This window comes from Rosa chinensis, chromosome 6, assembly GCF_002994745.2.
Source record: "Rosa chinensis cultivar Old Blush chromosome 6, RchiOBHm-V2, whole genome shotgun sequence".
Taxonomy (NCBI): Eukaryota; Viridiplantae; Streptophyta; class Magnoliopsida; order Rosales; family Rosaceae; genus Rosa; species Rosa chinensis.
Window position 1 is genome coordinate 49,190,263 of NC_037093.1, and position 60,948 is coordinate 49,251,210.

Genomic DNA, 60,948 nt, shown 5'->3' on the forward strand with positions numbered 1-60,948 from the left:
TTTGCTGTATATGCATCATGGTATTGGACTTCATATTGAATCACTTTTCTGTTTTTGATTTTTATGAAAAATGAAAAGCCAAAGATTCTATTCATTAATTTTTCCAGTTCAAGCAAACATATAAACATAACGACCAAGAAAGCTTTCCAAAGTAATATGAGCAAAATTTGAAAACTAACAGCATATATGAAAAAGTCATGGAAGATTTTATGCACACTTATAAATTATAGTATGTTGTTTATTTATAGTATAACTGAAGTAAGTTTATTTAGTATAACTAAAGCAAGCAGAGGGTGGTAAATTTAGGAAAGTTGAGTGCTTCCAGATTTGAATCGAGTGCTTCTACCTTATCATTCAAGTAATTTCAGTATGTCGTATTCCTGTGAAGCTGTTATATATATACTTATTCTGGTTGTGTTGTTAAGTTGAATACAGAGTGACTACATATTGGAACTATTGGCAATTGGAATGTGAGTTAGTGACTGAGGAAAGCATGAAAAGGTAATCGGTCCTAATTCTGTTGTGATTGCTTGTCTTGCATGTTTTATAGTAGTGTGGTTTTATTTGCAAGCTTGTAGGGTCTCAAGTGTTTGCTGGATTAAGTAATAAGGTCTATTAAGAAATTAGCTCAGTTAATGCCTATCTAGAGTTGAGACCAAACAAAATAACCTTAATGATCGACCAACATGAGAGAACTGGGCTAGTTCTCATTTGTAGTGTCAAATGAAACCTTAATTGTTTAGTTACTTTCTGCAACCTATACGAGTCACATTTCTAAATAGGCCTGGAATGCAAAAGGGTAATGCTGGTGCCACTAAACTGTACTTTTATAATTGCAGCACTATATGTATACATTTTTTCCGGTAAGGCATTCACCTTGAACTAAGTTTGCGTTTTGACTTCCAAGTACTATACAGACCGAAATTTGAATACCTTAAATTTCCATTCACTTCCTTGATTATCTCAGCAGTCGACCTAACACACAAACTATTTTCAATTAAAGTTTGCCTAAGATGCATAAAACTAATTAACTTTTGATAACACTTCCAAACAGGGTCACTATAATTCCAGGTTGTTTTTCTATCTTCTTTGCAATAGTTTTGACTGCCAAGATTCAATCACAAAAGAAAAGGAACAAACTTTAATCAAATTCCCAAAAGGAAAAAAGGTTTAAGGGTTTACTTCTGTTAAGGGGATTAGAATTGGCAGTCAAGAAATTCAGAGAAGAAAACTCATTCGTGCAACAGATCGTGCCCTGAATAAGGAAATTACCAATTAACCCAAAAAAAACACATAAAACAACCATTTGAGCTTATAAACGATCAGAAGAAGCTCAAAAAAAAAAATACCCACAAAATCTGTCTTATGATGCAGGCTCCGTTCGATGTATACTATATGAACACAAAATCTAAAACAAATGAGGCAAAGCAAAAGAAACAGATGAACCCAAAGCATAGACCACTTTAAATGGCAATCGATTAGAAGAAACTATCAAAGGCAAGCCCAGGATGATGAAGTTTTACATAAAACCCTCAATCGAATAATCTCAAAAAGCTGAACCCAACAAAATTGACCGAAAAATTTATAAGTTAGCTGATATTTAATTTAAAGATTGAAACTTTGAATGTGAAACGGAAATTCCCAAATTGGGAGCAGACTGAAACCGACCAAGACATTCCTTCCTCCTCTCTAGACTTTCCCTCAGCAAATTGGCAGCGAAAAGTCCCCTCCTCTCTGTCTCTCACTCTGTCCAAGTCCACCAAAAGCTCTTGGAGATTGTAATTGGATTACAGAATTCGAATCCAGACATAGCCCTATCCCTAACCCAATCAATCAATCTCGGTCTCTCACCTAATTCTCAAACTATCTATCCAACCAAAGCTATTTCCCTCTCCATTTCAATTTTCTACCACCCAAAGTTGCATGCACTGAAATTCAAAACCCAACCAATCGCACCCAAAATGTGAAACCATTCGACCAAATAAGAAGCTTACCTGGAGCTTAATCTCTCATATATCTCTGATTGCTCAATCGGATCCTCCGATTTGATCAAATGAGCTCAACTTCACAAAATCGAAAGTTTCCCAAAATATTCAGACTGCGGTGTCTTCTGCTGCGTTAAGACGGATGTAGAAGATTATAGAAGGGTGGCGGCAGATTGTAATTAAAAGAAAACGGAAGGGCAAAACCGACACTTCATTTCAGGCCAAGATGAACAGTGTACAGTGCCAACTCGTTTAGCCAGCGCCGTCTCTTAGCTATGTCCAAGAACTTGGGTTTAATCATGAATCGATGTTCTTTTTGCTGAAGCGATGGCCCTTCGTGAAAGTCTCTCTCATCTCTCCAACATTACTTCTCAAGCTCTGCTTGCTTATAGAAGGCTGCCTTGAACCATGGTGAATTAAATTCCTCATCCAATATATTAAGAGGCTGTCTTCCCATTTTGATTCGGTTTCTTTTGCTCATGTACGTGTGGAGAGAAGCTAATTTCCTTGCTGATAACCTAGCAAACCATGGGCATTCCATTCCTTCTGTGGCTCTTTGGACTCCCGAGCTCCCATTGTTTACGAGCACTGCCTTCCAGTTTGATCAGTTAGGGGGCGGTTCCTGTCGCCGGTTTTGTTTCTAGTTCGTTGTTTTTGTTTTTTCTTTATTGAAAAACAATATATATGGATTGAAATTCACAATCTAGTACTTAGGTCTTGGGCTAGAAAAAAAAAGTCAAAAAGAATATAAGAGAAGTTGTGGAAAGAGATTAATTGCTGGGGATTTATGTTTACTTGGTGACGATAACGTGGGATTGCAACCCGTTTTTTCCTACTACATTTTTATAAAAAGGGAAAAAAATACAAACAGTACTCAACCTATGGCCGACTCCGAATTTCTGTACCCAAATTTTCAAAACTATCACTTTGGTACCTGAAGTACGGACCGCGACCCAACTTTAGTACCTGAAGCCGTTAACTCAGTAACTGCGTCTGACAGCTGGCATATATTGAAGGGTAATTTCGTCTTTTCATATTTAATTCATTATTTATATATATATATATATATATATATATATTTTACCTCTTCTTTGCTCTCTCTCTCTCTCTCTCTCTCTCTCTCTCTCTCTCTCTCTCTCTAACCATTATCAACGACCAAAAAAAAAAAAATTCTTCTAGCAGCCCCGTGCCTCCTCCTCTCCAGCTCAGCCCGCCCAACACCCCCCCCCTCCCCCCCTGTCGCGAAGCCCCACAGCAGGCCAGACCAGCACACTAGGCCGAGCGCTGCCCTGCCTCGCCTAGCCCCACCCCCCTCTGCGCGTACATCTCCCTCCGCGCTACTGCCCCAGCATCAGTAGCCCTGCGGCCCGCGCCTGCGCTTGCGATTGCCCAGCCCACCCAGCGCAGCAAGCCAACAGCCTGCCCACCAGAGCCCACCCTCAATCTACCAGCAGGCGAAGGAAGAAGAAGAGAGAAAAGAAAAAGGAAGAAGAGAGAAAGAGTGGGAAAAAAGAAAAAGAAAACAAAATTGTGACCCAGCCCAAAGAAAAGAAAAAAAGAGAGAAAGATGGGTGATGCCTGATCAGATCCAAGAAATGAAGTTAAGTTGCCCCAATTCTGGTTTCATTCTTTTGCCAATGGTCTGGAGAAGATGATGACAGAGTTAGGAGGAAGAAGAAGATGAAGAGAGCTTGAGGAAGAAGAAGAAATTTAGTGAAAGGACGAAAATACCCCTCAAAGTTTGACAGTTGACTAACTCCGTAACGGTCAACAGTGTTCTAGGTACTAAAGTTGGGTCGGGGTCCGAACTTCAGGTACCAAAGTGATAGTTTTGAAAATTTGGGTACAGAAATTCGGAGTCGGCCATAGGTTGGATACTGTTTGTATTATTTTCCCTTATAAAAATCACTTCATTGTTTTCAAACTCAGATACGGCGGCGGGCATGTGCAATGATTGGATGTAGGAGCCTAACACTTACTTTAGTTTGTTTTGCAAGTTGTTGGTGTCGAAGCTTGGGTACAGAGGATTATTTTTGGAAACCACAAATTATTTTATTTAAAGTTTATTTGCCTCCTTACTTGAGACGTTTAATTTCGTCAAATTTTGTTAAGACATGTATGGTTGATGATGTGCATGATTGCTTACCACCAAAGTGGAACATTAGGATTAGAATCTTCACTTGAATATAGGTCATAAGGAGCTAAACTGAAAAGACTCACATTAAATTTGTTTAATGAACCTAATGTAAACTTGAGCTAAAAATATTAATGATGTAAGTCTTAAGTTCAATACTACACCATCTTCCCTTCTCGTCCTTGCCTAGTTCGTAGCATTGTGGTTATGAGCCAAGCCCACTATGTAAGCTAAAAAATTGTGGGCTCATTTTTTGGATTTCAACATTAAGGCTTTACATCTCTTTTGGATTTCAACGTTAAGGCTTTACATCTCTAAGGGATTCTAGGCCAAAATCACTTACTCCCCAAGTGTTGTGGGTGTAGGGTTCCTTGGGGTGGCGGAACTGTGGTAGTCCGGCCTTCGGGGTGCCACAATCTCAACTAGATTAGTAGGCGTTAGTTCAATAAAGGTGTGATGCCCCGGAAATTCGTATTTATTTTCCGAGGATTTTCCGGAATTTAAATTGTGGGTATCGGACGGTTTAGTGGCTCGTGGACGGAGCGGAAGTGTTTCAGACGAATTTTTATTCGTAAAGTGTGACTTTAGGGGGGTTCAAGGTTGACTTTTGATACGTTGGGATTATCCAAAAACTTCCTTCACGAAAGTTGTAGAGCGCGTCGATACGAGTTCGGGGACATGTGGAACGCGGAAATCGGAGTTCGTATGAGAAAGTTATGAGTGTTTGAAAATTTTGGAAAGTTACTATATATAGGGGTTTCCCTTTTAGGAAAGTTACTATTCTCGTTTGGTAAGTTTCCATTTTCGGAAACTCTCATTTCTCTCCGTTCTCTCTCCTGATTTTCGACTGACCCGACCCGGATTTTCAGACGAGCTCCGGCGACGGCGGACCACCAGACGAGCCCAGATCTGTTCGCCTCCTCCGTGCGCTCCTCCCTGTGGTGTTGGTTTGCACGGCGGTTCACCGGAAGGTAGTGATCGGAGCCGCTACAGTAGACGAATCGGGACCCGACCGGAAATCCACTTTTCCGGTGACGTCTCGGCCGATCCTTCTTGGTTTTGGAATCTCCTCCTCCTTCTGATCATCCTCATGCCCGCCTTGAAGGACGATTTTGAGTGTGGAGTGGAAGATCTAGGTTTGAAAATCTGCGGTGCACAACGAATCTGGGGTTTGATCAGACGGTTGCGATTGGCCGATCTTGCAAGCTTGATCTAGGACGATCTAGGTCGAACCAGACTTAGCTCCAGGTATGAAAGTTGCTCTACTCTTCATGATGAACATTTCTGGTGGCTTGATTTTTGTGGTTTTGAGTTTTGGTCGGTGGTGGTTGTGGTGGTTGCACCGCCGACTGTGGCGGCGTTATGGTGGCCTTCCGGCCATGTGATGGTTAGTTTCTGGTATTGTATATCATCCACTCATCGATTCGAGCGTTTTGATATATAATACGCAATTTTTGAAGATCGTATGAATATATTGTGATTTTTACGGTTTCGGACCGTTTGATGCTTTGATCCGTGAGGATCCGAGCGTCCGATCGACTTGTGGTTTGGACATATCGATCGTAGAAGTGTTCCGGAGACATTGGGTGGTCTCGGATGTGGCTTCGTCTCGATTGGCGTCACTTTGGGGATTTAGTTCAAAACAGGGGTTTCGGACTTAAATTGTTTGTGAATCGTTACTGATTTAAGGTCATTGGTGATTAGGTGCTTATAAAGGTGAATTGGATGAGTTGTTGGTGATAGTTTTGGTTCGGTTCTGTATAGAAGACGCAGCGGGAGTCTCAAGGTGAGTAATCTCACAAGGTTCATCAATGAACAGAATTACCATTATCGTTTTGGCGTTAATTATTTAACTGCAAACTATAGTTGGTATTAGTAGGCATTCCTGAGCGAATGACTACGTATATATATATTTACGTGAAATATATATATATTCTTGTGGTTGATGTGTGATGAATAATATGCATGATGGGTTCATATTATTGTTGAATGAGACTTTTCATAGAATCAATATTGTGGAAAAGATGTTTTCTATTGTTTGAAAAGTATTGAGTTTGAGGTTACATTTTGGAGTCAAGCGTGACTCATTTTAAATGTATTGGTCCTTGTACCAAGGGTCACAGATGGTGAGCAGGGATAGGGAAAGCCGGAACTAGATGGTCGTAACGTTTTTAGGTCAGGTGTGACTTACTTAACGTTGACTTGAGACCAGATGGGGTCTGAAAAGCATGGGTCGCAGATGGTGACCAACGGTTGGTTCTAAGACCAGACGGGGTATGAAAACCAAGAGTCATAGACGATGATAGGTTGCAGATGGTGACCAATGATTTATCTGTGTTATGAGTCTAGTTACCATGTTGTCTTTGAGTTATGGAATTAACTGTGACTATAGATGATATTAATGGCATTTCTGAGTGAATGATTACGTGTGTGCATATATATATTATGGGATATATATATATATATATATATACACATATGTATTCATGTATTGGTGGCATTTCTGAGTGATTGATTACGTGTGTGCATATATATATTATGGGATATATATATATACATATGTATTCATGTATTGGTGGCATTTCTGAGTGATTGACTATGTGTGTACATATATATATATATATATATATATTATGGGATATATATATATATATATATACATATGTATTCATGTATTGGTGGCTTCGTGGTGAATCTGTGTTGTTGTGTTGTGTGTCTAGGTTGGACTAATTTGTTGTTGGTACATCATGGGGGGTAGCGGGGAGCTATCTGATGCTCATGAGTGCGTGTTTTTAAAAGGGAGTTTCGAGGATTCTTTCTTTTAAATGTCCTGGGAGGACTTGTTTATCATATTTAATTGTCAGAGTTTCAATTATTATGATTTTGTCACGGGGTGACTTGTGTTGATTTGAGAACGTGTTTTTAAAAGGGAGTTTAGGGAATTCTTTCTTTTAAATGTCCTGGGAGGACTTGTTTATCATATTTAATTGTCAGAGTTTCAATTTATATGATTTGGTCACGGTGTGACCTTTATTGTTTCTTTTGGGAAAAGAATGTACTGTTTTGGGAAAATATGGTATGTTTTCCTTATTCTCGAGTTGAAAGGTTTTCCTCGTGTTTGGAGTGAGTTGTGCGGGCTTTCATCCCGTGAATTGGTGTGAGTTGTTTTGAGTTACTCATACGAGCTTGTAAAAGCTTACCGAGTTTGTTGTGTGACAACCCGATACACCATTCCAACAGTGTAGAGGTTATTCTGCAGGTGAGGTTGATCGTGGCTGATGCTGAGGTAGCGTGCTTGCAGCTTAACGGTAATAAGTCAATTTTGTGACCTTACCGTTATAGAGACTTCCGTTTGTAGTGAGCTCTGAGGAGTATTTACGTTTTATTTTGTTGTTGACAATTTAATTCGTAAACTCATGTGTTGTGTGACTCTGTGGGGCGAGTCAATATAGAATTTGTGGGTTCAGGGCATCAATATGTACTTAGGTTAAAAGGGAATAAGTTTCTAAGTATTTTGTATTGATGGCTGAACATTTCACGCATATATAATTATGGGGTTATATATCGATTTATTGTGTATAAAATCAGGGGCGTGACAAAAGGTGTTGATGAGATGCTTCATGCTTCAATGCAATCTTTAAACCTTCTCAATTGCTACCGCTCATGGGACCAACCTCCGAAACTGTATCCGGATCCATTGTACCCGGACCCAAACACAAAGAACCTGGGGTCAAGACCTTCCAAAGCGACTTGTGCTGTGCCGTCAGAGAACGCCAGCTCTTTCACGACGCTTCTGGAACTTTCGTCGACCCAAGCCATGGAGCTCCTCCACCGTACCTCTCATTGGAGTCCTAAGCTACCGGCTCCTCGAACTATTGTTCTGTAAATTATGGAGGCTGAAGACGTCTTTGCTTCTTTGTAATTCTGTTGATGAAGCTCGTAGGTCTTGAGATAGTGGAGATAGCGATGGAGGGTTAATGACGAGAGAGAGAGAGAGAGAGAGAGAGAGAGAGAGAGAGAGAGAGAGAGAGAGAGAGAGAGAGAGAGAGAGAGAGAGAGAGAGAGACGATGGCATGAGTTGTAATTTTTAGTCTTCTGAGGTCATGTTATTAGGAAATGGAGTGATTCAACATAAAATATTATGTAATTTAATCTAACATATCACATGTATAGATGACCTTAATTATCATTTCCTCTATAAAACAATCACAAATATATTTCACTTAAGGGTAATCATTTGGTCCGCAGGCCCCAAAATTCATGGGCACTCGCCTGGTTTAGTGGGAAAAATCTCGGCCCGACCCGGCCTGTAGCAAATCCTATCTCGGCCCTGCCCCTTGGCCATGAGGTAGGGTTATTGCAGAGGGTTCAAAGCCTAGGCCTGGCCTTATAAACCCAGACATGAAAGCGCATTCAATTCTAGTATTAATAATTTTTTATATAGTTATTAATTGAATCTGTGAACTAAATGCCATATTTTCCTTGAATTTTGTATTTTATCTTGTTCAATCATTAAAATATATCATAATTTTTTTTATATCTTTTTGTTTTTTTTTTTTAATAAAAGAATGACATTACATACAAATATAATGAGCTTGGCCCTGCCCACCCAAAAAGTCTATAATTCCCTGTGCCTATGGGTAGGCCTGAGCCTTAATTTTAAGAAAAAGCTTGGTCGGAAAATAAGAAAACATATGTTGTGACTCTGCATATGTTTGGAGGATTGATACCAGTCTATCATTGAGAAATTTTTTTAGAACTAATTGATTCTCTTCCATTACAATAAAAGCTATTTGTAGGAAATGCTTTGGTATCCCACCCTTTTTTAATGTGAAATAAAAAAGGAGGGGCAAAAAATAAAAAATAAAAAAGGATTTTAGAAAGTATTTTGTATATTTTAATCATTAAGTACTAAGCTCATTTGAGTTTGAAATGAAAATTACTTTCTTTGCACTTGATCAATTTAATCAATATAATAGAAAAAGAAAATTTATTACATTTTTTTTTATTAAGCAGGAGAGGGATTGAGTTTTTAAACCATTCTATGTATTTTATTACATGTAAGAATGTAACATGACAAAAATAGAAAGCAAAGATCCAACCCCTTTTGTTTGTATTTTTTATTTTATCAACTTCAATTTATTCTATTTGGCATTGGTATCAAGTTCTAATCCTTCTTCAAAGTTTTCTTCCAAAACCCTAGCGCGTCTTCCGGTGTACTTGAATGACGCTCGTCCGGTGGTGGCCTGGCATCTATGTCAGCATTGTCGCGTGATGTCAGGGCTGCTGCTGGACCTCAAAGGCTTGCTAATAGTTGTTCTCAATTTGTCTCTTTGCTTGGAGTTTGACGGCATTGCTACTGGATCTTACTCTGTTGGACGCTGTGGCATGTGGGATCGATAACGACATGGCGAGTCGTGGGGCAACACACAGGTGATGGCTTTGATGGAGGATTAGGCAGCGGAGTTTGTTTGGTGGTGACTTGGTGCTACGGGAGCTTACTCTATTTTTCGTTTTTGTTTTGGCTAAATAATTCCTTTTTTTTTTTGGGGTCCTATGCTTGATTGCTTGTTAGGTTAGGTTACTTAATGAGCCTAACGAATGTAATTTTGCTCGTCTATTCGCTATGTTGTTTCCATACCTTATAGGCTCGCTTTTAAGTGAGCGATAAGTTAGAATATAGTTGGTCTGTTCATTGTGAGACAGCGGGTGGATATATAATGACATTCTTGACATAAGTTTTATCTATAGAATTACCATTAATTCAAAATTTTGACATTGGTATCAGTCCTAAAAATATTTAAAATGATAATAATAAAAAAAAAACTCATAAAAAAGTTCATAAAAAGAAACTGAAAAAAAAAGTTCTATAGAATATGGATTATGGACGTCCCCATTCCTAAAATTTGTGGGAAGGTCCCTCCGAGAGGTAACCAGGCCCCAAGACAGAGTCTTTTTCCCTCCACCATTGCTGCAATGCATGGACAACCGTGCACTGCTCAGTATTATATATTTCTCTCTGTTATTTGTTGCCGGAGTTGGAGAATGCGACTGATAAATAATTCACATTTTCGAATCGTCACCACTCACAAGATCACACCTCTCTCTCTCTCTCTATCTGCACGAAAAAGGAAAAAGGGGTTTTGGTCTAAAAAAGGAAAAACGGGTTTTAGCTAGATTCAAAAGCTTGGGTAATGACATATCATATATTCATATATTTCCAGTATTCCAGTACTGGGTAGTGGGTACGTTTTAGGTTATCCCAATTCAAAATGCAGAAAAAGACTACTATTCTTTTTGCACTCGTATACCTTATGTGCATTACACAGCTGTGCTTTCTTTTGGGATGGAATTTCCGTTGTTTCTTTTGCTGCCCTCTAGTACCCAAGTTTTGTCTGTTGTTTCGCATTAGTTGCTTAGCATATATAAGCAACAAGAAACCCATCTCTCTCATTCTCTCTGGGATTATGGTGGGTCCAACGAGGGGAGAGAACCCTTTGTGCAGGTGCAGTGACCTCTGCATCTGACACTATACTTCATCTTCAACATTCTTTTGAGGAGTGGAGAAATTAAGATAGCCACAGATGGAAAATATCTATGGAGCTAGGTTGACCCGTTGACAATGCTAACTATGTCATCAAAAAAATTGAATTTTAGTAAAACGAAACTATATATGGTAATCATGCATCTTGAGAACTATCTATAACTGAATTTTCAGTTCCTATAAGGTAAATATATTGTGAAGAAATTAGAAAACCAAATACAACTGCAATCATATAAATTCGTGACAAATTCGTTGGTTAATCTATATTTGTAAATACATAACCGAATGTGATATTTTAGACGTATGAAGAATAACCATAAATTCCGGTTAAAAAAATGTCTACAGTTTTTTATATTGCCCGCCCTACGGATTGAGAGAATCACCTTCCGTTATCATCAAAGAAAAAAAAAAAAAGAGAGAATCACCTTCAGCCTTCATCCCCGTGACAACCTAAGAGAAGATCTACCCTCTAAGGGACAAAGGCAGCTTGCAATGATGCTTAGCTTTCAGTACAGATTTGCCATAACGGATTTATAACTGTACACGAAAGAAGACAAAAACCAAATCTTCCAATCGTAGCTCCTAGTCAAGTGTCATCATACTCCAAAATCCAACCAAATCAAGGCATTTCTGCAATGCATGCGCGCCACGTGTCATGCTGAGCCTCTAACCATTCAGATTAACGACGTTAAACCCTAACCCCAGCTGAGGAACCAAATCCCATTTTTGGCTTCGCTTTTCTTTGCTGACCCAGGCCAGACCAGACCAGACCAGGGAATTGAAATACAAAACAGAAGTACGTTTGAGAATATCCACGCGTGTGAAACAATGTGAAAGTGGGTACCCACATGACAGCCACGAAGCTTGCACCGGTTCGCCACCGGGGACCGTGTCACACGCGCCTCGCGCGACGGACGACCAGACATAAATTAAATTCTCAAAAAAAACTGAAAAGATAAAAATAAAAATGTTTTGGATGAAAGCGAAAGGACAAAAGTTCTAGTTCAGAAACCTCGGACTTCGAGACACACTATTTATTATTAGAATAATAATGTCGCCTTGCAGGTTGCTGCCTTGGCTCAGCTTTTCTGACACAAATTTCGCTGCCATCTGATGACTCACTCCCACTCCACTCCGTCGCGTGTGGCCGTGGCCAACCCGACCCGTTTTGGAATTCAAATTTTCAGCTCACAAAATTGGGTTTCACTTCTTCTTTTTTTGGAGAATTTAGAGCATTAAATATACTTTTGTTTATTAAAAAAGATGTTGAATATAAATTTCAAGGGCTGAAATCATTTTACAAGTGTTGAGACACTTGTACTATCGATGCATAGAAAAATTTTCATTTTTTTAAACCACGATATTTATCACCACTCCACTTCTTATTTTATCTAATAATATCTGTGAAATTTGAATCTGTAACCTGATTATTTCAAACGACATGCCCACAATTTAGTGACAATCTGCTTCTTTCTGAAACTTTAAGTAACTACATTTTGTCTAGTTACTATTTTGCAGGCTCCCAAGCACATAAATGAGAATAAAGATTACACCAACCAAGCGTTTAGCGGGTGAAGTGTTATTAAATTACAGTAATTACAACGAGGACAAACTTTTGTTTTGGTCTTGGTTGTGCCCGACCCGAGAACAAATCCGTTTATCTCCCCCCGGTTGATTCATAGTCCCATTAGAAATGGAAATCGCGTTTAACAAGGTGGGTTAAGCCTTTAAACAACCGTGGGTCCCGCTATATCCAATCGGTCGAAAACTCTTCTCGGATGTCCATTGGTCCGTGGACGTCACGCGTTGAGTCAAAGAGTGGGACTGTTTGACTGTCTTTTCCTTCTTCCAACTCAGAGAGAGTGAGCTCCTCCTCTGTACTCTCTCTGAAACAGAGCACAGTCTCTCTGGCTCTTTATTTATCTCTCTATCTATGTGCTGCACGCTCTTCTGATTTGCACAGTGGTTTTCTGGCTTTATTGAGCCTCCGAATTTGTCACATTGTGTTCCCTATACACCTCTCACTACCCATCTCTCTGCTCTGCTTCATTCATTGTCTGCTTCCTCTGTTTTTTTTTTAATTCCTTTGTTCTCTGCTTCATCTTTCATTTTCTCTGTTTCCTCCTCCTTCTTCCTCTTCTTCTATTACCAAAACCCATCCATGACTGTGAGCAACAGCACCGGCAAAGAACGCCTTGTGGTGGAGGTGGTGGCGGCCCACAACCTCATGCCCAAAGACGGCGAGGGCTCGTCTTCCCCATTCGTCGAAATCGAATTTGAAAACCAGAGGCTCCGAACCCAGGTCAAGTACAAGGACCTGAACCCGGTCTGGAACGAGAAGCTAGTCTTTCGTGTCAAGGACGTGGCTGATCTTCCCTACAGAGCCATAGAGGTCAACATTTTCAACGAGCGGAGGTCCGGTAACAGCAGAAATTTTCTGGGTAAAGTTAGAGTTTCTGGTTCCAATATTGCTAAGGAAGGAGAAGAGATTCCTCAGCTTTATACTCTCGACAAAAGAAGCCTCTTTTCACATATCAGAGGCGAGATTAGCTTGAAGCTTTACCTTTCGACGAGAGAAGAGGTCAAGGAAGTTGTGGCTAATGGAATAGTGGGTTCCTCTGTTTCCAACTCTGCTTCTTCCTCTGGGTTTTCGAAGAAAAGCAAGAAACTTCAGGGTCAAAACTCGGTTATGGTGTCACAGAACCAGTTGATACAAGAAGCAAAGCCAACGCAGCAGGGTCAGAGCAACAATAATCACTCAAAGCCTGTGGAGAACAACCAAGGAGTGATGATGAAGCCGATTCTGATCAATACAGGCCCTGTTTCTGCAATCTCCGGCGGCGGCGGAGGAGGCGGTAGCGGAGGTGGTGTTTACGGAAATGGGTTGACGGAGTTTTCGCTGAAGGAGACGCGGCCTCAGCTCGGAGGTGAGTCTTTGAAAAAGGATAAAACTAGCTCTACTTATGACCTTGTTGAGCAAATGCAATATTTGTATGTGAAACTGGTTAAAGCTAGAGACTTCTCTGTTTTTGGTGGAGGGGAGGTTGTGGCTGAAGTGAAGTTGGGAAATTACAGAGGGGTAACAAAGAGGGTGAGTTTGAACAATGTGGAGTGGGGTCAGGTGTTTGCTTTTTCTAAAGATTGCATACAGTCTTCAGTGGTGGAGGTTTTTGTGAAGGAGGGGAACAAAGATGACTTCTTGGGAAGGGTATGGTTTGATTTGAATGAGGTTCCGAGGAGGGTGCCGCCGGATAGTCAGTTGGCGCCGCAGTGGTATAGAATGGAGGATAAGAAGGGAGACAAGTCGAAATCGGGGGAGGTAATGATTTCGATTTGGTTTGGGACTCAGGCTGATGAGGCATTTGCTGAAGCTTGGCATTCCAAGGCTGCAAATGTGAATTTTGATGGGCTTGGTTCGATTAAGTCCAAGGTTTACTTGACACCAAGGCTTTGGTACCTGAGGGTTACAGTGATTGAAGCTCAAGACATTGTTCCTGGGGAGAAAGGGTCTGCAATGATGAGGTTTCCTGAGCTTTCGGCGAAAATCCAGGTGGGGAATCAGGTCTTGAGGACTAGGATTGCGCAGCCTAGCAGTGTGAGGAGCCTCTCGAATCCTTTGTGGAATGAGGAGATGATGTTTGTGGTGGCTGAGCCGATTGAGGACTACTTGCTGGTCTGTGTCGAGGATAGGGTTGGGCCGGGACGTGACGAGGTGGCAGGGAGAGTGGTTATTCCGGTGGCAGCAATTGAAAGGCGAACGGATGATAAGCCTGTCATTTCGAGGTGGTTCAACCTTGACAACGGCAACCGATTCACCAATGCAGCTGGGGAGTCCAAAGTGTTGACAAGGTTTGGGTCTAGAATTCATTTGAGGGTTTCACTTGATGGAGGTTATCACGTCCTTGATGAGGCTACAATGTATAGCAGTGATCTTAAGCCGACTGATAAGAGGCTTTGGAAGCCTCACATTGGTGTGCTTGAAATGGGTATTTTGGGAGCCACTGGGCTTATGCCAATGAAGATCAAAGAAGGGAAAGGAGGGTCTAGTGATGCTTATTGTGTTGCAAAGTATGGACAGAAATGGGTTCGAACTCGAACTGTTGTTGATAGCTTGTCGCCTAAGTGGAACGAGCAGTACACGTGGGAGGTGTTTGATCCTTGCACTGTTGTTACCATTGGGGTGTTTGATAATTCTCGGATTGATAAGAACACGGCCAACAATGCTGGAGTCCGTGATTCCCGGATTGGGAAGGTTAGGATTCGATTGTCCACACTCGAGTCTGACCGAGTCTACACTCACTCATATCCGCTCTTGATGCTGCACCCTTCTGGTGTCAAGAAAATGGGTGAGCTTCATTTGGCCGTCAGGTTTTCTTGTGCCAATATGGGTAACATGTTGAACATGTATACTATGCCACTGCTTCCCAAGATGCATTTTGTGCAGCCTTTGACTGTGAATCAACTGGAAACTTTGAGATACCAGGCTATGAATGTGGTGGTGTCGAGGCTTAGCAGGACAGAGCCACCGTTGGGGAGAGAGGTGGTGGAGTACATGCTTGACCATGACTCGCATATGTGGAGCATGAGAAGGAGCAAAGCCAACTTCTTCAGGCTAGTGAATGTTCTATCAGGGCCTGTTGCTTTTGGAAGATTTGTGGAGTTGATGCGCAGTTGGCAGAAGCCAATCTGCTCTGCCTTGTTCGTTGCAACTTTCCTTTTGCTAGTTGCATTTCCGGAGCTCATAGTCCCAATGATCTTGCTGCATATGGCATTTGTGGGAATGTGGCGGTTTAAGTCCCGCCCTCGCCACCCATGTTTCATGGACACTAATCTGTCCCATGCTGAGAGTGTTTATGCTGATGAGTTGGATGAGGAGTTTGATTCGTTCCCAACGAGTCGGAGTGCAGAGATTGTTAGGATGAGGTATGACCGGCTTAGGAGTGTGGCTGGGAGGATTCAAACTGTTGTTGGTGATGTGGCTACACAAGGTGAGAGGTTCCAAGCATTGCTAAGCTGGAGAGACCCAAGGGCAACATTCTTGTTTGTGATCTTCTGCTTGATTGCTGCTGTTGTGTTCTATGCTGTGCCGATTAGAGTGGTGGTGGTTTTGGTGGGATTGTATGCACTCAGGCCACCGAGATTCAGGAGCAAGCTGCCTTCTCAGCCTTTGAGCTTCTTCAGGAGGTTGCCAACTAGGGCTGATAGCTTGTTGTAGACCGTTGAATTATCTGCTTGACCATCATCTTAGATATTTAGAGCTTTTTATGATTATCTAATTTAGCAGTTCAACTAGAACTTTTGGACATAGCGGGAAAGACTTTTGTGCTTGCCATGTAGGATATTGTCTTCCTATTTAGTTGTTTAGCTGTTTGGTTTGTACTATGTAGGCTGTTCACTAGGTATTTAATTCAGATTTAGGTAGTAGTTTATTAGGCAATGGTGGTTCAAGAGTTAGTGTGAGAAAGTATTATCCCTTGTTTTATAAAAAACTGCTGATTCCTCCCATGACATTATATAATGTGCAGATCTGTTTTTTTTCTTTCTACATACTGCGCTTATATGCACTGGCATATATGCCTGACTTTTTTCGATCTAATATGCCTGAAAATTGAAAGATAGAACATTCTGGGCATGGAAATTGCACTTACAAGAAGCATCATCTGAGGAGAGTACACGAGCAGTAATACTGAGAATTGACCTTTAATCTCATAACATAAGAAAATTACAGAGGAATTGACTGGAGTTAGTAAGATTGTAATTGCACAAATTTACAAACTGCATCATCAAACCTTCTGTTGTTTACAAGGGGATTGCAAATGTCTCCATCAAGAACAATAGTTTACAAATTTCTATCTCATGGGAGGAAGTATCTCCAAGTTCTAGGCCTAATGTCTCCAAATTAGAGCATCTAAGTTGTAGCTATGTGAAATCTTATCATAGAAATGGTGCCAAGAGTGGATCTGTGAGGTGTGGAAGACTAGTTCGTGCTCCCAAACCTCTACAGCAGGCAGCAGCCTGCAATTGAAATCGTATAGAAAAGGTCATGAACAAATATATGTTGCACAATACAACCACATAAAACTATGCCTTTGGGTCAGTTAGCCATTTGACAGAAACATGTCTACTAACCACTTGAGCAGCAAAAGGGAGCATTTTCTCTGGTGGCATGTTGGTGCAAACAGCTGCAGTAAATCGAAATGCTGAATCAATAAAAAAGATACAAGAGACAACAGCCATGACAAGGAAGATAAACTGAAATATGGAACCAACTTCTTAGTACAGTATTGTTCAAAAAAAAAATCTTATGACTGACCGAGGACAAGGTACAAAACGTAAAATTTGCAGCAGCATTTTGATTCAAGTTTAGGAAATCAAAGAAGACCAGAACATTTCTTCAGACACAAGTACACCCAGAGGATGATTTGACTTCATTCAGTCCAAATTCACATGGATGGTTTATCTAGTTACTCAGTCATGCTGGGAGCCCAACCACAGCCCCACTCTTCCACAAGATTAAACTGGTGATCCTAACCCTTCTGTTCAGATAATCGCTAGTAGGGCTTTAAAGAATGAAAAACGTTGCAATCTCTTAAAACTAAACAAATATGACATTTTATTTATTTATTTATTTAAATATTATTTTGATAATAGAAATACAAATGCAAGAAAAGCTCAGTGAATCAGAAACCACGTTTTCTTATTAATGATGAAAAGGTGCTGACCGTCAGTAAGGAAAATAACATTAAACAATTAAAACATACCATAAATAACTGCTCCAATAAAACTATCTCCAGCACCCGTTGTATCTAGAAGCTCAGAGGGTGGTATTTTCTCAGCTGTTCCCACAAACAACCTTCCGCACACTGTCCCTATTCCATTGGCTCTCAATTTTGTAACTGGCTGAGAGGATATAAATGGATAGACTTAGAGAGTAACAGATCTTAATAATATGTAGATAACATATATAATCATGTCATGACAGTTCTCATATTCTAGACCTGGAACATGCAATGAAATTCAGTAACTTGCTTTCTGCATCTGCAAATCACCCCAGCCTTGGTATCTAAAGGACAAAGGAGTGTACAAAAGGTTTGCGTGTGCATACTGTATGCTAATTAGAACGTTTCTGCCAATCTAAATTTCCCTTTACATCTTCATACAGGCATTTGGTTCAAGTTGGGTATTGTTGGGCATATAATGCCAGGTTAAGATGTGCCAAGACTTGGTCACCTCATTAGTCGTTGAGATAAGGTTATCTTGGTTCAACTGTTCAAACAGATAATTAAAATATCACACAGTTATATGGCATGAAAAGAATCTCGAGTTAAAATTCGTTGTCCTGAGGCTAAGTAAATATTCAGCTTCTGTGGATGAGCTCCCAACTTATCTGGTGAACCCTTGACCCCCTTGAGGGACCTCAAAATTGTCTAAAAGGATTGATAATTAGACAAGAATCATGCGAGGAACAGGTAAAAAAGCAGTGAAAAGGACTCTAGAGTTGTATTCAAGGAAACTTACTCACTTCTAATTTGCCTCAAGACTAAATGCTTTCTAATTCTTTGACCGATAGTGCCTTTTTATATTGTCACACCAATTGCTTCAATGGTTTTGTTTCGTCATTTTATTTGGTTTGAAGTCAGAGAGTTGCATGTTACTGGACTGAATGTGGCATCAAAGGCTTTATTTCCTATATTATAATTCATTTCAACTATTGAAGAAATTAATTGATGAACTCATGCTGCCCAACTGTAACTCATTCTTATGGTTGACTGCAGAATGACCAGAATTACTTTCACGCCTTCTGAGCCGGTTTGATTTAATTTCACCAAAAGCAAAAGGAGTATACTTTTAATGTAATTAGAAAGTGGCTTACAGATGAAACATATGTTGGTTTGGTTAAGCTGTCATCCTTTCTCTGCTTCAGTGCTTCGAATAAGCTGTCCACGTCAATTTCTTCCGTCTGAGGAGCCTCTGCCAGACACAGATTGTCAATGATGTCAAAACAAAGACAGAGACTGTCAATGAAAACCTGTAATTTTCAAATCCATGATAAAAACAGACTGTATGTACAAAATTCAAAGCCACATTTTCTGACCCTATGTTTCATATTGTTTTTCCAGTAAAAGATGGGCAATCACATAAATACCTTCTAGATTTCTCTCAAGCATTATGCATCCATCTTCACCCAAGGTCACAATTGCAAATTTGAGCTTTGGCAATTTCAAAAGCATTGAAACAAGAGCACTTGGAAAAGTTTCTGCTCCTGTCCATGCCTGAAACCCACAACAAGATCCAGAGAAATGAAGAACATGTTAATTGTAAAATCATAATAATTACATAGCATATGTCTTGAGTGATATATGCAATAATGCTTAGATTAACTAATAAAAGCAGATGGTAAAGGAAGAGCAATGCTCTAGAAAATCACATATATGAACTATGAATATCCAAAATTTGGTGGTAGTTTTATCGGCTGAAATGTTTGGAAAGACAACCAAATAGTATATCATGGACAAACAATTGACTTGCCTTTGGAAATTTTACTGAGCATATGGCATACTCAGACAAGTTTAGAAGATCATCCAGCCCTTCTCTTATCCTTTCAGCCTCAATTAATATAGGTATGTTCCGGCGAGTAGCCTGTAAGATTTCAACTATGCTATTTATTCTCTTTACTTGGTTACAGTTTTCTCAAAAAATAGCTAAAGATAAGAACAAGAAGTTAGATTGTAGAAACACGAAGATAACAGCTACCTCCTGTGCAACAAGTAAAGCAGTTTCATGTAGACGTCCATCAAAATAAGCAAGTCTTGCTCCATCCAGTGCAGACGATAAACTTGAAGGTGAAAGGTCATCCGGTATCATAGGAGGATATCCTTCAGTATGAATACACGTACGAGTATTCCTGAAAATGTCAAACGGGGGATGGGAAACTGAGAATCCAAAAAAAGCCTTATAAGATGCTGAATTGGTACGTATTCCTAATCATAAATACAGTTGAACATCAGAAATCAATTTGAAAATCATTAAGCCAATGATGCCAGTTTTGCCCACTGAACCACCAATTCATAAATGAGTAAGTGCCTTTTAAGGCACTGGTTAACTTGGTTGCTATCAAAGATGACATGAATGAAAAGCACTTGGCAAAACAGTAATGTTTCTGGAATTTTGAACTTTTAGCAACATAAACGAGTGATTAATTCTATTTGGATCCAAAATTTCTCAGTTAGTCCCTCTTTATTTTTTATTTTATTTTTGTTGTTGTACATGTTCAATTTCCATTTATTCCTTAAAATAATTGAAATACAATGATCAGGAAATTACTCCAGCGCTGTACTGCCCCTGCCCCTGCCCCTCCCCATCCCTGCACTAGGTCAGTGCCTAGAACTAGGTATGAACATATGCACTAGATCAGTTTCAAAACTAGCAACAAGGACAATCTGATGGGCTAAACAATAACACCGTGTGTGTGTGTGAGAGAGAGAGAGAGAGAGAGCCTCACGTTTCATTGTCAACAATAATGTAGGTAAATGGTGAATTACCCTCCTCAGCAACCTGGATAAAGACAATTAGAATCCAAAAATGATGGCAATATTCAGATTTCAGAGCATTCATGTACTACTTGTAAAGTGATAAATCAACATAGCATAGCTACCAAGGCAATGTAAAGTGATAGATTCCAAAACAAATCAAGAGGGATACAAATTTTCTTAACTTTTCGCTTACTTATTTTGACTTGTATAAGAAAATTACTTTAAAATCCAGTTTTAGATTTTGCAATGTTCAAAGCTTCTATGCTAATCCGATCTTTCCAAGACATGTTGATCGTGTGGAGATGCTAGAATATTACACATTCATTCATTACATTAACAGGAAAATACCTAAACTGACAGCAAAGATTGTCCATTCCTGATTCGAAATACTTAAAGAACATATGCATTACAGCAGCACAGTAAAACAGTACAGCCTAGTCAAGACCAATGGTTTTCCTTTAAAATGCTCACCACAACAAACGAAGTATCTACGCCTTCGGCTTGTAGCTCCTCCATTATACCCCTGCCTTGTGTATCATCCGCAATCTATCATTTCCCAATAATTAAAACATGTCCTCAAAATCCAAAACCACCAAAGAAAATATAGACTCTACAAAAAAAAAAAAAAAAAAAAAAAATGCAGTACCTTGGAAATGACCCTGGGACTTAGCCCCAAACGAGCCACACAAGTTAAAGCATTACTGGCATTTCCACCTCCTTGAACCTAAAAAATAACCCAATTATATATGTATCAACAACAACGACCAACTCAACAGAGTTCAAAAAGTCAACATATTCCGGTAACGGTAAAAAAAAATATAATCGGGAAGTGTACCTTCAAGCTGGTGGTCCTGATCTTATCGTCCGGCTTAGGATAAGAGGACACGACCGCCAAGAAATCCAGCCCCATGCTGCCCACACCGAGCTGCGACGTCACATTTAGTGAACCATAAAAAAGAATATTCCGATAGTAACAAACTCCACATTGCTGGGAATAGGAGAAGAAGTACGTACCACGGTCCGGTTTTCCGGGAGAGGGGGAAGCGAATCGGAGGACGACATTCTGCACCTGAAATTGTGTGTTGGTATAAGACGAGATTGAAGGGATGAAAAATGAAGAAAATAAGACGAGTATTAAAGGATGAGGGCGGACCTGGTTGAGCGACGTGGTGAAGAAGGTAGAGATAGGGTGTGGTGCGTCTTTGAAGGTGAAGTCTGAAAAGGAGGAGGAGAAGAAGAATAGTGGGGTAAGCTGACGAGAGGAGAGGGGGAATTGGCTTTTGGGGTGGTGTAAACGAGAGACAGCATCTTTTCTGTTATTCAATGGCGCGTGGAAGGCAATGTGTGTTTGTTAGGAACAGAGAGCGAGAGAGAGACAGAGGGGCCTATCAGATATATGAGAAATATCTATTCTTTTTTTTTTTCACTAACACAAAAAATGGTGTTTTGTAACACCAACCAATTTTAGTTGTCTTAGTTAGGCATTGTTCTATGGTCCGAGTCTAGTTCAAAGTTCCACACTTTGCATAGGTCAGTCCAGTCCAGGTCCAATTTTGCATAGGTCAATGTCAGTCCAAGTCCAAGTCCAGGTCCATTGTCAGTCCATACTCCATCGCATAGGTATTCTGTACCTGGCCACACGGCATATGAGAAATATCTCTGAAATATTTTTTTTATTTTTTTATTTTATGAGATAGCTATATACCGTTTTGAAAAGGAAGCCCGATTCCTTAAACCGTTTTGGTAAAGTCAGCTTTTGAAAAGGAAGCCCGCTTCCTTAAACTGTTAATATCATCAACTTCACATGGTGGAACTTCAAATTTTAGTCACAAGTAGTTTTTTACCATTCAAACACTAGGGTTACCATCTTGATCAAGGAAGAAAAAAGATTTTTAATTTAGTCACAATAAGTCGTTTTTGACCATTCAAAAACTAGGATTACCATTTTGATTGGTTGACAAAGAGAATGTAAACTTATGTGATTGCATTGCAAATCTTGAGTGATGAAGAGAATTTGTCAATTATGGTAAAATAAAAAATGAACAAGTGTGTGGCCAAAAACAAAAATAAAAAAATCAACCTGATTCGTTGAAATAACAGTTGGACCTAGACACCTCAAATGAAACCCATGTGATAAAGTGTAGACCAGGAGTCCTTCTGCAAGAATGTTAATTACGCTGTTTCCGACAGCCCATTCAAGCTCTATGTTCAACTCAAATACGAGAAGCAACATGACCGAGTTGTTCTAAATTTCGGAGGGTGTCATTCGTTGCTTTTTGGTGTCAAAAGTGCTTAGATGGGCCTGTTTGGTAAAGTCATCTTTTGAAAAGGAAGCCCGCTTCCTTAATACTTGTTTATTAGTTTGTATAAGTGCATAAATAAATAAGTACTTAACCCTTCAAAAACGCTCCAATTTTTCTCACATCCGGATGAACTTGTAGTTAATGAAAGTATCCTTTTAGCCATCCTTGTGTCATAGTAGCTTCACTAGCAAGTAGTACATCTACATTCTTCTCTTCTTATTGATGATCTTGGCATTGAATTGTACATAGACTAAATTGTTCAATCTTGTTGTATCTAATCTATTCCTTTTCTTTGTATGTATCTACACTAAGGAAAAAAAATAATTAGTATATTAAGAGTTTTAATTAGTAAACTACATTAATACTTGCTTACTAGTTTGTATAAGTGCATAAGAAAATAAGTACTTAACCCTTCAAAAGCGCTCCAATTTTTCTCACATCCGGATGAATTTGTGGTCAATGAAAGTATCATTTTAGTCATTCTTTGCAATATTGGTACCATGTTTCCATAAATATTCCATCATTGCATGTCTTATGGATTTGAGGGATTTTCTTGTTCATTTTGTTTTTGTTTACTCACTCGCTCCTTTGTTGACGAAGAGAATGTGAACTAGTGTGATAGCATTGCATGTCTTCAGTGACGAAGAGAATTTGTTGAAGCAAAATGGCTATGCTAGAATGAAAAATTAACGAGTGTGTGACCAAAAACAAAAATGAACAAGTGTGATAACATTGCATGTCTTATGGATGTGAGAAGGTCATTTGTGCTTGGCATGTAGGATATTGCCTTCCTGTTTAGTTGTTTAGCTGTTTGGTATGTACTATGTAGCCTGTTCATTAGGTATTTAATTCAGATTTAGGTAGTAGTTTATTAGGCAATGGTGGTTCAAAGGTATGTGAGAAAAACTATCCTTTGTTTTATTAAGAACTGCTGATTCCTCCCATGGCATTATATAATGTGCAGATTTTGATGAGTTATATTACAGGGACGCAAAAGAAAAAGGAGATGGAGAAGGCAGCCATCTTGGCAGCCAGAAATTACATATCGGAGCAGCTCAAGAAGATGAAAGAGGATGCGAATCCTTCAGACGCACAAGAGGAAGAGAAGGAAACGAAGAAGAAGAAGGAAAATAAGCCGGAGAAGAAGGCTTCATGTACTCAAGTGCATAGAAACACTCGGGAGGCTTATGCCCGCTTCATATTGGGCGCCTTTTGGGATCCTTTGTTTTGGAAGTGCTTAGTTAGTTCGGCTGTTTTGGTAAAGCACGCTTTGAAAACTGCTTAATTAGGTTTAAGCTTTGTGGGTGAAATAATGGAGTTGAGTCACTTCCATTACTAAGCTCAATGGTTTATGTTACAATGTTATGGAAATTGCATAAGTTGAGTCACTTCCATTATTAGCGAAAATGCATTCCCACAATATACAAAATACATAATAGATGAACTTGGCAACACGCAAACCCACAATTCCTACCAAACTGAATTGCTAATCATGGTTGACGAAGAGAATGTGAACTTATATGATAACATTGCATGTTTTGAATGACGAAGAGAATTTGTTGAAGCTAAAATCAGTAAAATGGTTAGGGTAGAATCAAGGTTCTAAAAAAATGCTACGTAATGTTTGAAAATAGTGAAAATACTTCAAATATGGTTCAACAACAATGAGATAATGAGTTCTTAAAAATAAAGAACAATTGCAAATTTGATTCTTGCAACCCTATTCCTCAAATTCTTCTTCCCCATATCCCTCTAGTACTCCCTCCGTATTGGACTCAAACTCAAAATCCATCTCATCTACATTATCTTCACCATATGGATCCATAAGCAAAAGAGTTGTCAACTTCACCACAGACAATTAAAGACCTGCCACATCGATTGCTATAACCTCAACTAATCAATTGCATCTTTTCAATTTCCTTTGTGTTCTGTCATTTCAAAGTGACAGACGTCAAGGAGGTACACCTCTCGTTAAAGACATTAAAGATTTTTCACTTCTCTCCTGACTAACGTCTGTATCAAGAAATCTCTAAGTTCTTCCTCTTCATCCGATACAAAGTCATCCTTATGAAGTTCTCTAATTTCTTGAAGTATAGAACTTTTCCTAGGCTCTAGGCTACTATCCACTCCCAATCCCTCTCCAACCATTTCACTAGTAAGATCCGACTCAACATCTTTATCACCACCATCAACAATCCATCCTTGTGCCATAGTAGCTTCACTAGCAAGTAGTACACATCTACATTCTTCTCTTTCATTCTTTTCTTCTTGTTGATGATCTTGGCATTGAATTGTACATAGACTAAATTGTTCAATCTTGTTGTACCTAATCTATTCCTTTTCTTTGTATGTATCTATATTAAGGAAAAAAATAATTAGTATAACAATTTCCGGATGTGAGAAATTATGTTTGCATCTTCAAAAGCATGAGCATCAAATTATGATAAGTAACTTATGCAGTTACTTATCATAATTGATAAAATATGATAATGGCCAATGTTATTAGGAATTTAGGATTCAGGACTGTTAATTTGTTAAACTTTCATATCAAATTGAGATATATACAACTTAATTTCTATTGTTTTAGACTAACGCCCATTGGTGTTTTCAGAGTATTTTTTTCAAAGTCTTTAAGAAGACTATATATACATTATGTATTTTGCAATATCATAACAAAAGAGGGAAGATTCGAATTTGAGACTATAGGAGGAGTTTTGATTCATAAATTTGTGAATAAATGGTACACTTTGTTTAAGATTTCAACAAAGATGATCGATAATTCTTTTTAGGGGTTTTGTCCATTTACCCCATTTTTAGGGATTTTTTTCCCACTTACCCCATTAAGTTTTTTTAATTCTCTTTTACCCAATACACTCTAAGAGAGTCTTCCCTAATACCCCATTAAGATTTTTTTTTTGTTTTTAATTTTTTTAATACAATTTTACCCCTCACCCCTTTGTTACTTAGAGAGAGAGAGAGAGAAAATGGAAGAGAGAGAAACTATAGGAGACTTCGCCGGAGCCCGTCATCGACCGCCGGATTCCGGCCAACTTTCGCTGGATTCCGGTCACCGGCTGCCGCCCACCGGAATTTGCTGAAAATCTCATCGGAAAGTTTTTTTTGCCCCCAATAGACATCTATTGCCCCCTAATAGAGGGGCAATAGACGTCTATTGCCCCAATAGTCTATTGCCCCCTAATAGACGTCTATTGACCTCCAATAGACGACTATCAGTCATGTATTGCCCCCCAATAGACGTTTATTGCCCCCTAATAGACGTTTCGATTACCGAAATGAGAACTAATCTCCCTAAATTTAGACAAATAAATTTTGATTAAAGAAAAAAATGAGAAGATTATATCAATTTAAAACGTCTATTGCCCCCTATAGACGTATATTGCCCCCCAGACGTTTCGGTTACCGAAATGAGAACTAATCTTCCTAAAATTAGACAAATAAAACTTCGATTAAAGAAAAAAAGAAGGGATTGCATCAATTTAAAAACGTCTATTGCCCTCCAATAGATGTCTATTGGGGCATCTATTGCCCCCCAATAGACATCTATTATAGGAAAATCCCATCTTAATGCAGTAGCCATGAACACTCTCTCCTCCAAGGTAACTTCCCAACTCACCAATGGCTGATAAAAGACACAGAACAGTGATTACACTAGCTTCAAAACCACCAATGCACATTTCCTTAAACAAGTCCACAATCACACGAGGCTGCGAAACATGAAGGTAATCACCCATCAAAGTATTCCATGAAATCAAATCATTTCTCTGAGGAAATTCATCGAACAAGTGGTGGGCATCCTCAATTTTCCCACAAACACAGTAACAATGCAGAAGGGTATTCTTTACAGTGATAAATCCGCCATGCCCAGACCTCATAACAACCCCATGAATCCCCTGGCCTTCCTCCTCGACCTCGGCGGAACTCCGGTCGTCGCAATCGTTGCAGACCCGGACTCGGCACCAGAGTCGACTTCAAGCCGCCACACCGGAGCTGCACGACTCTGAGTTGGATGAAGTCGCCGCTGGCTGCACGATTCGTGGCGCCGCCTCATGACGATCGCCGGCTTCTGGGCTGCAAAAGATCATTGGCAGCACCTTCACAGAGATAGAGAGAGAGGATTGCCGGCTTCTGGGCTGCAAACGAATTACCATCGACTACCGGCGCCGACGACGTGCAGGCCATGGTGGTTGGAGGCGTGGTCCTAGACAAGCTGGCATGGAGAGAGAGAGAAAGAAGAGAGAGAATTCACATCGAAGGAGAGAGAGAGGGAGGAAGGAGAGAGAGTGCGTGTTGCAGATCGGGGAGAGAGAAGAGTGGCATACAATGTAAATTATTAATTAGTCTTAGGGAAAAATCAATATTTTATTTTAAATTGGGTTAGTGGGAATTAAAATCTGTTGCTGGGGTAAGTGGAATAACTTTTGCTCATTTTAGGGCTTTGAGTCAAGGACCCCTTTTTATTTGTGAAATTATGGTGTCAGAATCATGGATGTCTACTTCGGAATAATTACCGTCTGGCACGCACTGAGCATGATAGCATTTTCACTAATCAAAGATGATGTCCGGATTAAGATAGGAGGTGGGGAAGCTGTTTCAGATTAAGATAGGTAATGTGTTCAATCTCATTCTCCAGTATCCCGGGAAACACATTGGGCCATCATCGAACTGAGTCCAAGTGAAAATCAGAGACCAACTAATTTTAAGTTGAAATTTGAATTAAATTTATCAGAAGCTGACAATTCCTGAATTTTTTTTCATCTGACCAGGCATATTTGGCTACAAGCAAAAGATGACTTTCAGCCTCACAAATTTTAGAAAAGGGAAGTTGTCAATCAATTAGGCATTGAACCCAAAAGGGAGATGATACACATCCAACTCGTATGTAATGAATCAAGAATTCCAAAATTAGAAGCCATTGTCCTCTCTTTCCTTCTTTTTTCTCATCCTCCACACATGGACTCAGGCAGGAATTTCAACTTCTAAACTACACCCATGGCTTTCTTGAAAAGCCGCGGTCCTTTTTGAACTGTACAAATTCAAAAATAAAATTAACAAGCTTCAAACCCAGAATCCATCGTTCCAAGCACGCTTTCCAAGCAGACCTCCATGCTCACTCATACTTCCTCTTGCTCTGTAGAAAGACGGCTTGCTACGGATGGTTCTCAATGGCCCTGATCTATTGCCATGTCTAATTGGTAAAGATACCCCATTCCCGAACAAACTTGAAACTGAAAACGGTCTGTTTTCCATGTCTTCAAGAGTCCCTGAGCTATACTCCATTGTAATGAATGAAGAGGCTTGCCCGTAATTTAACCGGGGAGTGAGTCCACCAGCGTTCCACCAACTGCTATCAGAAGGGGCAAGATCACATTTAAAGGAGTCCGGGACAGAAGACTCCTTTTGACTATGGCAGTCCCCACCAGTCTCATCCGTGTCATTGTATATCAGCTTTAGAGCCTGCACAACCTCACCCATAAAAGGCCTGTGAGTGACCTCAGGATGAACACACATGGAAGCAATGGCTGCCACTTTAGCCATGTCATTGAAGTCATAAGTTCCAGCTAAGGCAGGATCCACCAACTGCTGCAAACCTTCTCTGCTGGTTAGCAGCGGTCTTGCCCACGTGACCAAATTCTCCTGCCCCTGAGGGTGGGACATGTCAACAGGTTTCCTTCCAGAGAGAAGTTCCAGCAGCACAACTCCATAACTATAAACATCGCTCTTGACGAGTAAGTGCCCTGTCATCGCATATTCTGGGGCAACATACCTGTAAATCCATCACATCCATCAATTGGTCATACTAATACAAGGACTTTTAAATAAATCTTGCCTGAGGCAAATTTCAATTCATTTGGCATGTTTAGTAGTTCGCATAAATCGTTCATTAAAGTTTCCCGATTTCCTGTACCGTGGCATAATATAGCTAACATGGCAACGTGGAGTCTATGCCTATATGTGCCTTACAAAATATTAGATAATTGATCTTCAAAATGAAATCTTAAATCATGTCATGTTATTACCCGAAAGTTCCCATGACCCTTGTAGAGATGTGATGACTTCCTTCAGTTGCTTCCCTAGCCAACCCAAAATCAGAAACCTTGGGAGTGAAGTCATCTTCCAGCAAAACATTACTAGCCTTAAAATCTCGGTGAATAACACGGGGATTAGAATCTTCATGAAGATAGGCTAATCCTCTTGCTGCCCCAAGGGCAATCTTCATCCGTGCGTCCCAGTCAAGAGGGCCCTTTTTCTTGTCAACACCTGGAAAAACAATCATAAAATACATTTCATTTGAATTTAAGACTAATCAATTCCAAGAAACCAAACAAAAAATGAACATCCATGAAGAGAGGGGAAACCAAATAGCTTGTTCAGGCGCTTTGGATAAATAATTGAGAAGGAGATTGATTTTGCTAATTTAGCAAAACAAATTTGAGCCAAAGAAAGAGATCAAAGCTGACAAGATAAAACAAATTTGAGCCAAAGAAAGAGATCAAAGCTGACAAGATACCATACCATGCAAATGAGACTCAACACTGCCATTGCGAATAAGCTCATACACCAAGCTGCGTGCGTGCCCTTCAATACATATACCAATCAGTTTCACAAGATTACGGTGATGTAATCGGCTTAACATCTCAACTTCTGCAATGAATTCACGGTCTCCATTTTGGTTGTTATCCCTTGTAAGCACTTTGACTGCAACTTCACTTCCATCCTCCATAATTCCATGGTAAACACGTCCAAATCCTCCTTCTCCTAGAACCCTTTGAGAACTGAACTTATTTGTTGCTTTCTCAATCTCGGAACGTGGGAATGTTTTAACAGAGAGAATACTGGTAGCCATAGTGGACATTAGGGATACTGAAGTGGAGCTTGCAATGCTACTTGATATCATAGACCCAAAGCCTGCATTATACACAGAAATATCAATCAGTGTACCTATGTACGGTATGCTTAATACAGAACTGAGTTAAAAATTCATATAAGAGTACCAAATTTGCAGCCAAAGAAGGGCAATGATCATGAAATGGAGGAAACATCTTTTCTGTAAACAAACTCTACAAATCTGAACAAGAATAACCAAATCCCACAACTGGAGAACTGATAACTGGCTTGCCAGTCTTAAGTCATGGTACTTTAGTTATCCAGTTTTTCAAAGGTTATCCCAAGACACCATAATATATCGGGAAGAAAAAAGAGTAAGGTCAAGATTAACAAAAACTGGAGATAAAAGGTATTGGCTTTCTGAGCTTTAAGGCAAAAAATTACATGTATACAACTATTTTATCCAATAAATGCTTGAAATTTTTTGATGAACACATGCACTTATGCAATGGTTTATAAATTTATATATGCATATACGCATCGCACGTGACTAGCCTAACAATGAGAACCACAACCTGTATCAGCAACCCTACAAAGTATACTCCTGATGGACAGTGTACGGGGAATAGGAGTGTAAGACCAACGACAATGAAAGAGGATCCTGGTAACTCTGATTATGAAAAGTCACATACTTACCAGATCTTTTATGAATAGATGATTCACGTGCAGGACCGACAGCACTAGATGGTCTTCCAACTTTCCTCCATTTTATGAACACCAAGATTGCTCCAAGAATAACCAGTACGAGTACAAAGGCAGAGAGGGCAATAATGGCAATGGTTCTTATATTCATTCTCTGGTTCTTTCTGGGAAACTCTGCAGTGATAGGGAGGTTTTGAGGACTTCCGGTTGGTCCATTCCCCTTCAAATATGGTGGTGAAGAAGTTATCCCTGATAATAACTGTTTCAGTCTCAACCACAATACATACTGAAATGATAAGCCAAAACATATGAGAGTTGGGGTTGGTACCTGGGTAACTAATGTACAACACTTCATAATTGCCAAAAAGAGTTAGATTGAGAGGCACTTTCTTATGCTTGAATCTGTCATATGTCAGTATCGCAGTGGTATTATCAAACTTCTCTCCTAAAGGAACCAAGTTAATATCCACTACTGTTCTCCCTTGATTTTGACTATCAGCACTTGCACCCATTATTATTACTTGGCTTTGTGCCAAATACGTGCCCTCAGCAACCTCAATCTCCAACTCACTCATTACTGGAAAAATAGAATAAGGAGCTATATCCAGTAAAAGTCTGACTTTCATGGGAAATACACAACCACAAGGTGAACCAAATGGAGATGCAGTAAGTGGCTCCACACAAAGTTGATCACAACCTGCGAAAAGTACCATGACAAAGAAGTAACTAACAAGCCACTCCACAGGAGATAAAATATATGAGATGAAAAAGGTTTTTTCGTGACCATAGTTAAACAAACAATATCTTCAGGTTTCCAAGAATCTGAGTCCTTTTTTTTTTAGCAGAAGCTGTGCCAGAAGTTGGACAAGCTACCCCTCTAACCCAAGATATGGTAAGTTCAAGCCAAGCCTCAAACTCATCTTGCCAAGTAACTTTACAGACCATTATTTATTTTATTTTTAGTTGCTAACAGAACAAATTAAACCGCACTAAATAATTGCCTCAGCAGAGGAGTGGTTATGAGGGACTAGATGATTAGATTACAGATATAAGCAAGGTAGCATCCAACTAGCCAAATAAAGGTTCTTGGCATCCAAGGCAAAAAAAAATTAGATTAAATAATTTGGTTTGAAATGCATCAAAAGTTAGCATATATTGATTGAGTAGATGTAATACAGATGACTGGCCCCTGAAATTGACAGATTTGGAGCCCTATATTATTACCTGGGTCTTTTGACGGGGCAGGAGCAACAGCATGGGGTCTGCCTTTCCCACGATGATGATGATGATGATGATGACGGAGTGGTGGTGAAGGCAAACTGCTGGGAGCTGAAATTGAAAATTTAACATCAAGATCAGGCCACAGAACTGGAATATCAGTGCACTAGTATTTTTAAGGTGATATATACCTAGATGAACTGGAGAAGGTGCAGGTGCAGGTGCAAGGGATGTTGAAGAAGGCTTGGTCATTCGTGTTTTCGATAGTTTTGAAGAAGCAAATGGAAAACTCATCAAAATTGACCTTGCTGCAAATGGTAGTACAACGATGCATATATATATCATCCATAATAATATCCATAGCTATAAAAAGAAGTAAATTTAACCGAATGGGGACACATAAACAAACACTCTGGGAAATGAATTGCAGCATTGATTTTCAACCAGAGTTTTTCAAGTGTATTGACAACATTTCCAATATATCAGTTCAAGAAAGTTCATTTACATCCCAGTGACACTGTAACTTGTCCAGATTAAGACTGACCCTGTCAGGTGAACTATACACAAACACTAGCTCACTTACCGCGCTCCAGTGCGAAACCTCTCAAAGTTAATGGCCGATTTGAAATCTGAGGAGTTAGTGACAATTGCCCTGAAATTATAAGAAAGCAAATAAGTTAGTTTTTCTTGATATACTCCGGCTGCTCGTTAGTAACATCTAGCATCAAAAATAAAAAAATAATTCAAGCACAGTTTGACTAAAAATGTGCAATATAAAATTCACAATTTCCTTTCCTTCTGTTTTTTCCCACCAGAAGCCATCGAAGAACTGAACAGAAATCCAAAAATTCAAATCCAGATACTAAAAACAGAAAGCTTTACCTGAGCAATAGGAAACCAAGTTGAGCTGGAGAAGAACAAAAGGAAGAAGAAGCAGAATCGGAGTACGCATTGTCTCTAAAATCCACAGCAATCATTCTCAGAAGCAGCCAGCTCCGAGCTGGAGAGTGTTGTCAGAGTTCGGCCGGAAAATTCCACACTGTCGGTGAAGCAGCAGCGGCCGGCGGCGAGCCTCTTCACGGCATTTCAAGACTAAGCAGATGAATTTCATGGTTTGGCGAGCTCGAACAAAGAGTGGAGAGTGAGGAGTGAAGCTTAGCGGCGACTAAACCCTAGGAGAGAGAAGAAGAGGCGGACATTGCGGGGTCGGTGGGGGGCTCTTGCAGATCCATGAAACGCGGTAAAAGATCTAGCAAAGCGTTTTGTTTTAGAGAGAGAAAATGTGGGTGGTTTTAGAGAGAGAGAAAGGAATTGAGGGAGAGGTGAGATCTTGATTCTTCTTGAGGTTGAAGAAGAAGAAGAATGAGAGAAAGGGGAGAGTGAGGTGAGGGGACTTTATTGCTGCTGTCTCTGTGTGTGTGTGTAGCTCCAGCAAGACTGGGTTTTTTTGGTAGGGGCGGTCTGATCCACGCGCCAAGAGAGCGAGTGTGGTGGGGAGGGGGGCCCACCGAAACGCCAGGGGCACGGCCGTTTCGTATCCCAGTTGGGGGAGCTGGGAACCGTTTTTCTGTTCTGTTTTGCTAAACGTTAATTTTGAATTTTGTTTTTCAGATGTGGATATAGATTCTGGAATAATTTAAATATAGAAAACTATAGGGGTCAATGGGTTTTAAGTGTTTAACTATCACATCTCACCCCCAATTGGAAATTTTTTGTTAGTTAACCATGAATTTTGAATTTCAAAATGGACTATTTGGTAAGGATTTAATCATGTATCACATTTTCGTCCAGTTTGGAAACTATCCTAGAAAATAGGAAACATAATGGAATATTTCGGGTCTTTAGCTTCTACCTTGATGATTTTGATATAGTTGACATTATGTTCATGCTCGTTCATATAATTTGGAAACTAATTTTGTACCCTCATTAGATGGTTAATCCCCCGTATCAATTTTTTATTTTTTTCTTTTTTGAGAAGAATCCCCTTATCAATTTTCTCAATAAACTTGAAATTTGGTTAATGTCTTTCTAACATTGTATGAGAACATATAAGACGAGGATAAAGTTGTCATTATGAAATCTCAATATATATTTAAAACTAAACTCTCATATTTATATTTAAAACTAAACTCTCATATTCTTGGGAATGAAATCCTCTGTCCTGAAATCCCGTATCCCCATTGTGTCACTACTCTAATATGACGACACCTGTCCTTAACCTTAACAGAGTTTTAACGCTGTTAATTGTCGTTTTAATAATCAGTTTTTTCTTTTAATAAATAAATAAAAAAATTTGCTGATTACGAAGAACACAAAAACATGTTGGACTCTACGTCTTCCCCTGGTCCTCCTCCCTATCTATCAGTATTCTTCTTTTCTTCTTCTTTCTCTGCACGCCGAAACAAACCCAGCATCTTTCTTCCATCATCCAACAACATTGCTGCAGACTTTTAAAATCTAATCTTGTTCTTCGTCTTATGGTTTTGGTTGCTATTTGAGTGACTGACTGACTCTGTTTTCAAAGGTACTTACATCTCCTCTTTGCCATGGTTTTATTTTCTTTTTACTCGCTGCAATGCATATAGGCTTCTTCTCTCTTAGTGACTGACTACAATGCATATATACTCGCTGCATGACTTTCTCTTCTGTACTGATATTCATTTATTCTTATTTTGTTAAATGCAGCTCATGGACTTAGAAGATAATTGCAAAGAGGATGAAATTCAAACAAACTCACGTCGAAAGTTGGATTTTGAAAATGGAACTGACATGAACACTTGTGTGGAAGATGAAAGTCTGGAAGAAAAGGTGACAGAATTGAGACATGTTGAAGGTAATGAAAAAGTAGATTATGTTCATTCCAAAATTAGGAAAGAGTTGATTCCAATAATTGTAATGGAGTTTGACACAGAAAATGATGCATGTAGTTTTTACAATGCATATGCATATGGTGTTGGATTTTCTGTTAGAAGATTTAAATTTCATAAAGACAAAAGTGGCAAGTTTCTTGATAGGTTTTTTGTTTGCTCAGCTGAAGGCAAGCGTGATAGTGAAAAAGATCAACAATCTCTTAATGTCAAAGCTCATCGTGCTGAGACACGATTTGGTTGTTTAGCAAGGATGAAAATTAAGATTTGGAAGGCTAGTGGCAGATATCATGTTATTGAATTTGTTTCTGAGCATAATGGCCATGAGACTTCAAGTCCTTCTAAGAGCTATTTTTTTAGGTCTCATAGGAGTGTAAATACTGCACAAATAGCTTAGGTAGATATGGCTTATGATTCAGGAATTCCTCCTAAGGCTACGTTTGAATTTTTGAGCAGACAAGCCGGGGGACGTGAAAGTCTTGGATTTATTCCTGAAGATTATAACAATTATTTGCGGTCTAAGAGAACAAGGCAAATGATGGTTGGAGATATAGGTGGTGAGCTAGAGTATTTACAGAAAAAGCAATTGAGTGATCCTAATTTTTTGTGGCTGTTTCATACATTTAGCAGGGCTATGTCAGGAAAGAAGTCAAAAACTATTCTTACTGATCAAGACGCAGCAATGGCGAAAGCATTAACTTCACAATAGCCAGAAGCATGTCATTGTTTATGTATTATGAGGATGAAGATGATTTTTTAAATGCTTGGAAGGTGATGCTTGAAAAGTATGATCTCATGGAGAATGATTGGTTAAAGAGATTATTTAATCTTAAGGAGAAATGGGCATTAGTTTATGGCCGAGAAACCTTTTCTAGAGATATTACTACAACCCAACGTAGTGAAAGCATGAATGGTTCTTTGAAGAAATATGTCAATTATCGATATCACTTGCTGCAATTTTTTCATCATTTTGAAAGGTTGGTTGAAGATCGTCGTTACAAAGAGTTGAGGGCTGATTTTAAGGCAAGTCAAAGTTTCCCTACAATTTCATTTCCAATAAAAACATGAGGGGTCGTGACCACTTACCCAATTTTAGCTCAAAAATTGCCCACTTACTCCACCAAGAGTTTTTTAACCCAATTTACCCAATCTAACAGTGTTTGACAATATTGCCCTCATTTTAATTAACAAATTACACTCATATGTCTCTCTCCTCCTCCTCTCCCCCCCTCTCTCTCTCTCTCTCTCTCTCTCTCTCTAAGCCACCACGCCTACCACTCCACCATCGATGTCGGCCTCCACCGTCGCCGCTCTGTCCCACAGTCGAACCACCAGAGGATGACGCCTTCCAACTCCACGATCCCAACCCCTCTAGGCTTCACCGGTTTTGTTCGTCAGATGTCCGAGAAACTCTCCAAGCCGGAATTGGGTCTGGGCTTCGCCAGTTTTGTTTGTCAGATGTACGGGAAGCTCTGAAGCTCCAAGCCGGAATAGAGTTTGGGCTTCGCTTGCAGGTCTCGGACGACATCAAAACTGTGGTCTATTGGGGGGCAATAGACAGATTATTGCCCCCCAATAATTTCTTAACTGTGGTTAATCAATCATTGAAATTAGAGTTTTGATAAGTCTTATGTTGTTTTGAGTTTATTAAAGTACAATAATCTATCAATGATAGAAACTGGTGATTTTTGGGGTGGTCTATTGGGAGGCAATAGACAGATTATTGCCCTGCAATAATGTCTTAATTGTGGTTCATTTATTACAGGTCATTTCAACAAAATGCTGCTAGATTCATTAACCAACATAATTAGGTTTATTAGGGGGTCATAAAAAGTTTATTTCCCCCCAATAATTTTTTTATAGATGGTCAGAAGTAACTCAGTTTGGTTTTGAATTAGTTTACCAAAGTACAGGTATTCAAATTCAATACTTGGTGAATTTAAGTCCACAACGAATTGGCTTTTTTTCACACTCTCCACTTCACCTGAACCGCTTCACCCTAGGCCTCCTGGGTGGCCTCTTAATAAGAATAAATGCACCTAACAACAAAAGGATCACCCATATTCATGCAAAAAATAACAAAACAAATATATTATTGCCTCGCAATAAACAGATTATTGCCCCGCAATAAACAGATTATTGCCGCCCAATAATATATCAGAAATACCAAAACACATTAGAAGCAGTCTTTAACACATAGGAAAATATCACTGAACACAATTATAGAGACTTTATAACAATTAAGACACATTATTTCCCCCCAGTAGGAAGATTATTGCCCCCCAATAATCTCGACTCTGGTTGACGATTTTGCCCACAAATCCAGTCATTTTGCAACAATTCCGATTGACTGTTTGCCTTCATACTGATTTGACTCCGATTGCAATGACTCCGGTTGCAGCCTGGGACCAGAGATACAATCAAGTTGCGATTTCCGTGATGATTAGTCGCCGGCGAGAGAGACATAAGCAAATCGAAGACGTACCCGATTCTACTGGCGATCGTCTATTCCTTCAGAAGGTCCAACCCGGCCTCGCTAAGCTTCTCAGCGACAAGGACCGTCGGCTTGGTGTCGAGCCTGGCTGCGGAGAGCACGACGACGAGTTTCGGCGCGGCAATGGCTAGAGCCGGCGTCGTGGGTGACCTGTTGGAGGGATGGAGGGAGGGAGAGAGAGATCCGACGTCGTCTGGAGAGAGAGAGAGAGAGAGAGAGAGAGAGAGAGAGAGAGAGAGAGAGAGAGAGAGAGAGAGAGAGAGAGAGAGAGAGAGAGAGAGAGAGAGAGAGAGAGTTCTCTCTCTAAGTGAGAAAGAAGGAGAGGGCAAAAAAGTCCCAAAAAAAAAAGAATTAATTGGGTATTAGGGAAATAATCTCTTAGAGTGTTTTGGGTAAATGAGGTTAAAAAAAAGTTAGTGGAGCAAGTGGACAATTTAGTGGCTAAAATTGGGTAAATGATCATTTCCCCAAAATATTAAGGCATGCAGCAAAAGTCTACACCCCAGCAGTTTTAAAAAAGTTTCAATATGAGCTATGTAAAGCTCATGATTGTGCATTGAGCTTTATTGATGAGGTTGGAACAGTGAGCAGTTATCATATCGTCCCCCGTGGAAAGTCTTGGCACCATAGAGTTACATTTAATTCAACAAGTGATATTGTTCAGTGCAGTTGTAAGAAGTTCCAGTTTGCAGGAATCTTGTGTGCTTATGCTTTGAAGGTTCTTTCAACAAGAAATATTAAGAAAATTCCATCTCAATACATCTTGAAGAGGTGGACAAAATCTGTTAAGGAGGGTAAAAGGCCATATTTATCTTGCCAAAATACAAGTGAAATAGACCCAAAGGCAGAAATTGTAAGACGTTATCGAGATATTTGTCGATTGAATACTCAGATAACAACAAGAGCTTTAGGGTCTAAAAGAGCCTATGAACTTGTTCTATCTAGATTGGACAGCATACAAGAAGATGTGGATACATGTTTGAAAGAAGAAGCCGAGGAAAACTCTACTAAACTGATTTCACCTACCACCAACAATGCATCAAAGCTTAATGATGTGGTGTGTGTTAATGATCAAGTTAAAGAGATTAAAGTTAAAGAGAAAGTTAAAGGTATTGGTTGTTCACAACTAGGCGTAAAACTGCTATAGAGAAGCTAACTATGGAAAAGAGGAGAAGACTTGAAAATAAAGATATGAACTCTTCATCTGTTGATTCCAAAACTGCATCTACAATGCAATGTCCTTTTATGACTCAAAGAGGAGAAGACTTGAAAATAAAGACATGAACTCTTCATCTGTTGCTTCCAAAACTGCATCTACAATGCAATGTCCTTCTATGATGCAAAGTGTTTCAGCGACACAACATGCTTCTTCTACACAGCCTCTTCTACCTCTTTCTATGCAAAGGGTTTCTAATGTGCAACTTACCTTGCCTCTGTCACAACCTATCCTACCTTCAGCACCCTTATTGCAATCGGTATTGTAATTTTTATTCGTTATTGCTTTTATTTTTCTTTTACTTTCAGTAATAATTCTCCCTCTTATATATATTTATTTATTTTTACATGTTAGGAACCTAATTGTCGTAAGTTAACAATGGACATGCCCATTAAAGAGAGAGAATTGGCTCAGCCTCCATTTATGCAGGTATTGATGATTTTCTTGCAAGGATTCTCTCCAATATTTTTGATGTTAGCTCTTCCTAGTGCAAGTTTCATGATCTGATTAATGTAGTTTAATCTTTACTGTATGTCTGCCTTGCATCAATTCCATTTCACAGAAGCTTTTCAGTGGCAATAGTTTAGGCATGAATTTTCAAGCTAACAAGCCTCAACTAATGCCTTTTGCACCACAAGTTCATTTTCCCCAGGAATTATCGCATTAGACTAAAAGTAAGAAGTTCTTACATATTTACTTGTATTATTGATGTATTCATGTCTATCTATATTCTAGTAACAAAATTTGGGAGTCTACAATACTATAAGCAATTATCAGAAATTGCTCCAGGTAACTATTACCCCTTCAGTAATTTAATTGAAATGTTGTGGTATTATTTTTGTTTAATAAAAATACATGTGCATGTTGTATGAGTGCAGAGACAATCCAAAGTAGCAGTAAGCATGGAGAATGGCCAGATAGCTGAGGTTGGGGAGTGGTTACAATTTTGCAAGCATAATTGAAGCTTAGAGCATGTTGCACTGATTTTCTAGTTGAACAAGTGTTGTTTGTTCCCTTCTAATTTTGGGAATAATATTTCAGTACATTTGAACTGAATTTCCATCCATTTTGTGCAACTTAAATTTGAAAATGGAATGCTTTTATCTTCTTATGGGATTAAACATTATGAGATGAATGATTCAGGACTGAGAATTCAATTGCATTGACACTATGGCTTAGTTTGGGATTGATTCTTGAGGTGCTTTTGGGGCTGCTTCTGCTTTTGGGTCAAGAATATAGTGTTTGGTAAAATCTGCAATAGCTGCTTTGGGACATAAGCGCTTCTCCTCACAGCTGAATCTGAGAAGCTACAATTTGTAGCTTTTGAAAAATGGCTTTGGGAAAACACGGAGCATCAACAGTAAACAGTTTAATGAAATTTATCTAACTGCCAATTCTGTCCTCCTCCTTTTCAGAAAATTACATTGAAACAGAAAGCCCCATCGCGAGGCAGACGTCTCATTCCGCGTCTCCTCCTTCTTCTTCTTCTTCTTCTTCTTCTTCTTCTTCTTCTTCTTCTTCTTCTTCCGTGTTTGGACTCTCAGATCGCCTTCTTCCTCAACTCGTCACGACCTCCTTCAATTCGTGGATTGTCGCTGCCTTCCTCTACGCCTTCTTCTTCAGCTTGTTGTGGATTGTCGCCGCCTTCCTCTGCGCCATCTTCTTCAGGTTGTCGTGGATCCTCGCCGGGCCTTCCCCTGCGCCTTCTTCTTCAGCTCGTCGCTGGTGATCTCCTTCAATTCATGGATTCTCGTCACTGAAAGGTTCAGCTTGCTCTCTTTACCTTACTCTTTCAGATTCTTTTTTTTTTATTCGTACTCATGGCATTTTTTTTTTCTTTCTGGAATCAAATCTATGGTGTATTCATTGACTTGGGTTTGGTTCAAAACATTTAGGGATCAGATATCAAAGGTTGGCCTTCTTTTGATTCAAAAGAAAAACAGCTTGTCTTAGTGGAAATCTCTTTGATTAATTAGGCTATGGAAAAACAGTTTGTTGCCCCACCTCTGCCACCGCGTTTGCCTCACGGTATTTCAATTACTTTTTTTTCGATTGAGTTTCAAAATAGTAAGTTTTTGGACTCTCTTGTTTGGGATTTTTGTTTTGTTGAATTTTGGGTTGTTGGTTCAGAAATAGATTTGGGGCCATTTCTAATTTTTGCAATCTCATCCATTTTGGTGACAAGAGATGGGTGTTGAGTGAGCTGGGCAGAGGCACCATAGGCATCGTTCTCAAGCGTGTGACCTTCACGTCACCTGCATCAAAATCGGTTCTGTCTCTCTATCCATTTTCTTCTTTCTATTTCAATTTTTGATGACTCAAAACTGAAAAAAGATGTATTTCTCTTTAATAAAACTTTATTAAATATGGTTAAAATAGATGAAACTGAAGAATAAGACTATTGCATGTACTTGGATATGGATTTTTCATTCGTAATGGTTCCATGATTGATGCTTTTAGTTAATTACTTGTTTTATATGACAACAATTTGCAGATCTGAAGTTGAATACAAATGGTGGTACTATGTCTCCCTTTGATTATGGATTTTTGTTCTTGATGATGGTGCATAGGTACTTCACCCTTTAGCCTTTTCCTTTCATTACAATTGATAATTGATCATTGCTTCTGGAATATGACTCACTATGTTATACCAATACTATTATTAAGCTTTTTGAGCTGAATCTTTATTCCTAACAAGTTGATTTAGACTGGGTACGTAACTATAAACAATATAAGTTCTTGTGAAAAGTTGGTACTCTTGGACGACCCATAGCAGAATCTTTCACAGGTTGGGGAATCTTGGTTTGTCCTATGGTACTTTTCCTTGTAGCTCTAATTTTGTCTATTTTCTTATATGTATATATATATATATATATATATTTTTTTTTTTTTTTTTTTTCTATTGGCTCTTTGTGGTTGAAGTTCATACCCTGGTATTATTAGTTTCTTTTCGTATATATAGCTCAAGATATAAGAAACCACCTCTGTTCCTCTACTGTAATTGGTAAAGCTCAAGTTGACTTTTTTGATTTATTGGTATTGTTTTTGTCTTAAACATGTATTACAATGCTAGTATTGATCCCAAAATGAGTGGAGACCTAGTAGCTGCTCAGGTTGTCAAGCAATCAGGTCAAGCTTTTAATTTAGTTCTTTTATTCAATATCCCATGAAGAAGTTCACATTTTTGTTTGAAGATTTTGAATTATAGTGCTTTATGACCAGGGAGGCAATGGTAATCTTGAAACTTTGTTGAATGAGTTTAGGTACCCAAGCGTTTCACACAATTGACACTTTATGTTGGATATAATTCTTAGGGTCTGCTTATGACATCTTTGGTTTTTGTTATGTTTTATTTGTTGTAATTAAAAAGGGGAAAGTGGAGAACATAAGAGAGATAGTAGAGAGATGAGCCTTTGGTAATTATTAGTTTATATTGTCAATTGTGGGCTGTGTCTTGTTTCGATTCAGCAATTACTTAATTATGGTGTTTCACCAATGTACATGATATACTTACTGTATTGCTGGTTGGTTGTTACACAGGGAGCTAACGAACAAAATATACTTATTTGAAGATGTAATTGCAATTGGCGCAACAAGATTCAGCGCAACATACAGGTGCATGAAGCTATCTAAATTGTGTTTTGCTGCTCTTCTCCTCAAAAGCTTTAATAGTTTCTCATTTTCATTATTTCTTCGAACATTATAATTTGGATGCAAGAACTTGTACCCTGTCCCAATGTAGTATCTTTGATAATGTAAGGGATACTCTTCCTTTTATGATTGTGGTGGATGGTTAGATTGTACATTTGTTTGTCTGGTCTGGTAACCTCCATGAATATAATGATTTATTTATGCTTTCCCTACAATTGAACAGGGAATTTCTGTCACTGCAATGGGAACATATAACCTGAAGGATTCATGGTGGTCCAGAATGAGGAGATCTAATTCCCTTTAAATTCACTCCCAGATAAGTGGTGAAGTGACTCAACATCAAAAGTTTTGGATCTGCTTTAGAGAAGTAACATAGTAGTTTTATTTTTTATTTTATTAAGATTTGTATCAATAGTACACAAGGTAGGAAAACTTGTTGGCTGAGACAATGCAATAGGTGTGTAATTTTATGAATGCCACATTGTGTTTTGATTGTTTTTAGATTATTAATGAAAATTATGCACTTACGATCAAAGATTTGAGGACTGATTATTGTATTTTCATGTTATAGTCAGTGTATTGTAAACATTAATGTGAAAAGTACAAGACGGTCTGGAATGCTATTAGATAATGAACAATAGCATTTAAAGAAACGCTATGGATTATTTAAGCATAGCAATTGACTAAATGCTATGGAAAGTCTAACAATAGCGTTTGTGAAGTGCTATTGAAGCCTATACAATAGCGCTTCCAAAACGCTATGGATGTTGAATTTTCTATAGCGTTTGCAGAAACGCTATGACAGACCTTGGATCTATTATAGCTCGAGCAGACATAGCGTTTACTAAAACGCTGTGGTATCCTACGATAGCGTTTTTTGAGCGCTATGAATGAAAGTTTATGGTGTAGTGTTAGTACAACTTTTTTCATAAAGATGAGTGACAATTCATATGGTTTAAGCTTTAGAAACTCAGTTCATATGTTAACTGGAAGTAGATGAACCTCTAATAACTTATTTTACTAAGATCAATCATTTCTTATAATTTTTAATTTCAGGAAAATACTATGTGGTGGATGTAGGATATCCACAAATGAAGGGTTATTTAGGACCATATAAAGGTGAGTGGTACCACCTTCCACATTTTCGTAGAGGTGATGAACCGACCAGTCATAAAGAAATATTCAATCATGCACATTCTTCACTCAGGGGTGTTATTGAGCGCACTTTTGGGGTATGGAAAAAGAAATGGAGTATTTTACGTGATATGTCCACATTTTCCTTATGAAAAACAAGTGAAGATAGTTGTTGTTACTATGGCTCTTCATAATTACATAAGAAGATATGCTCAACGAGATATTGGTTTTGATGAAAGTGGAAATTACTCAAGTGAAGAGACTAGTGAAGAGCTGAAGGATAATCAACATGATGGAGATGGTCCAGGAAGACAAGAAATGGAGGTGTTAAGAAATGCAATTGCACAAAGTCTAATGAATGCATCTACTGAGCATTTAGTTGCAAATTTCAAGTGACTTTAATATATTTTGTGTAATGGTTCACTTTGAACTATGGTCAGAAAATTAATCCAAATATTCTAGATGAGATTTTGTGTAATAGTAAAACATAATATGCATATTGAAGGGTTTAAAGTAAATATTTTATTATGTCCAACCAAGGGTACAAGAATAATACATGAGAATAAAATTTATTTGGTATGGTTACATAATCAAAAAACAAAATTATGTATTTTAGTAGCATATCTTAGCATGTATGACCATTTTGGTAATTATACTCAGTCAAAGCACTTTTGCCGTGTAATTTACCAAACACCTAGAAATTGCTTTTGGACCTCACAGCACTTTTAAAAATAGTTTACCAAACACCTCAGCTGCTTCTCCTCACAGCAAGTTCGGAAGTGTTTCCTCTCACAGCAAGTTCGGAAGTGCTTCCTCACACAGCACAGCAATCCCAAACTAAGCCTATATAAGCTCATGATTTTGACTTGCCTAATAAAAAGACCAAATGATCAGATGGTTTGTCAAATGATTTGTAGAGACGATGAATTCCCAATATCTACGTCTCTTTGTAATGAGAAACTAAAAGAGTTAAAGAAGAGACCAGTTTGTCATCATTTGTAACCAAGAAACTAATCAACATAATAAGAAAAAATGAACCAAAGCCGAAGTATCACTTCCAACATTCTTCATTAGCCTTATGTCGAACACCTAAAGTGCACTTCAACATCCTAACAATTTCAATCAAAACATGTAAAAACCATGATTCTTAATACATAAAAAATATGCCCAATAGCTCAGTACACAATTGAACACAACAATTTCAATCCAATATGTAATTATTCATCTATATCAAAACTTCTGACATTTAAATAAATGCCTCCATTGCAACTACTAGTCCACCAAAATCCTATATTCTTCTTGTTTGCCACAACACATCTCTGTAGTGCATCCTCCTCTTCGTCGCACTAAATCACCTTTTCAGTTTCCTCCCATCGCAATCGTATCCCTATCCTTGTCCTCCTTTGGCGAGGCCAAAAGAGACAGCGAATACAAATTAAAATGGGTGTCCAACTAGAAGAATATCAGTACTGAAGAGAAAGTCATGCAGCGAGTATATATGCATTGCAGTCAGTCACTAAGAGAGAAGAAGCCTATATGCATTGCATCGAGTAAAAAGAAAACAAAACCATGGCAAAGAGGAGATGTAAGTACCTTTGAAAACAGAGTCAATCAGTCACTCAAATAGCAACCAAAACCATAAAACGAAGAACAAGATTAGATTTTAAAAGTTTGCAGCAATGTTGTTGGATGATGGAAGAAAGAGGGGTTTGTTTCGGCGTGCAGAGAAAGAAGAAGAAAAGAAGAATACTGATAGACAGGGAGGAGGACCAGGGGAAGACGTAGAGTCCAACATGTTCTTGTGTTCTTCGTAATCAGCAAATTTTTTTATTTTTTTATCAAAAGATAAAACTGATTATTAAAAAGATGATTAACAACGTTAAAACTCTGTTAAGGTTAAGGACAGGTGTCGTCATATTAGAGTACGTAGTGACACAATGGGGATAGGGGATTTCGGGACAGAGGATTTCATTCCATATTCTTGTAGGGACTCCACATCTTGTATTTTATTGCAATAACAACTTTTTACACTCATGGGGTGAACCCAATATATCTTATGCATATGCCTTCTTGCATTGTAATACGCGAGATATATCACAACGTGCTCATAATTAGAGTTTAAAGCATATACTTTTACTTATACCCTGTACTTTTCTTTTTTTGATCACATGAAAACTAGTGTGCGAGTCTAATTTAGAACCTCTTACTTATAAACTAGTGTGTGAGCTAGAATATTGGCTTCTTCATTTGACTTCATATTCAACGACTATTCAATAGGGTATAGAACGGGGTGACTCCTCTTGGTTCCACCTCTAAATGTAATAGGTGTCCTTGGACATTGTGTTGTAGTAGAGTGAGGTTCTAAACCAGGGTGGTTTTTTAGGTGTTAGTGATTCAAGCCTAAGATGATGGAGTAGTGTATGGGGATATGCGCATGCACAAGGATTCATGTTAGCCCCTTCATCTTCTCTAATTGCTTTGCGGTGCCTGACTTGTAAGCATGTCACTTTGCGGGTGGAAGGTAACGGCAGTAGTGGTGGTGGTCGATGACAAGCAGCGAGGTTGAGGGTGGGCTAGGGAAACGATCCCAATCCATCTCTTTGTTAGTCATCCCGTGATGACGTCTAATTGGGCAACTAGAGTGGGGGTCTGGCCTACCATGTGGCGAGTTGAGCAACCAATATATTTATTGAGGGAGCCGGCTGCCTACATTCAGTTGCAAGGTTGGTTTTATGGGTTTGGGTTATTGTCTTTCAAACCCTAGCCCACTACTCTACAATAAGGTATGGGTTGGACATGTGTAACACCCTAAACCCGAATTTGTATGAAAATAATCTGAATTTTATGGTGGATAAGAAAATTTTACCGTAAAACACCAATTCATTTAGAACTCAATTGAACTAAAAACCAACTATACAAGGCATAGAGCTTGACGAGAAAATCAATTTTTATACCTTATACACCACCAACAGTGACCATAGTTGCCTAAAAACGTAGACGGACAGCCGGAAAGCCCAAAGCTTTCGAGTTTCGATTCTCCTCCTTAAACTGTCGGTTGGGCAAGACGATACCAAAAATAGATCATTAAAGGAGAGACGAGCCAAACGACACCCGTGCCACACTACATCGTGGCCGAACGGCGGATTTCCAATCATTGCGGGTCGTCAGGTTGAGAGAATGAGTCAAGAGAGTCAAATCGTGATTTGACTTGGTATTTATATAGTTCCCATTTAACTGGTTTTCAAAGGCCCTGATCAAGCGTTGGATAATTCTATGGTCCAGATTGCACCACACAAATTTCTTCTTCCTTAAAATAATTTCTTTAATTTCAAAACTTCTGAAAAATCATAATAAATAGCTCGGGTGTCCGAAAAAATTTTCAAAAATTCTCACAAACTCGTCCTGCTGCTGCGTACTTTATTATTATAAAATATTCTCGAGCACTCCAACAAACCAATGAGACCATTAATAATTCTCAAATAATCTCATCTTAGTTGGTTTAATATTTACAGGACTCACATTAATTGTCTAGATCGACCTACAATTTTGTTTTTGTTCTTCTTTTATTTACTTTATTTCTTTACCTTCAAACTTCTTCTATTTTGTATCTCAAGTAAATTAACAAAATTTCTACAAATTTCCTCGTAATATTTATTTTTATTTTTTACTTTATTTTTAAATACCTTTGGTATAAATACACACACACACTCTTACATTTAAAACAATTCCAATCATAAACCCAAATAAAGAGAATATTTCTTCTATTTTATAGAGTTAAAGGTATTAAAACATGTGTATCCCTTGATCTTTTGATAGTATGTGCGTGACAACCTCATTAAATTGGCTAGTCTTAATGTACACCAATTGTGATCGATATGCAAATTTTCTAGATGATTGTTTAGGACAAGTAAAGTCACATAGGTCAGAGTCTTTTTTTTTTCTTCACGATTTTGTATTATGTTTTAGTCACTTCGAGTAGGTGTGTAGGATAGTTTTCAATGGATTTTACTGGTTAGAGATTTTCTTCTCGATTAGGTAATAAAGACATGACAGTCTGTTGCTTCAAGCATTTAACTTTGCTATATGTAATGGGTTTACATGATAAGTGTAATTGGTAGCGTCGGATAATAAAAAATGGGAGAGAATAATGGGTCCCCTGTTTTCCATCACGGATCAGAACGACGACGTGTGCTGCATTAGATCTGCTCTCTGCCATTTTCTTCTTTCCCAGGGTACTAGATTCTACCCCCCCCTTCATCTCTGACTGTTACTTACATGCCTTCCAATTCATCATCCACTTCGATATCATCACTCCTCCTCATCTTTTAACATCGTCTCTGCTTTTCTCTGCCTCAAATTCTCTGTCCTCTTATTTATCACAGACCCTATCTCTCTGTTTCTTCGTTTTCGAACTCCAAGCTCTTCTGGGTTCGTTCTATTCCTTCCCAATATTCATCTCTGTATGTAAAGTTCAATACTTGAACTATATGCTCATCTGGGGTGTCGTGATAAATTCTCAACCCCCTATTTATCCCAATCTCGGATTCAATACAATTTTGAGGCTTTGATTATCGAGAGGCTTTGAAGGTGCGTCGCCTACAATTTTGGGTTCGTATTGGTTTATATGTATACTGGGGTTATGTGTTTGCATGGTAGCTTCGTTGCACAGAAGGATTTTTGGGCACTTTGAATTTGGAGCTTCTGTTGTATTGGTACGTTTGCTCAGTTTTGAATGCTTTTGTTGGTTGAATAGAGAATTTGAGGTTTTGGGTTGTTGGAAATTTCTGTGCAGAGCTTTAGGTTCTGGATATATTGTTTTGGAGCTGTAGAGACAAATTCATTTCGAGAGATTAGTCATTTGGTACTCTGCCCTTGTAATCAGATTTTACTTGGAAATAATATTACACACTTGAAAGAGTATTTGTTTTGTAATTGGGGTTGTTATGGTTGGTGGAAGAAATTGGCATATTTGAGTATGAACGGGTAGAAAGTACAGTAGCTGGATTAGCCGAACTTGGATGTCGATGGAGGGTTCGACTAGGCTCGGGCCAAGAGGCCTAATAAAGAAGCATGAGTTTGTAAGAATAATAATTCAGTGCCTATATTCGATGGGCTATGGGAGGGCTGCTTCATGCTTAGAGTTGGAGTCTGGCACTGCTTGCCAATCTGATTATTTTCAGATGCTGGAATCGAAGATATTGAGCGGGAATTGGAACGATTGTATTGATATCCTTAATGCCATTAAGGATTTGACAGAAGAAACAAGAACTACTGCTTTGTTTCTAGTATTCAAACAGTCACTTTTGGAGTATGCAAAGTGTGGGGATGACAAGATGGCTTTAGACATTTTGCAGAAAGAGGTTTCAGCATTACAGGTGGGCAGAGATAAGGTTCATAACCTGGCTCACAGTATCCTTTTCTCAAAGGATATGGAGCAGGGTAAGATGGACAACAATGAGGTTTGCGAATTGCGAAAAAAGCTGTTGCAAGAATTGGAAAATTTGCTTCCTCCACCAATTACACTACCTCCGCGCAGGTTGGAACATCTGGTTGAAACTGCTGTTTTGACCCAGATTGATTCATGTATGTATCATAATTTTTCGGATGCTGTTTCACTTTATGCAGACCATTTGTGTGGTAGGGATCAGATCCCTACTGAGACTGTACAGGTGTGATTTGCTGGCTGAGCTTCTGTCTTGAAAAGAAACATTATTAGATTTTTTTTTCTTTGTCTCTCATCTTCTTTTACTGGATGGTTGAGATATAAATGAAAACTTGTTTGTGAATGCTGCAGATTTTGACTGAGCATAAGGACGAAGTTTGGTTTGTACAATTTTCTCATAATGGGGAGTACTTAGCTTCTTCATCAAGTGATTGCACGGCCATCATATGGAAGGTACCATTGCATTACATGAGGTGATTTATATTAGAAGTTTATTCAAGTTATTGAAAGTCGCTTTCTGGCTATTTGAATATTATGTTCACCTATATAGGCAGATAGTGTACTTATTCAATGGAATTCTAGTCTGCATTGTGCAGGGATAAGATGATGCATTGAGTATACAACTAATGTTCTAGAAATTGCTAGAGAAAAATCTTGAATTTTTCAAAACAGATAAAGAAAAAAATTGTTGGTTCAGAACATTGCACATTTAGAAAATATGTTAAGCAAATTTTTTGATTAGTAAATATATGCTTCCAGAATCCACCAAATGTGTGAGGAAATAAAATTTTGTCCATTAAGGCAAGAGAAATGCATTAAAAGGAATCTATTCTTATTTTAACGTACATCAAAATTGTTTATAGTGCCACATGGACAAACGCAGGATCAAATGAGCTATCTGTAACGGAAATAAAGTTTGTTAATGTGGAAACAAAGTTATATTGTTGCGAATTACATTATGCCATTGTTAGCTTATGTTTCAATGCAAACTGGATACATATGCCATATAGGATCCTAATGTATGAGTTTTAATTTTTTGTTCTTTGTTAGTATCTCCATTCAATAGAAGTTGTATAAGTGGAATGTTTGAAAAGTGTTTAGTGGATGGCGAAAAACTACAAAATCAGATACCGACTTGGATTTCACCTTAATATTTGGTAAAAAGAATTTCATGGAATCTAATCATACTGCCTAAGTTGGGGAAGATGCTAAGCTGCTAGGGTTTCTGACATTAATTCTACCTTTCGGTGCCAGGTGCTGGAAGACGGCAGCGTGATATTAAAACATACCCTATGGAGCCACCTTAAACCAGTATCCTTTGTGGCATGGAGCCCCGATGACTCAAAGTTGCTTACGTGTGGAAATGGTGAAGTCCTCAAGCTATGGGATGTGGAAACAGGTACATGCAAGCATACATTTGGAGATCATGGCTTCATTGTCAGCTCATGTGCTTGGTTTCCCGACTCAAGGCGACTTGTGTGTGGCAGTTCTGACCCTGAAAAAGGTATCTACATGTGGGATTGCGATGGCAACGAGTTAAAAGCATGGAGAGGTATGAGGATGCCCAAGATTTTAGATCTTGCTGTAACACCAGATGGGGAAAATCTTATCAGCATTTTCTCTGATAAAGAAATTCGGATTTTGAATGTGGGAACAAATACTGAGCGTGTTATCTCTGAAGACCATTCTATCACATCCCTCTCAATTTCTAGAGATAGTGAGTACTTTATCGTTAACCTAAATAGCCAGGAGATCCATATGTGGGATGTTGCTGGGAAACTGGAGAAGCCACTGAAGTATATGGGTCACAGGCAGAGCAAATACGTAATACGCTCCTGCTTCGGTGGAGTGAATAGTACATTTATTGCCAGCGGTAGTGAGAACTCACAGGTATGCTTGCTTCCCCCAATTTTGTTTGTTTTCCTATACATGTGTATACCAATCATTCTTGCACCACTAAACTGAATGGGTCCTCACAAGTTAGATAATTACCATCTGCTATAGGTCTACATTTGGAATCGGCGAAACTCTACGCCAATTGAGGTTTTGTATGGGCATTCAAAGACTGTGAACTGTGTGAGTTGGAATCTTAGGAGACCTCAAATGCTGGCATCAGCTAGTGATGATCATACTATCCATATATGGGGCTAGTGATGATCATACCATCCATTTATGGGGATCGAGTCTATCTAAAAAGACTCAACCTGAGAAACTCAGTTGAACTTGTCACATGTCCAGTTTCACAACCAACCTGTGTGTATATATAGCTTTTGTTCTTTTCAGTTTCCTATTCATTAATGAGTTTGTAAATCTGTTTTTTTGAAAATTTTGGTGTAGAGTTCCAGTTTAGAGCCATTTTTCCTTTTTGACTGTAGCGGTCGCTTTTGCTAGTCGCCATAAACACATTGTCCGAAGTAACTTGGATCTCAGTTCCATACTATACTATGAACAATATGTGAGCTTTGCTTGAAATTTGCAACGTTTTCTTTTGATTCACGAGTTATGAGAGGGTAAGAGATGACTCTTTGCTTTTCCTATTCTCAGCTTGTTGTGTTCCTTCAAAACCCAACTTTTTTTTGTCCAGGTCAGGCTGCAAATTTTCGGTCCATATTACTGAACTCCAACATCTATCCTCCTTATGAGAAGCCTCAGCGTCCTTAAAATCAGTGTGACCAAATTTCATGTAACCCCGAAAAATGTAATCATCAAAAGACTTGGACCAAAAACGTTTGTTTTTTTGTCCGAGACCCTGAGTGGTCAAATAATAGAGCTTTCGACACCTGAAAAGGAAAAGATTTTTCTCCCAAATTTGTCTTTAGTAGAGACCAAAAAACTTAATTTGCAATATATGGGTGGACTTTACTCAAGTCGGAAAAGCCTAAATGAGTCTACGCGAATGCAATTTCTTTTACGACACACATGCTAATCCGATGGTGTTTCTTATTTGCCATGTTAACAAATGTATAAATTCGAATGTAACTAAAGAAAAATCCGATAGTATTAACAGATGTGTAAATTCGAATCCAACTAAGAGAGTAACAAAAAATAGTTGGTTTTTTTGGTCTGAAAAATCATGATGAGGATATCAAAAACTAATCTTTAAAAATTATTAAAATAACCACTGCAGACGTGTCATAACCTCAACCCTCAGAATCTTCAGGTGGACGGTGCGAACTTTGAAAGTAAAGAAAGCATAGGGGGCATTTTCGTCAAAAGGCATGGATCCCCAATCGGGGGTTTCGTAAATCGACCAAAAAAAAAAGAGAAACTATCTATGAAAAGAGAGGAACAAACAGAGCCCCTGTTCTCTCTTCCACACAGAGAGCCAGAGCCTCCATTTTTTTTCTTTTGGTTTTTCTCCCTGGGTTTCAGATTTCACACGCTTCTTCCTCAAAATTCAAAGCCCTGCGGAATTGAGTCTACCATTGATTTCATACAGGTCGCTCTCAATTCTCTCGGAACCTCTCTCAATTCTGCTCTATGAAGTCCGATCTTATGATGACGGGGCCTTCGCCACCGTCCGATCAGTTCATGTCGCCGGCCGAAAGTCACCACTGCAGGTCAGAAGAATTCCGAAAATTCTCTATCTATTACGCATTGCGTTGTTGATTGTTTGTTTTTGGATCTATGCGCATTTGTCATTTTGGAATTGGCTGAATTGTATTCGATTCCAGAATCTATGAGCTCAGATTGATGCTTGTACAGCTTGAAATTTAGTCACAGATAATCTATGTATGATCTTTTATATAATTCGTGTTGGTTGCCTGACTTGCCTCCTATGGCTGAAGGCCTGTTTCATGGCATTGTTGAATCTGAGTGTGTCGCTTAAATTTAATGAGCGTTTTATTGGTTTAAGTTTGGAATTCCGGAATTAATTTGTGCTTCTTGAATTTGGATCTGTCTTAGTGATGAATTTCATGTTCTAGTTATTAAGTTGAATGCGATGCGCTGCCCTCTTCAATTCTGTTGGTTTGTTTGAGATGTGTGTTTGATGAGATTGCCTCAAGTACGTACAACAGTTCGTTGTTCAGGATCATACATGTAAAAACATCAATCTTATAGATCCCTTGGACGTGTAGCTTTTGGTATTGAAAAAGTTTGCATTAGAACTTTAAAGTTAGTGTGATTTGTTGAGATCTATATGTATGCGGAGAGAGTTTTGATCCCTTCTATCATGAAAAGAGAAGAAAACATACAATACAGTTATTGAGGGGGTGGATTTGAAAATTTGATGACCTCTATGCTTCGCCTAGCTTAGCACGCTTTCTAGTCAAATATGCCCAATCTGTATTACTTTGTAAAAGCCTAGACAAAAGAAGAAGTTGTTTTCCTTTTTTGTTGAATCCTAAATTAGTAAATTTATATGTTGAGTTTTTTAACATAAGGGATTAAAATTTAAGGTCTAATCGAACCGTTTACTCGAAAACTTGAAATTCAGAGTTTATTATTTAAATCCTCTTACACATACATAATCGTAGAATGTTATTGTTGAATGAACTTCTCAATATGTTTGCAGCAGAAATGTGGTCGGCTTGATAGTAAGGAGAGAAATTTCTCCTCGAGCAAAACACTTGCCTAGAAGACGGTGGGGAGAAATTCCTAAAGTGAAAGCTGATTCCTCTTCCACTGGCCCTGAGTGCCAAGCAACAATAGATGCTAAGCGTGGCCTTCTTTCATGGTACCATGAGTTCTTTCTTCTTTTAACTGTATTCATAAGATATACCTACATATGTGTTAAGAGGGTAGAAGGTTTATGAGTGAGAGATTATGTATTTTCTATATAGGTTATCAGAGATGCTATGTATTTATTGAATATATATCATGATCTTTCCAGGGTTGAAGCAGAGTCACTACGGCATTTGTCAGCCAGGTACTGTAATTTGGTACCTCCTCCAAGGTCAACCATTGCAGCAGCATTTAGTCCTGATGGAAGAACGGTTGCTTCTACACAGTGAGTTACCTAATTCATTCATTTATCTCAATTTGAAATTTTGAACACTAGCTTATATTTATAAATTTTTTCAATCTTTTGACACTTGCAGTGGTGACCACACTGTGAAGATAATTGATTGCCAAACTGGAAGGTGCTTAAAGGTTTTGAGTGGCCATAGGAGGACACCCTGGGTGGTAAGCTTGGCTTATACAGTTGCATGCACTTGTTTATTGAGGATTTCTTATGCTATGTGCCTTTGCAGCAATACTATTTGCAACTTGTTCAATGAAGACCATATTGAAAGTTTTATTTTTTTAGTAATCATAAAAAAAAAAAAAAAAAAAAATTAGAAGGAACTTTGCTGAAAATTCAGATACAAATTAAATATTGTTATCACAGTTATTGGACATACGGTATAAGAATTAACAGGAAAATAATGGTACTAGAGTCTTGTTGCAGAGTTAGCTGTACCATGTTAGTTCATACTTAGGTTTACTTGGTAACTCATGAAGTCAATTAGGAGTGAAACTGATGTTGGAGTTCTACCTTCTGATGGATACAAATTTCCAACGCTTATTATGATTATCATTCTCAAGTAAAATTGTGGAATTAACAAATGTAACTCTTACAGGTGAGATTCCACCCTTCGCAACCAGAAATAATTGCTAGTGGCGGTTTGGATCACGAAGTTCGCTTATGGGATCTAAACACTTCTGAGTGTATAGGATCACGTGATTTCCGTAATTTCAAACCTAAAACTTGCATTTCTTAGTAACTGCATTTTTTTTTTTTTGGGGCATCTTTTACTCATTCAATGAAGATTGATAGTTCTTATGTGTGTTGAATTTGATTGCAGATCGACCTATTGCATCCATGGCTTTTCATGCGACAGGGGAACTCCTAGTTGTTGCATCAGGACACAAGGTATTGGTTCTTTTTTATATGGATCTTTAGTATATTACATGGTCCTTGAAGATTTATGAGCTTGTAAATTTGATAACATTTAATGTCAATTTCCTCTTTCAGGTGTATATATGGAACTACAAAAAGCAGCATTCGTCTCCAGACATTGTATTGAAAACATGGCGTTCACTTAGAGCAGTGCATTTTCACCCCCAAGCTGCTCCATTTCTTCTAACTGCTGAGGTGAATATTCCAAACAGTATTTTAATCAATTATTTGAAGTCACCTATCATATAGGTTACATTATTAAACTGATATGCAGGTCAATGATCTTGACTCTTCAGATTCCTTGATGACACCAGCAACATCTTCCGGCTACTTACAATATCCTTCTCCTGCTGTTTTCTTGGCAAACGTTCATTCTAATGAACGCCTTAGTTTGGCTGCTGAACTGCCACATATGTCCTTGCCTTTCTTCTTTGTGTCACCATCTGTAGATAATCCAAGAAAAGAAATGCAGGGGGATGGGCATGTTGGTCCAAGTAACATGCAAGTCACTTCTGCTTTACATGAAGCAGTTGCAAATGCAACAGAGCGGAGTGATAGCACAGCTTCTCCCATGGAGGCATTTCCATCAGTTATATCTCTTACTCATCTCAATGATGCCATGGAGACTGATGAGATGCAGGCTATAGGGAGAAGCCAGCATGAAAACTTTACTAATGTAGATTCTGCTATTAATAGACTACCTGAAAATATTCCGAATCCTCTTCATTCTGCTGAACCTTGGCAACTTCGTCATATTTCTCCTTATAGAGATCCAGCATTTTGGGAGCTTCCTTTTCTCCAAGGGTGGTTAACGGGTCAAAGCCAAGCCACTTTTCCCTCGATGCTTCCTCTTAATGGTGCTGGGCTTGACACTTCAGCCCAACATAATGGTTCTTCTAATTTAGCACCACATGTGGCAACTTCTTTAGCAATGCGAGGAAGCACCAGCGTATCCAGGGTTTCTGAAAGCGCTGGTTTGCATTTTCGCTTCTCAGTACCAGAGTCTGGGGATGGTGCTGCTCTCTTAAATGCCCTGCATGATGGGAATGAAGCTCAGCCCATTATTAGCAGAATCCAGTCTGAAATTACTACATCACTGGCTGCTACAGCAGCTGCAGAGTTACCATGCACTGTGAAGCTAAGAATATGGTCACACGACATAAAAAATCCTTCTGCTCCACTCAATACTGAACGATGCCGCTTAACCATTCCCCATGCTGTTCTTTGCAGGTATATTGGACATACATGACACTTCTCTCATACGGCCTTAATGAGTTGATTGCAGTTTTTTTCACACGAAGTCACCAACATCTTTGTTTACACGATTCTCATTGAATGCATTTTGTGAATTGTTTCTGTTTAGCTTGGCATAATGTGTATGCTATTTAAGCTGCATATTTCTTCTTTTCTTTTGCAGTGAAATGGGCACTCATTTCTCTCCTTGTGGGAGATTCTTAGCCGCCTGTGTTGCATGCATGGTTCCTGATATGGACGCTGAACCTGGATTACAAAGTGTAGTCCTTCAAGATTCTGGAATTGCAACATCCCCAACCCGGCATCCAATCTCAGCACATCAAGTCATTTATGAGCTTCGCATATATTCACTCGAGGAAGCAACGTAAAAATCTAGTCCTTTTTACAGCTCTTATCTAAATTCTGTTATCGACATTTTATATTTTGTTTATATGTTCATTTTCTGACACAGATTTGGTTCAATACTCACGTCCCGGGCTATCAGAGCTGCACATTGTTTGACTTCGATCCAGGTTAGTTTTATAGAAATCTTGGCTCCTATCTGCAATAGTTGTATTTATGGTCCGGGGATCTGCTGTTTTCTTTGTTGCTATTGCCTTGGATTCATTGTTTACTATGATTAGTTTTGGCCATTATCCTCTTCTTTCTGGTCATGATGTATGATGTGATGATATATTTGTCTACTATGATTTGTTTGTTATATTCAATTTTATTGTGTTATCATTTGTTGAAGTAGTTTGGCCTACCATCCGTTAGTATTGAGTATTGAAGTCATATAGTTGGTTAAGTGCAAATGTATACTGTTAAACGTAAATTCCAACTAGTGTTACTTACCTCCTTAGTTTGCTGAAAGGAGCACATTTTATTTTGAGTTGAGCCTCTGTATTTGATGTTGTGCTTGCAGTTCTCACCCACGTCTGAGCACATATTAATTGCCTATGGTCGACGCCATGGTTCTCTTCTTAAAAGTATTGTCATTGATGGCGAAACAACCGTACCTATTTACACTGTTCTTGAGGTACTTCTAAGTCCCTTCTTGTTCTAAAACTTATGGTGGTTCTTTTATATTTATTTTACTATCTTATTACTTGTATTGAGTAGTTTGTTCTTTGACAAGTTTTAGTTTACACAAAGTGTTCTTTGTTGACAGATGCTTCATTTATAGGGACATTGGTTAATACTTTTGGAGCTTTTACTATATACTGGTCATGGTCTTTTAAAGGATTTTGTTAAAACCAAGGAAAGAAATATCAATATTAGTAGATATTGAGATATTCCATTATCTTGATTACTGAAATATTGGAAAAAGTAAAAATGTAGGTGAATATAGGTGAGAAAGCAAAACATGACAGAACTTTCTATAAAATATGGAAATTTTGAATGAAACTTCTAAAAACCTTGGAGTTGTCAATTGTAACTTTTGTTCGAGACAAAAAAGAAGAAGAAGCACTTCACGGCCTTTTTTGTTGATTTATTTGTGTTTCAGCAAGATCCTAGTGGGTACATATGGTACTGTTATCAAAGTTTAACGTGTTGTACTGTCAGTTATCATGAATTCATGATTTCTCTCTTTATTGTAGGTCTACAGAGTTTCAGATATGGAACTTGTGAGAGTACTTCCTAGTGCAGATGATGAGGTTAATGTTGCTTGCTTTCATCCGTTTGCTGGGGGTGGTCTGGCTTATGGAACTAAGGTGTGCTTTTCATTCCCCAGAAATCTTGCAATTATTAGTCTACTGACCTTTCTTGGGTCCTTTATAAAGGTTTTCTCTTCCCCTCCTCTGATTTGCAATGCTAATTTGCTATAAATTGCAGGAAGGGAAGCTTAGAGTCCTCCAGTTTGATAGTGCTCACAGTGGAAACTGCTTTACAGAGAAAAATATGGCTGCCCTGGTATAGTGAGCAAGGTTGCACCATACTCTTCCGTTCTATAATTCTTGGTGAGTTTTCTAAGGTGTCTGTTATTGAGATATGTTTTAGTTTGGTGTCTCTCTGCGCATTACAATCGAAGAGTTTTATCTTATCTGATGTCAAGAAAGTGGGTTTTATCTTGATGTTCATGATATATTGAGATAAGCAAGATAAGCGTGCAAATGCTAGACATTAGATGTATTTTATCTATGTCTAACACTTCCATGCTTATCTTTTGGCTTAATGGGGCCAGAATTCCCTTTAACGTTTCCCAATCTTGCCATTGCCCCATCTCTGTCAATTTAATAGACTTATGTTCTATTCCTATTACTAAATACTTATCTACATCAATATGAAAAGAATGTGGAACAGATGAGAATGAGATATTTAACGATAAAATTGGAGTCATTTAAATTGACAGAGATTGGGAAAAATTAGTGTACAATTGGATAAATTTGATGAATAAAGTGGAGGGAGCCAATAAGCCTCATCTTTTTCTGTTTGCTCAAATTTTAAAAGCTAGATTCATAACAGTGAACCATCTCTTCTTTCAGCTTTCCTGCATGACTAACTCTCATGTTGTGTAAATATTTATTTTCACTAGATAAAAACTTGACTTATACCAAATGAGATTTGTTTGTCATAATTTTGGCAATCCCTTTTTCATAAGAGTGCTTCTATTCATACCTCCCATACTAGTAACTAGACCTCATATAATAATTTTTATCATCAAACTTCCACTTTTATCGTCAATTTTTTTTTACACCTCCTGTGTTCCTGACTCTGCAACTCCTCTGGACTCTCACCATTGACGTTTCTTCACAACCAGCTAGAGAGAGACCTTTGCTAAATTGGATGCATCTTCTTCTTGTTAAATTAGAAATTGAACAAAAGTCAAACCAAAAATGAAACATAGAGCTTTTAAGATCGAAGCTTTAGAAGATCAGAGGAGGAAGAAAACCAAGCAGCCACGAGAACTCCACTCCAATCCCTTCAAACACATGTTAGCAGCAAACATCCTCTCATCCATATATGTTATTAGAAACACATGCAGTCACCACCAATCCTCCTCTATCATCCAAACTAACATGTTGGAATATGTTGTGATCCGAGTACAGTGGATCTTGAGGTTCCTAGTTTTTTTTTTTTTCCTTTAGTTTACTGGAAGGGCAGAATAGAAATTTAAAATGTTCAAAAATAATAGGAGGTCCAAATATGAGAGGTATGAATAGAAGCACTCTTTCATAAAGCAATGTACATTTTCATTTGTCGGGATAAATTTCATCCGCCTTGTGCTATTGTTACTGTTTTTGTTGGAACTTATGGAGAGATGTTGCTGTAGGATCCACGACAATGTAGATATCGGAATGAACATTCTGAACGAGCTTCTGCACATTCTAAAAACCACGTATTCTGAAGTGCAAAGCAGGATGATGTGAAGGATCTAGAAACTTGTGAAAAATGGTGGGTACCCTATCAAAGGTCAAGCAATCAGCTCCATTTAAATTATTTGTGGTGCGTATGAAAACCATGTATGGGTGATAGCAAGGGACATGGTAGATTCATGTACATATAAGTTATAAAGAAGTTTGATTAAAAAGAGAACCAAAAAAAAAAAAAACTTATTTGATCAAAACGATCATTTAAAGTCAATCTGTATTTTTTTTTTTTTTTTTTAACGTAGCTTGTGAAATTGTGAAGTACCGTTTTCAGTGGAAAATGAAAGATTCTGTGACTTCTGTCCACTGATTCAGACGAATAGCATACGTTACATTGATAATTTGTTTTTATTACTAATTTATGGTATGGACATGACTATCAAACAAAAAAATTCGGGATAAAAGTTTCTGATTTTTGTAACAAATATTATGAACATGTGGTGATCTTAATGGTTCCATTGTTCAATAACAAGCCTCAAATCGGTTGCTACGATTGAATTTACTTGTACTTTAACTCTAACAACTTCCTTATATTTTTTTTTTCTACTTTAGGAAAAATGAGCGTCTTTTGTTATAATTATTTCCATTTTAAGGATAGTGAGGAAAGAGAAAACAAAACTTCCTAAATTTTTAAGCAAAAGTCAAAGCTTTAAGCAATTTTTTTTCTCTAACTCCAACAGATTTCCTATTTTACAGTTATCTCTAAACTCTCTATAATTCTTTCTTAAATTTTTAAAGATTGCTGTAAATTTATGGAATTTTGCTTTCTCTTTCCTCACTATCCCTAAAATATGGATAGTTATAGGTAATCTGTTTGGAGCAAAAGATGCTCATTTCCCTAAAATAGAGAAAAATCAAAATATGAGGAAGTTGTTAGAGTTGCTCTAATTATAGAGATTTTAGAGATTGTTGTAAAATAATTTGTTGAAGTGTGAGAAGAAAAATTTTGGAAAGTTTTGACTTTTACATCCCTTTGACATTTTTGGAAACTCCTTAAAAATGTGTTCTTTCCTAGAGGATTTATGCCTCATTTGGTACACGAAATTAGACTATGGGGAAAGAACCCCATTCTTTTCTTGTGTTTGGGATGCAAAAGAAAATGAAATATTTTCTTAAAGAAGGGAAAATATGGAGGAAAGTGGCTCATTCCATAGACCCAAAGGATTTACTTTCCCCAATTATTTTCATACATTTATTAGTTATTTTTTATTATTTTATTGCATTAATTACAAACTTTTTAACAACTTTCCTTATGTTACTAAACACCGAAAATGAAACGTCGTGGGAAATTTTCTTTTTCACAGACCAAACCAGGCCTTGAGCATACAGATTCAATTCACAATTCTGAAAGACCTTCAAAACTAGAATCCATCTTGAATTTGTTTACTTAAGGATGGTTATAAATATGCGGATGACTAGTAATCCAAATGCGGAGAGGGGGGAGACCTCTCTGGACGAATTTGTCGTCGACAAAAGTGTGACATTTTCTATCTTGTTGTCTTTGTCGTCGGACAAAACTGTTAACATATGCCGGTTCGTCGGCGAAAGTGTAAAGTCATCGGATGACTTATTAACCTGTAATCCTGCATGGTACAAAAACTGACTGCATTCTAGAATTAATACATATGAGCAGAAAAACAGTTAAAGGAGGCACGTGAGGAGATATATGAATTTGAATGAGTCATGGGGTGGGAACAAAAGAAGCATGTGTAGCAGCGGAAACAGCATCATCCAGCTAAGCAAACAAAAACGAAGATGGGATCCGAAGCCCTAGGAGCCAATTTTATCCGGACAAACTTTTGGTCCATTCAACTGGTACCATCCTCCTTCACCCAAATAAGAAATAATTCCAAACCAAACACAGACATGACGACATACTTACCGCCCATCTCTAAATACAGATATTCCTTTCCCATCTCTAAATATTATTGACCCTGTCATAACTAGTGTTAAAACTGCCCAAAAAAAAATTCCCTATTCTCTTGTACCTCATGATCTAGATTTAAGGGCAACAGGATCGTTATCTCTTTCTTCATACTTACTGATCAGGAGGATATTACTGTAATCACGAACACTCATCCATATTAAAATGAGGACAAATGGACGATTGCTTTTATTAATTTTTTTTTCTTTTTGTTCTCTTGTCTAAGTACGTACCAGTCATTAATACTACTGTAACATTTTCTTATGGGTGGTTCTAGTTGGACCTCTAAATTTGATATTTGGACTTCCAATTTTTTTCAATTATTAATAGACTTTGTCAAGTTATATGAAAAGACAAATAAAGACAAAGAGAGAAAAATGGAAAAATAAATACTATTCTTACCTCCTCCAACCAAATATAACATTCAATTGACTTTTTTTTTCCTGAAATTTCCTTATATTGCATA

The 60,948-nt window shown here is 38.4% G+C and overlaps 6 protein-coding genes and 2 long non-coding RNA genes across 12 annotated transcripts in view; 5 read left to right on the forward strand and 3 right to left on the reverse strand.

Annotated features, from left to right (window-relative positions):
- LOC112173622 overlaps positions 1-2,600 on the reverse strand; it is a 3,482-nt gene extending 882 nt beyond the window's left edge. The window contains exon 1 of the long non-coding RNA XR_002925621.2: positions 1,995-2,600. This is a non-coding gene — a long non-coding RNA (uncharacterized LOC112173622). The remainder of the gene's footprint in view (positions 1-1,994) is intronic.
- Positions 2,601-12,374: 9,774 nt separating this feature from the next.
- On the forward strand, positions 12,375-16,162 carry LOC112173889 (FT-interacting protein 4). The gene has a single exon (XM_024311571.2). It carries the CDS (start codon positions 12,825-12,827, stop codon positions 15,876-15,878), a length of 3,054 nt encoding a protein of 1,017 aa, XP_024167339.1. The 5' UTR covers positions 12,375-12,824; the 3' UTR covers positions 15,879-16,162.
- A 185-nt stretch (positions 16,163-16,347) lies between these two features.
- Positions 16,348-21,565, reverse strand: LOC112172732 (ketohexokinase). 2 transcript variants are annotated; one of them, XM_040507752.1, is made up of 13 exons: positions 21,350-21,565; positions 21,211-21,259; positions 21,032-21,121; positions 20,843-20,920; positions 20,668-20,742; positions 20,166-20,218; positions 19,418-19,568; positions 19,193-19,303; positions 18,810-18,936; positions 18,537-18,634; positions 17,425-17,563; positions 16,793-16,845; positions 16,348-16,678 (listed from the first exon to the last, which is right to left on the reverse strand). In XM_040507752.1, exons 1-13 carry the CDS (start codon positions 21,502-21,504, stop codon positions 16,598-16,600), a joined length of 1,260 nt encoding a protein of 419 aa, XP_040363686.1. In that variant the 5' UTR covers positions 21,505-21,565; the 3' UTR covers positions 16,348-16,597. The 2 variants fall into 2 exon arrangements, with proteins under 2 accessions (XP_040363686.1, XP_024165969.1); XM_024310201.2 differs by having other exon boundaries at positions 21,211-21,265; positions 21,350-21,564.
- Positions 21,566-27,282: 5,717 nt separating this feature from the next.
- LOC112174797 (receptor-like serine/threonine-protein kinase ALE2) lies at positions 27,283-32,686 on the reverse strand. 2 transcript variants are annotated; one of them, XM_024312610.2, is made up of 9 exons: positions 32,148-32,686; positions 31,849-31,917; positions 31,457-31,573; positions 31,272-31,376; positions 30,376-30,744; positions 30,042-30,296; positions 29,034-29,426; positions 28,538-28,778; positions 27,283-28,284 (listed from the first exon to the last, which is right to left on the reverse strand). In XM_024312610.2, exons 1-9 carry the CDS (start codon positions 32,215-32,217, stop codon positions 27,576-27,578), a joined length of 2,328 nt encoding a protein of 775 aa, XP_024168378.1. In that variant the 5' UTR covers positions 32,218-32,686; the 3' UTR covers positions 27,283-27,575. The 2 variants fall into 2 exon arrangements, with proteins under 2 accessions (XP_024168378.1, XP_040365093.1); XM_040509159.1 differs by lacking the exon at positions 31,457-31,573.
- Positions 32,687-33,944: 1,258 nt separating this feature from the next.
- Positions 33,945-34,529, forward strand: LOC112171488 (protein FAR1-RELATED SEQUENCE 5-like). Its single transcript, XM_024308668.1, has one exon. It carries the CDS (start codon positions 33,945-33,947, stop codon positions 34,527-34,529), a length of 585 nt encoding a protein of 194 aa, XP_024164436.1.
- Positions 34,530-38,189: 3,660 nt separating this feature from the next.
- LOC121050047 lies at positions 38,190-38,773 on the forward strand. Its single transcript, XR_005801662.1, has 3 exons — positions 38,190-38,271; positions 38,578-38,631; positions 38,721-38,773. It is a non-coding gene; the product is annotated as an uncharacterized LOC121050047 (long non-coding RNA).
- Positions 38,774-46,771: 7,998 nt separating this feature from the next.
- LOC112172385 (WD repeat-containing protein WDS homolog) lies at positions 46,772-50,425 on the forward strand. Of its 2 annotated transcripts, XM_024309706.2 has the most exons (5): positions 46,772-47,339; positions 47,420-48,296; positions 48,422-48,523; positions 49,325-49,960; positions 50,075-50,425. In XM_024309706.2, the coding sequence occupies exons 2-5, from the start codon at positions 47,646-47,648 to the stop codon at positions 50,219-50,221; spliced, it is 1,536 nt and encodes a 511-aa protein (XP_024165474.1). In that variant the 5' UTR covers positions 46,772-47,339; positions 47,420-47,645; the 3' UTR covers positions 50,222-50,425. The 2 variants fall into 2 exon arrangements, with proteins under 2 accessions (XP_024165474.1, XP_024165473.1); XM_024309705.2 differs by having other exon boundaries at positions 46,772-48,296.
- Positions 50,426-51,314: 889 nt separating this feature from the next.
- Positions 51,315-58,923, forward strand: LOC112171249. Of its 2 annotated transcripts, none has more exons than XM_024308462.2 (14): positions 51,315-51,630; positions 52,590-52,748; positions 52,905-53,021; positions 53,113-53,197; positions 53,635-53,743; positions 53,860-53,927; positions 54,030-54,149; positions 54,229-55,184; positions 55,372-55,572; positions 55,660-55,720; positions 56,113-56,226; positions 56,789-56,902; positions 57,024-57,148; positions 58,462-58,923. In XM_024308462.2, the coding sequence occupies exons 1-13, from the start codon at positions 51,551-51,553 to the stop codon at positions 57,105-57,107; spliced, it is 2,268 nt and encodes a 755-aa protein (XP_024164230.1). In that variant the 5' UTR covers positions 51,315-51,550; the 3' UTR covers positions 57,108-57,148; positions 58,462-58,923. The 2 variants fall into 2 exon arrangements, with proteins under 2 accessions (XP_024164230.1, XP_024164229.1); XM_024308461.2 differs by having other exon boundaries at positions 51,316-51,630; positions 52,587-52,748.
- The last annotated feature ends 2,025 nt before the right edge of the window (positions 58,924-60,948 follow it).

What these genes read in the sequence shown, in the direction of transcription:
- LOC112173889 (XM_024311571.2), top strand. Translation starts at nt 12,825, where the DNA reads ATGACTGTGAGCAACAGCACCGGCAAAGAACGCCTTGTGGTGGAGGTG.
- LOC112172732 (XM_024310201.2), bottom strand. Translation starts at nt 21,504, where the DNA reads ATGCTGTCTCTCGTTTACACCACCCCAAAAGCCAATTCCCCCTCTCCT. An exon ending in TCAGGACCACCAGCTTGAAG is followed by an intron (nt 20,921 to 21,031) that starts GTACACTTCCCG and finishes GTTATTTTTTAG; the next exon opens with GTTCAAGGAGGTGGAAATGC. An exon ending in AACCAACATATGTTTCATCT is followed by an intron (nt 17,564 to 18,536) that starts GTAAGCCACTTT and finishes ATATCCTCTCAG; the next exon opens with CCAGTTACAAAATTGAGAGC.
- LOC112174797 (XM_024312610.2), bottom strand. Translation starts at nt 32,217, where the DNA reads ATGCGTACTCCGATTCTGCTTCTTCTTCCTTTTGTTCTTCTCCAGCTC. An exon ending in TGCCCCGTCAAAAGACCCAG is followed by an intron (nt 30,745 to 31,271) that starts GTAATAATATAG and finishes TACTTTTCGCAG; the next exon opens with GTTGTGATCAACTTTGTGTG. An exon ending in AGGGTCATGGGAACTTTCGG is followed by an intron (nt 28,285 to 28,537) that starts GTAATAACATGA and finishes ATGGATTTACAG; the next exon opens with GTATGTTGCCCCAGAATATG.
- LOC112171488 (XM_024308668.1), top strand. Translation starts at nt 33,945, where the DNA reads ATGCAGCTCATGGACTTAGAAGATAATTGCAAAGAGGATGAAATTCAA.
- LOC112172385 (XM_024309705.2), top strand. Translation starts at nt 47,646, where the DNA reads ATGTCGATGGAGGGTTCGACTAGGCTCGGGCCAAGAGGCCTAATAAAG. An exon ending in TCCCTACTGAGACTGTACAG is followed by an intron (nt 48,297 to 48,421) that starts GTGTGATTTGCT and finishes TGAATGCTGCAG; the next exon opens with ATTTTGACTGAGCATAAGGA. An exon ending in GCACGGCCATCATATGGAAG is followed by an intron (nt 48,524 to 49,324) that starts GTACCATTGCAT and finishes TTTCGGTGCCAG; the next exon opens with GTGCTGGAAGACGGCAGCGT.
- LOC112171249 (XM_024308461.2), top strand. Translation starts at nt 51,551, where the DNA reads ATGAAGTCCGATCTTATGATGACGGGGCCTTCGCCACCGTCCGATCAG. An exon ending in ATAGGAGGACACCCTGGGTG is followed by an intron (nt 53,198 to 53,634) that starts GTAAGCTTGGCT and finishes TAACTCTTACAG; the next exon opens with GTGAGATTCCACCCTTCGCA. An exon ending in CCCCATGCTGTTCTTTGCAG is followed by an intron (nt 55,185 to 55,371) that starts GTATATTGGACA and finishes TTTCTTTTGCAG; the next exon opens with TGAAATGGGCACTCATTTCT.